The 72,089-nt window shown below is 37.9% G+C and overlaps 1 protein-coding gene across 1 annotated transcript; it reads right to left on the minus strand.

Annotated features, from left to right (window-relative positions):
- Positions 1-6,315: 6,315 nt before the first annotated feature.
- On the minus strand, positions 6,316-32,275 carry LOC139723992 (sodium- and chloride-dependent GABA transporter 2-like). The gene is made up of 12 exons (XM_071635190.1): positions 32,059-32,275; positions 14,995-15,126; positions 14,194-14,476; positions 13,319-13,451; positions 12,800-12,934; positions 12,158-12,261; positions 11,399-11,523; positions 10,932-11,044; positions 10,295-10,429; positions 9,141-9,344; positions 8,269-8,439; positions 6,316-7,697 (listed from the first exon to the last, which is right to left on the minus strand). The coding sequence occupies exons 1-12, from the start codon at positions 32,273-32,275 to the stop codon at positions 7,491-7,493; spliced, it is 1,959 nt and encodes a 652-aa protein (XP_071491291.1). The 3' UTR covers positions 6,316-7,490.
- Between the last annotated feature and the right edge of the window lie 39,814 nt (positions 32,276-72,089).

Below are 72,089 nucleotides of genomic sequence, written 5' to 3' on the forward strand. Positions count from 1 at the left end.
TAACGAAGAGACAATAGTTAACATTATGCGCAGTATAACAAAATAATTACGTGACAAAACAGTTAAAAATCTGACGTTTTGAAAATGCAAAGAAAATGGGATTTGCCCCCACCCCCCAAATGCGAGCAAGTGATGTTTTTGAATAACCTTGCGCTAACGTATAGATTGGGTGTACACATGCAAATGAAATGAAAAGCGACTAACATTAAATGAGGTAAATAAGAAAAGTTAAGATACATGATTATAACTCAAGCCAGTCAGAATATAGCGGGAAGAAAAAAAGATCCCTTTGAGTCGTGGCACAAAGTAAACGTAATTACAAAGTCTTGCAAGATTCTTCATTTCAATGAAAAATGTCATTGTGCTTCAATAAGATAGATAAGCATACTACACTCGAGTTGAATATTGAACAGCTATTCATTAACAAAAACGCATTTGATGGCATTCTTGAAGAGGAATTCCAGGCCAGTTAAAAGTTAGCCTGAAAAGAAAGAGTTAACTATAACAAGCACAACAGTGAAAATTTGGTCAAAATCGGATTAAAAGTAAGGAAGTTAGGAGATTTCAGAGATTCGGAAATCTTTGCAAAACAATTCATGAGCAGTTGATATGAATTTGTGAATGAAATGGGTGAGCTGATGATTTCATCACCTCACAATTTTCCTTTGTTCATGATATATAAAACAGTTACAAAACTAAATTATCTATATAATAGATAAAAACATTGTCGTTCCGGGTTGTTCATGTGTTTGAATTTTCTTCATAGCCATCACTCATCCAATGCTGTGGTTCGGATATAAAGACAAAGAAAGAAATTGAAGAGATTACTATATATTGGCGCTACACTAAATTACCACTGGTCCTTGAACTCAAAACCACTGTAGTGAGATTTACGGCGATGAAAGAAAAAGATAAATTAGTGATAAAAATAAATGAAAAAAAAAAGATATATATATATATATATATATATATATATATATATATATACAGTATTAATTATATATACAGGGCTTATCAAAAAACAAAACGTTACACTATTGAAAAAATTGTCTAAATTACATTTCAAAATATTTGGAAGATTTTTTCATTATTTTATGGATGCCCAATAGTCTCATCTATCAAGTGCAATCAACAAAACAAATTTTTGTTCCCGCTTGGCTGAACACTGATGCTCTTTGTCCAGAGTGTGAAAAATGACTTGCGCCAAATTGAGAGAAGATGGAAAATTCAGCCAGCAGTCCAAATAAGTGCTCCTATTCAAACAAATTGCTTTTTTGCTTAAAGCTTTGATTATGTTACGATAGTCTGAGAATTTTTTTTGTCAGCTTTATCGTAATTCTAATGATTTCATTTCTAAATCAATTGGTGAGAATTAGAGTGTGTAATTACTTCAAGATCTTTAAAGGACAGTTTTCACAATACACGGACACATCAATACCACATGCCAGTTATTCATTAATGTGGCAGTGGTACCAAATTCATCAACATTCAAATCATTCATCCTATTAAACAATCAATTGATTGACCAATCAATCAACCAATAAATCAATCAATCAATCAATCAATCAATCAATCAATCAATCAATCAATCAATCAATCAAGTCATGAATACATCAACCAATATATCACTTAGTCAGTCATTGAGTCATTCAATCAATCAGTGAATCAACTCAATAATCAATTAATCACTTTTCAGTCATTAAATAATCAATCGGCTGATTGAATGAATAAATTAACAAATAAATCAGTTTTTCAAACATTGATTAGCCTTTAAGCCACGGGGGGGGGGGGGGGGTGATATTCCCTATGTCGATCTGCCACTTTTTATAAAACATACTTACAATTGTGACTGATTGATTGCTTACTTAATTGATTAGATGAATGATTGATGAATTGATTGATTGATTGATTGATTGATTGATTAATTGATTGATTGATTGATTAATTGATTGATTGAGTGGATTGATTGTATTGATTGAATGATCTGAGGATGCATTAATTTTGTACTTTTCTTCTTGACTGAGTGACTGGCATGTGGGTTCGATATGTCTGTGCATGATTTGTGATAACTGTGCTTAAAAGATCTTGATGTAGTTAATCAACCTTCCATAACACAATGGAATCATTTAAAACGTGACAGAAAATTGCCAGAAAATTCCTAAACTATCATAACATAATCAAAACTGTGAGCAAAAGAGCAATTTGTTTGAATGAGAACACTTGTTTGGGCTTCTGGCTGAATTTTCCACCTTCTTTCAATTTGGCACAAGTCATTTTCACACTCTGGGCAAAGAGCGTCAGTGTTCAGCCAAGCGTGAACAAAAATTTGTTTTGTTGATTGCACTTGATAGATGAGACTATTGGGCATCCATAAATATGAAAAAATCTTCCCTATACTTTGAAATGTAATTTAGACAATTTTTTCAAAAGTGTAAAGTTTTTTTTTTGATACGCCCTGTATAAACAGAATTGATTATATATATAAACATATATATATATATATATATATATATATATATATGAAGAGTTTGTTTGCAAAAACCGATAAGTCCATATTTGTCAAATGGAGATATTTGCGATTAAAGGTCAAGAAAAATAAAGAGAATAATAAGAAAATTTTTGCTTCTTTTGTCCATAACTTCAAAAATATACCTTTATATGTAGTGACCAATATATCATTTGAAAGGTATTATTTTGTACTTTATGACAGAGACCGTCCTTCAAAATCTACAAAAATGGGCTTATCGTTTTTTGCAAACAAACTCTTCATATACATGTGTGTGTGCATATTTTGGATGTGTTTTAAAAAATGGGACTTTAGATTGAATGGAGATTTTGCTTATTTTCCCCCCTTAGAACAAACTGTTTCATTATAACTTATAAACTACGTGTATACAATAGTGCGATAAAACATGCATTTTTCCTTTTTTTAGCAAATTTGGATTTGAACTTTTCTCTAGATTTAGTTGAATAACAGAAAACAAATTTCCATTTCCATCCTTATTTCATTTCTATGCATCTGCTTAAATTTTTAAGAATACAATTATGTTTCCTTCATTTTGTTACTCATTATCACATGTATTTTGTTAATTCACGTTTTTGCAATCATTACAAATAATATGTTCTGCTTATACATTGTATACAATTTTCTCTGTTTATTTGATGGAAATTACATATATTTGAACTTGAACTCGAATGTATACATGAGTGTGCAGTATATTGTTTACAGTATATAAAATGTGGTATAATATTATTATGTTACATTTGGACTGTTGGCTACAATTATCTTTTTGTTTAAATCCCAACACCTTGTTAGATAAGTATCTAGGCATTTTTCCATATGACTGGAAATATAAGGTGTATTATCATTACGATATAATATATACATATATATATATATATATATATATATATATATATGTAATGATATATATATGTATATAGTATATACATTATATACATATATATACATATAATATAAATATATATATCATATATACATATATCATTATATATTATATATGTTATTAATGTTCGAATGACGGTCTAAAAATAACACAAAACAACAAAACAGAATACAACAGAATTGTGAGTGATACAGTATATTTCAACATTGGGAAAGTTGGCCACCACCAAAATGTCAAAGGGGAAAAAAATAATGGGAAAACCCACCGTCGCGAAATATTACATCAGATATCCCGGCAGATTGGGGTCGAATCACGCAAACTTATTTTACGAGTACTCTTGCGATTCCCTGTCCATTTGGTGTAAATTGCCAGAGTGTAAAGCATGAATTCGACAAGACCAAAGTTTAATTTCTTTCTATCGTAGGCATTTCAAATCTGATCCTCTTGATAAAAAGCATTACATTTTCTTGTACCATAGCGATTCATTTTGAATAAACTTTTGTTCGAATAAAGCAATATCTTCATTGGATCAAAACTTTTTGTTATCATGTATAATAGACGAGTTATCTTTAAAAGGTTTGTTTGGCGAGAACAAGTTTTTATTACTGTTCCTCCAGAACGATTTCCAAAACTAGAGGCAACTAACAACACATGTCCCCATTAGTTCCATATGTCATGATCGTGATAGAATTAGAAAAAAAAAAAACCCGAAGATCACCTGATAATCGAGAAATTCAACCAGAGAGAACTTGCACTGACACTTGTCCAACCATCTTTGGCCTGGTTGTTCATTAAAATCATTCGTTCGAGTAATTGATCCCATGAGTCTATGACATTTTGTTCTGAAGTTCAAGAGAAAGGTACTTGATGAACTATCTGGTCTTTGCAGCACTGATTTAACCCAGAGTGGTCAACTTGAAATAACAACTCGGTCCCCTTCTTCCGCAATAGCGACAAAATGTCGAAAAATTACATCACACTTCAAAACCCATTCAGTGAGGTATGAACTGAGTGAAATTGTGGAACGGTATCCATGGAATCGACCCTCTGTACATTATTTTACTCATCACATGTTTAAGTGACTGTTTTCCAGATGGACGTCACTATGTCTTTGTATTGATCCACTTTGTATTGATCCACGGTTATTTTACCCAAAGTTTAGTGAGGTATAAGGTGGTAATTTGGTATACTGGCAGTAGTTCATTCTGGGCAGTAATGGCTCACCTTAATCTTATATTACAAATATTTACAACACTCGTATCAGTATTCGATGCTCTGAAAATAAAGATGTTTTAACAAAGGGAAAATATGTATTTACAAGTTATATATATCTTTCTAACTTATACATCTTCTGTCGACATCATTGAATACTGATATTTTATGCAAATTGGTTATGTTCACAACAAAAACAGGTAATAAATACATCCAGATTGGTTGTCCGTGACTCATTTTATAAATTTCTATAACTATTTATATATGCATTCTGCTTTTTTTCTTTCTGAAGGAATGTTATTGCTTCTTGCTTGTTGCATTTTATATATTGCGGAAATATACACACAAATACATATAGGCATAATAACAGTAGGAAAACATTTACACTTATCCACCTATCTCTCCCTTTTCTTCTTTCTCTCTCTCTCTCTCTCTCTCCTGCGCTCTGTCTGTCGCTTGACTCCTTGCTGTTGTTGTTTTTTATTCTATTTGGGTACTTCTCGCCTTTTTAATTATTAACTTTGTTCTCAGTATTTATTTTTGACAAACACCTAAGCATAAAATGAGTAAAATGCAATTTTTCCTTTGACGCGTTCGAAGAGGATCGAATATCTTCATGTTAATGCAATTCATGCCTTTTCCTTCAAATATGAATGATAAAGCCTATTCTAAAAAATCATGATAATGATAAAATATGCACCCGGTCACAGCACTAAAGGCATAAGTTATTACATACTATTGACTCGAAAACTATAGGATAAATCCAATAAATGATCCATGCAGCGCGCATTTGCAATCTAACGATCCAAGCATTCGGAATCATTGAGCAGTACAGTATATGAATCAACATCGAGGTTGATTTTATCTGACTTTTTCTCATTAATTTTCTCATTTCATCCATGATAAGAATTATAATTATAAGAATGTGATGGATGCAATTCACCCGTTTGTAGGAAAAAAAAAGAAAGAAATCTTCCAGTTTAAGTGTTCGGTTATAGAGAGTGATTAGAGCTATCTACCATACTATGACATCACAGAATGTCACATATAATGATGCGACAATAGATAACAATATAAAATATAAGATTATGACAACGATAATGATAGTTATGGCAATAACGATGTTAAATGCTGACGGTATAATGCTAGCGAGTAACCATCCACACGATTTCATCACTATCATCATCTGCATGATAAAACGCAAAAATATGAACTAAGATAAAGATATAAACTCTAAGTAAGATCAGCATTGCGAAATCACGTTGCTCTCTCTTTCTTATTATTTCTAATGGTGCACAAGCCTGATGGTGCACGTCTTCTTCTAAGGACATGATTATCAAAAGAGGGGCCACGGCCTTTCCGGTAGTCCAACCCCTGTCTAGAATAAGGAAGGCAAAGTGAATTTCCAAACTTCATCCCTCTGATACAGTGTTGCTATGTTGACCTCCCCCTCCCCCCCCCCGAAAAAATACATCTATAAAAACGATACTCTGTCTTCATAATCTCATATCTGCAGTAAATGAGTGTGACAATGCCGTGTTCTTAATGGTAGTATATATAAAACAAATAGTATGGAAAAAAAAAAACTATGAATGACTTCAACCAATATGCGATGACTGCAACCAAACTGGTTGGTTTGACTTTCATATTAAAAGAGTCATGTGTTTCCTGACACATTTACACTACAACAACGCCAGCGTGAAACATTGTAAAGAAAAGTATACACCGCACATCAATGCTTACACGTGTCTTTCTTAATTTATCAGACTGCATGAAGAAGAAAAAATCACATCCTTTTTCAGGAGACATGGATAAACACAGCACCCATAATTTCTTCGCATCGTCTTCTACATTGAAGGGGCGATAATCCCGCAGGTCCTTTTCGTGATCAAATTGAGGAGAAACTTCGAATGAATCGAAAAGTGAGGCACATTGTTTTTTGTTTTTGGTTCAAACGATACATTCAGTGCACTCTCTTTAATTTGAAGGCAGTGTTATTTTGCATATTTCAGGCATGATTTCGAGCTCGGTGTGTTCTACACAAGGCACACGTTGGTTGCAGAGAATGGGGTTAAGCGTTTCGTAGCTTATTAATCGGTAAACGAATGTCTCGCGTTGGAGAAATTCTCACCAACACCGTTTTCGAATTCGGTTTGATCTTAAAGGGACTTCATCATTACAACAGACAGTGCCTGGACACGACCCAAGAGTCAAGTAAACAATGATTTAGAGAGAATTACAGCACTGGAGTTCTTCCCAGGATTCATTCGTGCGACGCAGCCTCTCTATACACTCGACGACATGATACCCGTCTCATGAATGTATAGACAATAAAAACCTATACATTGCATTGACACAAAACGGAGACTTCGAAAATTACGTCATTTGCATTTATTTTCGAGTTTTTTCTGTCCTTTAACTGCATTGGCACGCGTTTTCCGGTACGTCCATCTAAATTGGGTCTGAAGCAGCATATACCATATATAGGAGAATGAATCAAGTGACTATCCCTAGCAAACATCAGAAGCATTCTTCTCTTTTTCCAAAAGTAGACATTTCCACAAAAGCAGGAAAGTTACAAAAGTGTCTGTACGTTCTTCGATCGGACAGTGATACCTATAGTGTGCTCTTAATTCGGTGGCATGACGGGACGGCAGCGCAGGAATTGTTATCGAAATTACTAACCCGAGGATGCGATCATGGTAAGATGACGTGTGAAACGAAGCACCAGAGAACCTCTTTTGCTCGCCTAGTCCCATGTCGGCATATCCATGTAAGGAGCTGGATTACGTACAGTCCAATGAGCTGTCGTTGACTCTTCCCCATAATGCAATAGATGTGTGCGGCGTACTCTCACGTCGAGACCGTCCTTCATTCGTCACCACTGAAGGCAACGTTTTCGACACCGCCATTTGCTTTCTTTTCGTCTTCAACGGCCACATTGTAGATCGGTGGCGATATCGTGTTGGCATTCAACGAGTCCGACCCTTCGCTCCGGTTGCCTTCGATTGATATCGTCTGGTCGTCATCTTCCGGCTTGGCTGGTTGTATCCTGGGTGTAGTGATCTTGCGCATGCGCTGCAGGAGTAAACCAAGTGAAAACGATAGCTTATCATTTGGGGAAAAAGTCCTATCTTTTAAACACACACACACACACACACATACATAGCGAACCAAAAAATCGAAGCACTGCATGATGTACATCAATAGGGAAAAACAGTTATCAATTAAGAGTTATTCGTTGGGTAAGCCTTCCTCAGAAAAAAAAAGAATGAAAATGGAGAGCAAACATTCATGATGAAATATCACTAATTTAACTTGCAAATCCTTGATATCAAATGTTACAACTTGAATGAAGAATGTTTCTTGTCATCAAATTACAACATCGATGCTTGTCATGAAAGCATGAGGCACTTGAGAACACCAGGCCTTTCTTACTATCCTCGAGAACAACCATGAAAACTTACTAGTTCGTGTGCATGACTAATGCAGCTAATGTTTGAAATTCGATGTCGAAACGTATACATGAACATAACAAAAACAAAGACAAATCGGCGTTTGAATTGGTTTAATTGAATGTTATTTGATTTAGTTTACTATATTATGAATCACTAAGACCCCTGCGAAGATCGCTATCAATGTTGCATACCTCCATAAATGATCCTGGCGTGGTGAGGAAGATATAGACGGCATAGACGGGGACCCATTGCATCGAACAAATGGCCATGAGCCAGCCGAGGATTTCACCCCAGATCGGGTAGTAGTAGTCCTCGCCATACCTAGCTGGCTGGTAGTCGATCAAGCTGAACAGGAAGATGCCCTGTATTGGTTTAAATTGAGAGAGAAAAAAAATGAATACCGCCGTCACACAAAGCTCTCGATATATGTTTATATGACTTCATCGTTGGGTAAAATGGTATACTTGAGACACATGCAACTGATGGCATTAACCGTGATTTACGGAAACAGTTGCTTTAATTTGAAATCAAGTATATATTATAACTCAATAAACTGACCAATGTCACCCACTTCCTCGAGCCATTTTGATAGTATCCAACACATTACTTGATGATATCTCAACTATAATACAAGTCATGTCCGTGCAGACCAGAAATCGTTCTATCAAGATGTTATGAGACATAGAGACTAGACCAATTTCTGTAATTCAATGTGTACTGTTATAGGCAGAGTGGTAAAAGTTCGACAACAATACAGTAATTATTACAGTGAATCTTTTGGAACATCCCCAGTAACCCATTGGAATACGATACTTGAGCCTTTTGCCCCATTCTTGCCAACCACAAACTATCTCGCTTTCCTTCCTGTTAAGATCCTGTTCGTCTGCATTTCAACATGTAGACGATCGTGTTGCTAAAATATGTTTCTCTTTGACACAAAACAGGACTCTCAAATTGGTTGGACCTTCAATGTTTCCATAATTCCTGAACACACGGATAGAGAGTCTTCATGAAATAATTAACATCATCACGATAAAAACTTATGGTGATGAGGAGAACGTACCAAGCTAACAGCTGGAGCGAATCCAGCCCAGCAGAGTGGCCAGTACCATCCCGGTGTGAAGCCCATGTTCTTGCTGATAATGGAGTAGAATTTCTTGAGACCGAAGCCGTAGGAAATGATCACACACTCCCAGATGGTGACCCAGAGAAGACACATGCCGCTGGCGCCATAGGAATCCATGAGCTGGAAAAAGTACATGCCACCCTATGTAGGGAGAAAAATTAGGAAAAAAGAATCCCTTTACAAATTACAGTCTTGACATAGTGAGTCCATAGTCACATCGCCAGCATCCGCAAAGGTATGTTCGTTGGTTTTATCAACAATCGAAACTTATTGCCGTATTGTCTTATAATTCGTTTACATCACAGTTTCATTCGAATCATGCCTCCTTCGGGGAGCTATCAAAACGAGACTGACTAATGTAACACGCACAAATCGCATACATGTATTTATATCAGTACTTTCACTTGTTTGATGTGTAGCGACGAAGTACAACACCATGTCAATCATATTTACGAACGCAGTCATACAGTGCTAAATTACATGGCAGTGATGTCTTCCGAAAAAAAAATCACACACACACACACACACACACACACACAAATTGAATGAAACTGTGTAGTAGTGATCATTAGGACTGATTGTAATAGATGGACAGCTGTTTGAAACATTTTGAAATAAATGCAGATTATAAAGTTGGGGAGTCTTATCACATACAACCATGCGCATGGAGCATATTGCAAAAGTTTTATTGTGGTGCGCACAATACTCAGCAAATATTGATCTCCACTTGTTAATTGCGCTAATGATGTGTACATAAGTACCAACCAGTGTGTGCCTTTTCGATGTAGACTCCAATTAACCAATAAATGTGTATGATTTGAAGTAAATCGAACTATCGACAAAAATATCCATTCAAATATCTTATCGACATATCATAGTGTGACTTGTTGATAAGTGCGCCTTCTGGACTTTGAATCGTGTGATTATAGGATGAGCAGAAGCAATCAATAAGCATAATTCCCACTTGGGTTGACACAAATCGCTGTAAGCAACGGTTTAAGACAAACTCGGAAATGCACACACACCATCAATCATCAAAATTACACATTCAGGCAGACCTATTTAAATACAACATAGATAAGTCTTCGTACCTCAGTAACGCACAGTAGTCCGAGAAGGAAATCGATGCCACACACTACAACGAGGAAGATGGCTCGGTTTTGTCGTAGATTGTACTGGGGAAATTCGTCCATGAGTGACGTCACCAGACCCTCCAAAATAGCGAACTGTTTTTGGCAGAAGAAAATAAATCGATAGCGCTTTGATTAGTATGTTACCATGTTATGCATTTCTTTTTATTTTCTATATTTGCAGCTTTTGGCAGAATTGTTTGTTCACAAATAACCTCGAATCTAATCGTATTGATTGTGTGTTCTATAGAAATGTTGTTGTTTTAGAAATAAAAAGAAAATAAGAGAAAAAGATTCTAAAGAAATCATCATGGTTTATAAAGTGCGTCTAGGATATGCGTCTGGGAATGCATTTGGGAAGCATTGAGTAGAAAACATTTTTTCTTTTTCAGCGTCAATTGTAGGAGACATTTCTAATACGGGAAACATAGTTTCTAAGTGAGGAATGTTTTACTGCGGATTAGCCTATGTTTTGCTTTATAGAAATTTTATTACCTACTTTACTGATACAAATCTTGATTTTCAGTGAAAACGTGCATAAATCCATGCAAACGAAAAGAAAGAGAGGGAGACAATGTTATCTTTGATTCTTGTTTACCTGACTGTCTAGACCAAGCATGATCAGCATGGCGAAGAATATGACAGACCAGGCAGGCCCTCCAGGCATGTTGTACACAGCAGTTGGATAGGCCACGAAAGTAAGACCAGGTCCTAAAAAAGAACCAACAACGAAAGAAAGGGTATATTTTTGCTTTAACAATGAACCTAGTCAACTAAATACTGTAGGTGGCAAAAAAGATATGTACTACTAATCCCTCATAAACAACATTTTATGCTTAATCATAAAGCGTTATCAAATAATGAACCGAGTATAGATTTACGCTCAACGATGAAACGGCTTCCATTGGGAAACGTGTGACTAAAACTTACACGAAAAGAAACAACAACATACAAACATGTTAGGCCTACTGCTCACTGAAGAACGTTCGCACCTTTCATCACTTTGTATGAGCTGATTATACTCAAACCAAACTTAAAGAAATTAATCAATTCTTATTTTCCTACCTTCATCGACCACATCCTTGACCTCAACTCCCTGTTCGTGTGCCATGAAGCCGAGGATGGCGAAGATGACGAAACCGGCGAAGAGACTAGTACCAGCGTTGACGAATCCGACCACGAGTGTATCACTGAGGATGAGCGACAAGCATAATGGGAAATGTTGTTATTGCGTGTTGTCATTGTTTCATTTCAATCTGAGAAGATTGCTAGATAACCCATATTCAGCTGCAGTAGCTGGTCTTCCCATGGGGTCCAGTCAGGTGTAAGGCGGGACCACTTCACCGGGTTAAACGCCCTGCTCTTTGCGATGTATAAATGCAGCGGGATCTTTTACGTGCATGAATTGTGACTCTCTCACGCGGGACCTCCATTTTTGCCTCTTTGCTTGAGGGGACGGTATGATTACATACATTATTGCTTAGTGGGACCCGGGAGTCGAACCGGGGTCTTTTGGATCGTGAGGCAGACGTACTACCTGTCAATGCCTATATATACCGACTGGCCTAACTCGATCACCGCCCTCAATTAGCGTGCAGTTTAAAGTGTGTTCAATTGTTAACATTAATATTGCTATGGAAAAGTGGAGAGATGCATATGGAAGTTTGAATGCACCTCGTTTAATCAATCTTTAAGATTCTTTGAACAGGAAAAAGGCCTGCTTCTCTCGAAATATCTACAATACTTGTTTGAAACAGACGTCATATTTATTTTTTTTCTCTGTCTGTTAGGCTGTATGTAATGTAAGGCGTTTTTTGAACTCACATGAGGGCATTATTCCTGACTTTGTTGTAGCTTCCCAGTGAGATGAGAGAACCGATACCAACGCTGTAGGAGAAGAAGATCTGAGTAGCAGCATCAACCCAAACCTGTCATGTGAGAAAAACGGCGAAATGATTAGTAAGAGCAGGAAAGGGAATAATCCTATAAAAGCAACAAAAATAATAATTGATATTGTGATATTGATATCGATTTCTATCTGTAACTGATGTAGCAAGCAAAACAGTTGTATTTAGTAATCTGTGCATATGCCTTTGTACACACTCATATTGTATTAATGATGTGATATATTAATATTTTATTATCATATTATATTGTACTATATTATATCATATTATATCATATTATATTATATTATATTATATTACATTACATTACATTATATTATATTAAGTTATGTTATATCATTTTACATTGTATCATATCATACTATATCATATCCTATTACATAAACATTACCCAATTATATTTTCATGAACTACGTAAAGTCAGATAAATCCTTAAAAGCAGTCACCTTATAGAGCATACTCACGAGCTCAGATATCTATGTAGATACAAAACATTATTGTCAGAATACCTTCATTTGGGCGTTTACACGCCAATAATCTTTATGGTGCTTATACTTACAGTTGGGGTTTTGAGGAGTTCCCAATCTGGAGTTACGTAGAATTCGATGCCTTTCTGCGCACCAGGTAGCGTTAGGCCTCGGATGAGTAGCGCAAAGAGAATGGCGTACGGCACGAGCGCGGTGAACCACACGATCTGCGATTCAACAGTATGTGAATATTAAATACAACACTTAAAACAGCCAAATTGAATGGTATCTAGCTAATTGCAGCTCACTGAACATAACTATATACACCTGAAATCTCCTTTTTTCGTGCTTCAGAAGAACTGTTAAAAGACCTTTCCTAATTAACCTTGTAAAGCGTGTACATGAATGACCATTATGATACCAATTTTACAGCTTGAAAGTTTGAAATCATCCAAGGTGTGTAGTGCAAAGATATGTATACAAATCTGATTGACAGCATGTATTATGTACACTATTTTTTTGGCACAGAGAAATTTCGTTTGATATGTAAGCGGATTCTTTTGATATTGCAGGGAATTCATAGGTTGGGTCTTATTGATATACAGGCCTACCTTTCCGGTCTGTTTGACACCCCTCCAGATACAGAAGTAAGTAACTATCCAGGCCAGGGCCAGGCACCCGACCAGATCCCATCTTAGACCACCGATTTCATCAATGCCATCACTGATTCCTAGAGCACGTTTTCTGCCGGGAGAAGAGTTAAAAAAAGAATAAGAAAAAATATAGTGATATTCATATCTGTTTGCAGTAGTTTCGAACTTCTCCAAGAACATTCATCAGTTTATCATGAATATTCTTGTAGTTGTAATTAGTTTTTCTGGTTTGATGTAATTTGCGCAGTGGAGACAGAAAGTATGTCACGATTGTGTATTGATTTTCGGGGAGATGTGTAGTCGTAAACTTTGTTAAGAAGGTAAACTTACAAAGGCCAAAACTCATTTCCTTCACTGGTCATTTGGAAGAAACACACGATGAATTCAGCATGTGTTTCTATCGTATGTTTCTTCCACATGGACAGCAAAGGAGAAGAGTTTCGGTCCTTACAAGTTGATAGTTGAAAAACGCAAGTTTTCGGTACCCCCTACTTCACATTCATTGTTCTTTCACGAAGGGCGAAATGAAAAACTAGCCTTATGAGCTTGAACCTGCTAGTGAGTAGGTCTGGATATAGCAAACTTGACGTAACGCACAGACTCAAAATCCTTTGGCTATTCGACAGGTTTGGACGCGGCAACAGACTGCTCCGAACACGCCGGGGCGTTTTCCCACACTGCATCAGTGTGCAACATTCGAATTGCCCATCGTTTGTACCTTAAGATTTCTCAAAATACACACACATTATTCTCATGAATGTGTTTTAAATCAGATAGTCTTTAGTCAATGGAATGGATTTGTATACGAGTTATGACAGCCTTCAAGAACTCACTCCCAAAACTGCTGAGCGGGAGACTCGCTCACACTCCTGTTGAGGTAGACGACGTGTTCAAGGCTGCTGTCGTTGTAGCTGCAGAAGAGATCCTGTGAGGGCGCTGTACAGTTTTCCTGGAGAGCAGGGTCGAGGCAGTACTGATCGTTCCAACTGTTATCGCAGTCGCCCCAGGGCAGCTCGCTGGTGAAGCTGGAGAAGAGGTAGAAGAAGGACCAGGCGCAGATAACGATGTAGTACGTGCACATGATGGCCGCGATAGTGGCGCCCGCAAAACCAACACCTGTAGAAAGTTGAAGAAAGAGAGAGAGAGAGAGAAAAAGAGGGAAAACAATCCATGTTTAACAGCTTTATGGAGGATTCCGTCTTCTGGTAAACGGACGGAGGTGGATCGTGCAGCAGGCGAGCGCGTTTTGCCCACACAGGACAATTGGAAAGAAACGTAAATGATACTGATTTTGAAAAAAAAAATCGACAACTCTGAAGGAAAGCGATAGAGAAGGGTAAATTTCACTAAATAGAACAAATGAGAACGATCTGATAATTTCAGTGTGCTTGTCATGAGTGACTAGTGTTCTGAAAAGTGCATCAAATCCAGCAAATGACCTTTACTAATGTCCTATCACAAAGAAGCACACCAGGTACTGACTGAAACAAATATGCCTTCATCAGTCTTATAATAAGCTTAGTAAATACTCGAAAGCTACAAACTCGTCTCTTCAACAAGATAATGAACAGAAAATACTTCTTTCAAGGAATGTATGGCGACTTGTCGGTTATGAAACAAGAGAGGGCGCTCACCTTTCAGGACAGGGTAAATCTCCCAGACGGAGATCCCGCCCACCTGTAACATCTGACCAATGGAGATCTCGAGAAAGAAGACCGGAACTCCGCACAGGAACAGCGAGATGAAGTATGGGATCAAAAAGGCACCTGTAGCAAAGAGTCAGATGAAGAAATAATCATAATTCGTACCGGTTGATAAACCTATCGGTTGATAAACCGGAGTCTAGCACATTATGATTCTTATCAATTTTAAGTGACGATCTAACTAATGATCATGGTAACTCTCACTTTTGATACTCCATTTTATTCAAAACTTTCGCTATGAGACTCGACAGTTTTCGTTAGCAATGTTCGAGACTCGCCAGATGCCCTATATATGGGCATAACGAGTCAGTAGCTTTTATTTCTGCTCGTTTTTGTCAGAAGATTAGCGAAGAATTTCTTTTTTCTTGTTCTTGGCAGATTTACGACACGGGTGTTTCCATTTGCCCCCCCCCCCCCCCTTGTGGCTGTGTGTTGGATGTAATGATTATATCTTAGCACAAACCAGTTGATCACCTCTTCTATCACTGCAATTTGTGATCAACATACTCTGCATTTCTTTGCTATTCACAACCATTAACGTTGAAACTTCGTTTCACATGAACTTTTAAAATAACAGTTTCTTTCATCCTGTCTGCTTTATTTGTTTTGATTTTCCATCTGACAGATGGCTGGATAGCCTTTATTCAGCTGCACTAAAGGGGTCTTCCATTATGGGGTCCACTGTCAATGTTTTGTTTTTTTTTTCGACTTGCAGGCAAATGTAAATACATTCTAAAGAAACTGAAACGTTTCCCAAAAATAGATTTTAAGTGTACTTCAGAGTACATGGCGGTCAGTGTGTGTTTGTGTTTAGAAGATGACAACATGCATTTGTGCATGGATTTTGAGCATGTGTACGTGTATGAGGGATTAACACAGACATGTTTCATCGCAATTTAGCAACTTTAAACAACGGCAAATTATTATAAGAGCGATATAATGGAGGTACAAGCAGCCTTAATCATGACGAAGGGATTCGGAGGTATGCGGATTAAATGCTTGCAAGACATTCATAGACAGGGTAGATGGATTTATGTATATAAGATTGATAAGAGAGTAGGATGAATTTAGGTGAATAGAGACAATGAAATAATTGAAGCTCATGTATGATAGAGACCACAAGGAAGAAAAAAACGATGACATACAAGATACCACCTTAACTAAACAATCCGGTAATTAAACACCCTTCACTCATAACACACTTCGCCCTATCTAGTTTGCTTCATGGGTGTGTTTGCTATAGTTGTCACACATACATAATGAGCAATCTATACCATTCCACGATAAATCCAAGATTTGCCGCTGTGTAATCTGTTGATTTATCAACTATACGTTTGAGAAGGGCGCAGATGTGTCGAAGTTGTTATCTTGGGTGAGCAAGATAAAACACATCTCATGACACTCCACGAAGTCACCTTCAACCATCAAATTATTTCAACTATGATGAAATAACTAGAAAAAAACAAACAAACCCATTTTTGGTCTTTCACTCTTCTGCGCGAATCAAAGTATATATATATATATATATATATATATATATATATATATATATATATATTCTTCTTTTTTTTTTGCCATGCCAGAAATCGTGTCTGCTTGCCAACTCATACATGTCATCACGAATTCTAATTATGTTTTGATATACGCTTCAAAGACTATACAAACTGATAAAGAGATATCGTGTGAACGATTCAGTCGTTATCAAGCTGCGACCATCAGATAATTACTCTTAAATTGCCATGGCGAATAACCACTTAGTGTTGTTAGGGTGCAAAGTTTAAACGTTCGGCATTTGATTAAACGTCGATTAAAACCTCGAATCAAATTACTTATTTGACACCTACATTATATGTGTACACTTGCTTATTCTGTTGCATTAGTTACGTATACATACAAACACGCACACATTACAAGTGGAGAAAAAAGAATTTAACACATACAACACAAGGAAAAATATCTGTGACACGATGATTTGAATGAGACATGAAAAGGTTTAGTGGTATCCTAATTTTGTATTTCTGTATGTTTTTTTCTTGTTCCGTATTCTCTTATTTATATTTGTATTATTAAGGACAGAAATGTATTCTTACATCTCAATGGTAATTGTTTTATTGTTAAAGCCGCAAGTGCTCACATTGAAATCTTTATGTTATATAACAGAGAAGATGAATATGGAGCCGATTTAATTTGTTTGGTTTTTTTTTTCTTTGTTGGTACAATGTCTGCTGAATATATTATGGCAGTGATGGCGATGAGGACTCTTGCTTTGGCTCGTTTGGGTATAGTCTCATGGCAGCGTAACCAAGGAGGTAAAAATGATGTACAGCCCCTTAGCGTATACAGAACACGTCCTTCTGTACAGCGTCGTCTGCCGAAACGAACTGGTCGCCAAAGTCAAGGCATGCCTCTGTCTGTCCTTAGGTTATATCATTATTTACTATCATGTAGCATCATGTGCCATCTTCACGAAGAGAAGGGAGCTATAAAAGTTACACCAGAAAAAGAGCAAAATGATGTCGACTCCTATAGTGTGTCTCGCCCAAGGTCAAGCTAGCAACAACAACAAAAACAAAATCATGCAGCAAACCAGTATCCCGACACACCATCGTACCACACGCCCCGTATACAAAGAAAGAGAGAATATGAATCATGTGATATAACCTTCCATTGCTCCAGTTGCATTCCACGGTGACAGAGCATTCGTTGATATTTCAGGCATATTATGAACGATTCTTTTCTTCTTTTTTAACAAAGAGGAAGATCATTTAACAGGGTAATTTAGTCAAAGATGTAGAACATCTGAATAAACATGTATTGCTATAATCGTGCTGCTGCTGTCTCCGTTCCACCGAATCTTTGCAGGATTACCAACGATGTACATGATGTACATGTATCTTCTTGGTTTCTGCATTAATACGGTTGATGTATGTAGATTTAGTAAGAGGGAAGAAAACACTGTAAGATATCAATAATTACCGCCCCTTCTCCCTTTTCCTCCCTCTATGTTTTCTGCTTATTCTCATATGGCTCCCACACTGACCATCTTTCTGAATCAGTTACATATCAACCAAACATGATTTCTAAAAATGTGTGTAAGCGTATATTTGTGCGCCTATTTTTGTGCACTTGTACCATGAACTCCTTGAAGACTGCATGAGAATGTCGGCCTGGCGGAAGAGAGAGAGAGAGAGAGAGGGGGGGGGGGCAGGGGAGAGAGAAAGACGGGGAAAGAAGGGGGAGGAGGAGAGTAGAGGAGGAAATATTTCACTAAACCTGTCTGCATGGTCTGAAGATGATGTGAGACGGAATGTTTCTGACACGACTGGCTCCAAATAAACGCCTCTGGCTCTCACTACCCGTCCTCCTCCCCCTCGTCCCCGTCCTTGCCTGGGCTTCCCTCGCACTCCTCGTGATCAAATAAGGCTAAAGAGGGCGGAGACCCAACAGCCCCCTCACGAGGTCAAAAGGAGACTACGCAGACTGACGTCATACGCGCCTAGCAAGAAGCCAACCCTTCTTCTTCCATCAGAGCAGGGAGTATCAGAGCAAACCAATTGACACTCATGAGTACATGGGTATAATCATGAGTTGCGATTAGGAATATCAACTCAGACAACAACGCTTGTTGTAGTCGTTGCGTCACTGCAGAACATTTTGCTCTCTTGACATAGTGTTAGACCTGTGTGGGTTCAATTGGCGCTGCGACGGATTTAAACGGTAGATGAAAGTAATATGATAATGTGAGATTATATCCTATACGAAGCAAAACAAAAAGACCCATGGCGCAGTTTTTTTTTTAAATTATTGTTTTAAATTGATTGCGACAAAATGCGTGTACACTGTAACCGTATGAACCAATTCGACGCAATTGCTACGTCGGTTGTGCGTCAGCTCATACCGTGTAACCATCGCTAAACGAAGTATGCATGTCAGTGATGGTTCCTTAGCCTCATGTGGTCATGATATCAAGAGGTTTCTTCAAGTCATTTACAAAATATCATTTTTTTTTTTAGTGATGGATCTACAGACAGCCACAGACAGACACACAAACACACAGACACACGGGCACACACAGAGATGTGAGGTCGACAGTGCGGTGCTAAATTTTCATTGCTGTTTATTATTGCCTTATGTTGTCATTAAGCGCTTTCGTGAATCACAGTTTAAGACGGGAGATATCTCAAAGTATACTTATATGAAATTGCTTCAGTTCAAATATTAATCTCAAATTGTTTTAACGTATCTAAGCACTAGAGAACACTTTAAAAAGTACTAGAAAATAAAAGCATGATGTGTGGAACAGTCATTATCATATTTTAATAGGGAAGGGATTCTAGATTCAAACTATATATATATATATATATATATATATATATATATATATATATATATATATATATATATATATATATGAGTGTGTGTGTTGTGTATTAACATATATATATATGATATATGTATATATCTCAAAGTTAATGCAAATATACCTGACATTTCAATAAAAGGTGACTTGCATTCCTAGCCTCATATGGACTTTGAATGGAACTGTTGACAAAAGGCCCATCAAGTCTCTAAAATTACGGTAAACACTGATAAGTACATCTGATATCTCGTAAAGATCTCATTAGGTCATATGATTTCGATGTTGCAAAGAAACAGTTTACGATAAAAACCTACGGCTATAAACTTGCAGTGTTAATTGTTGTCAACTACATCTGTGCAGCTCTCAGCAATATTGTTGTTGTTGTGCAATTTTTTCTTTATAACCATGCGGTCATCTGTCTTACAACTTGCAGACAAGCGTCTCTTGATATTATACAGTTCCTACCTCCCTGGTCTACTCTTATGACACTATATTGTTTGATATTTATATGCCAGAAGGGACAAGCGAAATGTAAGCTTTGTTCAAATCCCCTACCACGTATGCTCCCCTGGAAGCTTTCACGTCATCCCAAGTACTTGCAATTGAACTAAAACTACGACACGCTATCACGTACATCGTCCTCGCAAATGCGTGGCCCCCGTCTACGAAGTCAGCTATATCTTTTACTACCTCTTCATTTTCGCACAGTTGGTAATCCATAAATCCAGAGAGATAATTGACAATCATCATTGATTGGGAGATTGTAGTTCCATCAACCCCCCTCTGGGAGAGGGGATCGCAGTTGTGGGATTCTCTCAAAAATCTTGCAGTGTTTTCATTTTCGTCCCCTGCTCATATACTGACTGTGAATGTCACTTTGTCGTAACACGGGCACAAACTGAACGACAAAGACTTGTATAAGACGAGTGTTCGAAACAGGTCAACACCATACCCCTAATGGGATTATGAGAAGGAGACTGCTGATGCTACGATATGATTAGCTCCTTGTGAGTGTGTTTTACGGGTTTTCTACTATTCCACCTTCAGTTACAGCTATCTCTTCCATTTCGCTCAGTTTCATCATTATGAACAACAACAACCAAAAAAAAATCTTGTAAGTCTTTGTACGAACTATGGTCACAAGAAACACAAATTATCCTTTGGTACATCAATTGCAACCTGGATTATTGCTTTGTTGTTGGTACTGTTTCTACTGCCTGATTACAGGGCATCCATTGGAGATATCATAATTCAGACTTGACTTTAAGAAAGGTTACCTTTGGATTTTTTCTAATTTTTGAGATAAGATTAACACTTAAGTTATTCCTCAGGAAAACTCGCTTCCGATACGTAAATAGTATAGTCATGGTTTTATTTTGAACTCCCATAAAGAAGAAATCTCGAAGATACAGCGTAAATTCAGTGCAGTTCCTGTCATTTTCCTACTCTTTGTTTGATTGAGTTCATCACACAATTCGATTTTCTCTGCGAAACCATGAACTGATCTCGAAGGAGGGTGGGTTGATTTTTTTTTTTTCAGTGAAAGTTATTTGGAACCGAAGTTCCTCAAAACAAATTATATTATCGAATTCAACGATTCAACGATTCCCCGTCCCACACCTTATTCCTGAGAAGATACAAACGACTCATCTTGGTTTGGCAGAATTCCAAACATATTCCTCATCATAACTAATGTCATTGATCGTTCCTTTTTTGTTGGTTTGTTTTGTTTCATATTGTGCAAAAGGAAACAATAGCCGGTTCGGATGTCCCTGCATAGAAGAGTCCCAAATTAGGCTAATCAAATTCTCCACTACTCTCCAGAAAGGAAATATCACGAAAATAAAAATGCTTTAAAATATTATGAACAATGTTATTAATCTTTAAAATATCCTAAACTAATTGATGAGAATGCTGACCAATTCATGAACCTGCAAATATGCAACACGCTACTCTCGATGTGTTATGCATTACTCTTTCAACACCGTCATCTTAAAGTATAAACTATTGACACTGTAGGCAATTTAGTCTCCACTGCGTGGCCCTGGAAGGATTTAAGTAAAGGGGATAATATCCTCTTACTAAACCTTTTGCGTGCTTCAAGTGCTGACTGGCACTGGAAAACCAATAGCGTTGTACATACTGTCCAAAGTCCCTGGTACAGGAAGGATTAAGGTATGGCTGTGCTAGAGTTCTTATATGCTCAAACAAGTTAACCCATTTCCAATCTTATCATTTTTCTTGCCACATTACTGGCGAGTGGTTGCTTGCGAAACGGAATATGAGTTTATTTGCAAGAGTAAAGTCCGAACAAAGAAGAACGAAGTTTGAGGTGAAAACATCGTTTCATCTCCCACTCCAAATCTGCTGGCTCATCAAGATTCCATCGAAGAATTCGTACCAGCGGTGGTGGGAAGCTACCTTTTATGATAGGCTATCGGTGGCAATTTGAAATGAACTTCAAACGAGAAATTATGTTATTTGGTCTCACTGCTATTCATCCTCTTCTTTCTCTCGCTCTTCCGATTGGAGTTAGGTATCAGGGGCCCTGTTTTATGAAGAGTTATAATTGATAACATAGTTGATTTCTATCAATAAGTTTATGGCAGCCTGTGTGGTAAGGGAATTTATAATCGATTATATCTTTTGATATAAAAACGGGGCCCAGATCAGTCTTAGATAACTTCTGAAGGGGAAGAGAGTTTCAAATAAGTGCTTATAACTCAATTATTGAATCGATCTTAAATCGTTTTTTAATGTTCTATGATATACCTATCAGACTGTTTGTAATTACATATTGTATCTTGATTCAACTTTAAGTTTGGCTGTGGGCTAAACAAGTGACAGGAAGATATTTAATTCTTTCTTCTGGAACCGTTTCATTTGGTTGTCTGTCTTTTCAGCGTCACCGCCTAATAATGCAAGGGAACTAATCAGGTTGTAATTGTCGCATTGTTCCATTCAATTAAATGTCTTTATCATGAGATTACGGAGAAGACCTACATGTATATTTGTGAGCTCGATAAGCCATCTGTGTTCCAGACTATTCACATAATCCTTTGAGGACTACCATCTTAAGATTTTGTGTAACACAGTGATTACGAAATGCATTCTACTTTTCGGGGGGTTCTATGAACAAAAGGACTTAAATTAATGAGGCATAGTCCCATTATATTTTGTAAGATTAGTTACGGGCAAGGGGTCAAATCGGGTTGCATTGAGGGCAAAGTTCGACAAACGCCTAGGCTAAATCAAACACAGTTGGTGTAATCACAACCAAGAAAAGTTACAGCCCTTAAATGCAAATATTTACTAAGCCTCAATCCCCATCCCCGCAACAGACTAATTAGTCACAGAAAGGCGCAATGGGTTACTCATTAAGACTATTATCGACATGTCAACGTTGCGAACCTGCATGGGAGAGGAATAACTGTAAAACGAGTCTGGAAATGAAGATGTTTTCTCATTCATTGCCTTTCATTGATGGAGGAGAAAAGCATAATTGTTTCGGCATCTTCCATCATTATGAGAAATAATTCGATCGTTTAATTCTGTTCTTAAGGATTTGATAATTACCAATAAAGATGACCACATTTTAGTGTTTAACAGGCTGCGCTATAGACGTCTTTGACTGTGTGAAGAGACGTTGACATTTCAGATTAACAGCTGAAAGAAACAATTGAGATAACTCACAAAGCAGTATGCGTTCGTAAAGTAATTTCATTATCAATGGCGACAAAACACAAATGATTGAGTGGTTATGATGACGTCGGTTGTCCACTATAGTGATCATCATGGTGCGACATGCATAACCTTCTGTCTGTAATACTTCACATTCCTTTTGTCAGGGGTTGCCAAAATGTATCTTGAGTATATAAGAATCGCTCATTTCGTATATTATACTGCTTTCAAACATTACTCAGGCGTTAATCATGCTCATATATAACATGATGAGGTAATAGAGATCGCAGCATGAAATGGCAATATCTACCTTTGATCATCACAATACATTTACCGTTAGATGAATCGATTATCTCAATGTCGCAGTGATTGGAGGATATCCTTTCAAAGGAGGATACTAATCGTTCTCAATCTCTTATATCTTATGAAATCAGAACTGGTCTGTATATATTATGATGATGGTGAAGATTTGAAGCGTACCTGATCATGAAAACGGAAAATTTCGTACATACAAATATAAAGAGTCGCCAGTTGTCAAGTTACACCAAGCACCAAGACAGTGAATAGGATAATGAATTCATGGACTGTAGGATGAAAGTGCGTTGCACTCTTTTGTACTTACCTTAATTGCTATAAACCATGTTTTCTTTTTACAATGTTTTGTGAAGCAGAACTGTCATTTGTTTATTTTGTGTTGTCTTGGTGACTGAAAAACTTCTTCATGTTGTGCCTTATCTTATGATTTTTTTTAATTTATAAAAAAAGCATTGTGGAGAAGCATTTCATTGGAAGACGTTGTTTTCATAACTGTGGGAAAGAAGAAGCTGTAAGTTGTAGTATACTCTGACGTGAGGAAAATGAACTGGAATGTAAATTTATCCTTGAATTAGTTATCTTAATAAGAAATCTAGAGGAAACAATTATATGAACGTAGGCAAGGTCGGGTCTCGGATCCAGCGAAAGTCAAGACTGCTTAGAATGATAAATTTGATGAATTTCGATAAAGCGATGGTACTACGTTCTGATAATGAAAGATTCCCCGAAATGGGGGCTTTGTGAGACAATAGGAATGTTTTGGCATGTTTGTAGGACCTTGAAGTCTTTTCTCTTAGCTCATGTCGGCTTTTCAGTCAGATTTAATTTGTCTTTATAGCTGGCTACACGTAACCAACGAATTTACTTGAACGAACAAGAACATTCGGTCAATAAGGGGACACTGCACAGTCTGGTCCTTTGAAATTGGATAATGATTTCTAGATTTTGACGTAATCAAAGGAAATCACATGAACGGAGGGAAAACTTTATTTTATTTCTTGTTTGTTAAGACGATAACCTATGTGTGTTTACATGCCGAATGTCCTTGTGTGAAGAGCTCTGATTATAATTTTGTTATGTGTTTACACTGCTAAACTCTTCATGTTTTACCTTGAATGAAAATCAATCAAACTTTCAAACATGATTTGGGCATATATGCCATTTAATCAAATTATTCCAAATCGTAAATTGCATGTTTTTTCTTCATTTGCTTCTATTTGAAGGACAAGTCGTTTTAAATTCAATATAATTTGTCTGTGAGGTTGCATGCATGCACGACAGACGTGAAGTTTATTGTATTCCTTCTCTTTCCTCTTATCTCACGACATGTCGTTTGTCGCAGTGCCGCCTTGATAGCCATTATTCATTAATTGACTCGTTACTGCAGCAGTCACGTTTCCGCCGAAAGTCAGTAAAGACGTGCAATGAAGAGTAGGCATAGTCACGTGATGACTAGAAATGACAGACTGCGATATTATGATATTTGTGAAAAAAGAGAGCTTTTTCATTCATTTAATGGCGCTCTGATAAATTGACAAAATCTTTGTTTTTCACTAACATTGCTTCAGGGTTATTGTCTGAAACACTTTTGAAGCCTATCTCACAAAAGCGTTTAAAATTGAGTTTTGTTGAGACTGATAACTTGCTTGCTCCCTTTCATATCGAAAGCGAGATTATAGTCGAGTTTTGATATTGTAGATTTTTTTTTTTAATGCAGGAAAATGACTTTATTCATTCATTCATTCATTTCATTTATTTCATTTCCAACAACATCATACACAAAATAACACAACATCAATGCAATGTAGTAACAAAGAAAAATACGTGAAGTTGACAATACTACGCATCACAAAAGCAAAGTAAACAATGAAAATTGAATTGAAACTAAAGTTGCAGGAAATGGAGGAGACATGCTAAAAAGCTAAGCTTGTATTTTGCAGTCTCCTCGTGGACAAAAAGACTATATAACATCAAAAAGCAATTAGCTAGACATAATATATCGGTGTACAACACAACAGACCTAGTAAAACAAACAAACAAACAAACAGACGGACAAGCAAACACAAGCAACCTCCCTTGTAGAGAGAAAGATAGAGAGAAAAAAACAAAACACAGTAAAGGAAAAAGAGGAAAAGAGGAAATTATTTTGAAAGAAGAAACAGAAAGAGACAAGAGGACAGGGAAAGGCGAGAAAGGAGAAGAGATGAAGGGTCTATACCAGTACACGCGAGGCACATGATGCGGTGGATCACCGAGGTATATGTACATAATGTAGGAAAGGAATAGATAAAAGAAAAGGGTGAATATAACGAATATAAAAGAGAGCTCAGAATTAAGGCTAATTAAAATATAACTCATTCAACTATATAAGAATTTATGAACAACTTCTTCAGTTTAAATGTGAATGTGTTTAAACTTAGAACTTGCTTCATACTATTATCGAGAGTGTTCCAAAATTTGGGGCCAGTAAAAGAAAACATAGTCCTAGTTAATGGCAAATGAAATGAGTTGGATTGCCGGGTAGGATAAAAATGAACAGATCTATTTTTAGTGAACATGGACTCAAACACAAATGGGAGAGAATTATTGGTAAGTTTGTACATGAATTGTCCTAGGTGTAACAAATACAAGTCCTTAACTTTTAAGATTTTGTTTTCATGGAATAACACATCAGTATGACTTCTCCACGATTCATTGCAAATAATGCGAAGAGTTTTTTTCTGTAACAAAAGTAGTCTTTCCAAATGAGAAGAATGTGTGTTTCCCCAGGCGAGTATACCATAATTCAAATAAGGTAAAATCAGAGATGAATATAACATTAAAAGCACATTTTTGGGTAAACAAAATTTAACTTTGTTTATAACACCTATATTTCTTGAGATGATACGGCTTATGGAATCAATATGTAAATTCCAAGTAAGTTTACGGTCAATAATCAAACCTAGGAATTTGATTGAAGAAACTTCTTCAATAACTGTATCATTCAGATATACATTTCTAGGTACATTTTCTAAAGAGTTACTAAAAATCATACATTTAGTTTTTTTAATATTTATGGACAATTTATTTGCTCTTATCCATTGAAGTAATTTATCCAATTCAACATTTAAAACATCAATTAACATATTAGGATCAGAATGTGACAAAAAAACATTAGAATCATCAGCAAATAATAGAAAGGAAAGAATACTTGATGAATTCGGCATGTCGTTAATGTAAAGGATGAATAAAAGAGGTCCAAGCAAACTTCCTTGAGGCACTCCACAATTAACATTTTGCATGACAGATGTATGCCCATTAACATAAACAAATTGCTTACGGTTAGAAAGGTAACTTCTAAACCACTCCAAGGCCTTTCCTCGGATATGAGGTTTACAGGATAGCCGAGTGTCAAATGTTCTTTTCATGTTGCTAGTTATAGTACTCTACAACATCTAAAAGCGAGACATTGTACAGTGGACTCCCGTTATAACGAAGTCCTCGGGACCGGCAGTTTTCTTTCGTTATATCGAAATTTTGATATAACCGAACAAATAAACAATAAAAAACATAGACCGGATAATGTTGCGGCCTGAATCTTTACTTCGTTGTAATCGGAATTTTTGTTATAACAGTGTTCGTTATAACGGGAGTGCACTGTACAAAGGCAGTTATAGGGCTCACGCCCGTAAACAATGGAATGTCCCAGACCCCTTCACAAATTCGTACCAAAAATTAATTAAAAATCAATGATGCAGTTTGGCAAAAAACTGAATAGCTTCAGATACTGAGTATGAATTCCTCTACAAAGTGCATTTTGGTTGGAAGATGAAAGCTTTTCTGGCGGAATTTGAGGGGACTATATTTCATTGGGTACGTGTACGGAAAATGGGTGATTTTTTGAGTGACAAGAACTCGTAGTCTGGCTTTGCGGACCCCTGGACAGAATTTGGACTGAATTAGCCACCCTGAGAATTATTTGATGGATGAAAGGGTATATCTAACTTATCCAGGTTAGTGAAGCTGAAACACCTCATTTCTCCCAGCTATTTTACAGAATTTTTTGAAATTTGATTTTTAACACACATCCCTATGGGGAAATATTTATGGGTGTGAGCCCTATATGAAAGCTGCAAAACATAACGCAAGAAGGCAGAACAAAGCTAAAAAAAAAAAAAAAAATCTATGGCGACGGCATCGACGCGCTACCAATATTCAAGGAGGGATTGCGCCCCCACTCTTCACCTGTCACGCAAGTCATGCGTAGCGCGCTTATGAACGAGCGTGAAGTGTGACCCTCAACATGCTGGGCAACTCAAGGGTAACTTTTCCGGCAATTTCTGGGAAGTGTCTTTACAGTGTTACTACCCGCATATTCGTCGCTAATCAAGAGGACCGTTAGATGTAAATGTGTAGACAGGAAGATACATAGACATAAACAAACAAACAAACAACAAAGCAGAAAAATGGACGGTGCGTTGTGTAGTACGCGCTCTACGTGAATTGTGGATGTCGGGTTATGTTCTTCCGAAAGCAATTTACTTTCTTCATAACAAAGGTTCATAAACAAACAGATAATGTTCAAGATTCACTTAAATTTAGATGATATTGATATTGAATGGATTGTCTAACAGACCACAGCCCATATACAAATGAACGTTATCTTCCACTGAGCTTTAAACAAACCACAATTTCATCTTCAAAAACCTTAATGTGGCTCTTATTTACTTTGTGGTGCATGGTTATTGTCAATATACACACACTCTTCCTGAGTTTATACACTCCTCTGAAACAAGAGGGTGATATTGATGACATTCATCGCTTCACAGTGTTGTTACGAAATTGACAATTCCTTTATTGATGTGTATATTTTACTTTTTCATGTTTTGTATCAATTTGTATCAATTATTGTCACTGTATTGGAGGAAAGAAACAGAAATATAAAGAAGTAAATCAAAACCAAATGTGACGTGTAAATATGATTTCGAGTACAAATTATGCGCGTGCGTGTTGGTCTGTTGATGTGCGTTTGTATATGATGTGTTTTTGTTGTTGTTAATCTTGCGCGTTTGTGTTAATTTGGAAAAATATTTCATAATCACATCTCATCGCCCCTCCCCCTCCCCCCAAAACAAAAATAAGAGGTTATTATGTTGACAATATTTCAGCCGCCATCGACCTGCCCACATTGATTCTCTCCAAACCCAGCTTCCCTATCATCGAAAAAGGCTAGATTGTACGTGTGAAGATGATGTGTCATTCACACCGTAACATTACTCAAGCGTTGCCCCGAGCAACGTGACCATCAACTTCTCAATTATGACGCAATCGTCAACAGATTCCCTGGTGTCCTGACGAATCGGATAAGGTATAATCAAATTTCCATGCAGCTTGTACTCATTTCTGCTTACCCACTTTGAGGCGTTTGCTCGACATGCTAGACTTTTAAACTTAAAATGTTTGATGACACAACACATTGCCAGCAACTTGTACTCATACTTACGGCTAACGGTCTACCCTCTCTTTTATAATAACGTAGTAAAAACTAAGTGCATCTTACGTCCATGAAAGTACAAAGTACTGATGTTGTCAATCTGGTTTGAAGTCTATTTTCTCTGCAATAAGGATTGTCGATGCGAATGTTACCATTTCCAGTGTGCTCATTGATGTAGAGTCTACAAGAACGTTTTAGCAAAGGAGGTTTCACATAGTTTAGCCGTCTTGATAGAAATGGCTACAAAGTTTACAGGGAATTGACAGAAAATATGTTCAATGTCGGAAAACTTCAATTAAAGAATGACCATTGGTGAATCAAAAGGTAAACTCGTGGTCGCTGCGCTCCATCTTTTACGAATGGATGGTAAGAAATCACTGCAAAATTAGACACGTATGCGGGGACAGCGAATTGGGAGGACTGTGAGGGGCGTGGCAGCATCCGATGAGGAACACGAGTTTCTGGTGCACTTCCCGTAGTTTTGTTACATAATCTTACGTGTTCTTGTGTCGGTCTGGGGAAGAACTGGTCTCTCTTTGGCTTTTAATCACCACCTGTCTCGGCTTTTCTTTGAGAATTAGTAAATTTGACAGTTATTTCCACTCATACGTCGTGTTTAAGGTGACTCAGCGGCCCCACTGATGAGCAGAATCAGGCTTGAAGGGTAATGTGAGATATTGTTATAAACTTGATTTCTCCGGTATGAAATGGCTATCTTGGACCATGTTGCATAAAAGACGAGATCAAACATAAGTCAGAAAATTAAACATAACTACGTTCTGATTGGCTGATATCTGACTTGTGATGTTTGATTGCGACTTTTGCAACATGGCCCAGTTGTGCTGTGGTAGTTGACAGGTGTATTTCAAGAGAACCTATCAAAAAGTGCCATTGGACAATATTGCTGATTAATCACATTCAATTTCAAATCATGTGGACAAGTAAGAACTGAAACAACAACAACAAAATAATCAAATAGGCCTACCTACAAAAGTGGATCCTTCTAGAATCTAACTGTAGCGATATGACGGTATGACAGAGCGTGTTACTCCCGCGGGGTGATCAATTTTGTTATCATATCTTTCTCCATCACCGTGATCACCTTCTCGGTCAGTGCTACATGTCAACAATTTGTGCCTTTAACAGAAAAATGTTACCCGCACTTCTAATACATAATAAATAATTCTTACACTTAACTGTCAGAATGCAATGGAGCTCCCAGTTTATTCTGGTTTCTGTCTTATGAAACAAACGTTTATGACCTTTTACAGCAGGTTGTAGGTTATGCTCAATTACCCTTGTTCAACCCTCAATGCATCGCCGGTATGATGGATTGCCAAGCGTCGTGGCTGCCAGCAATTACTGGCAATAATAAGCATGTACGTTTTCTGTCCTCGTGATGGGTTAAATAATGATCAACAACGGGAAACGAGGTATTCTGATGCTCCTCTATTGACAACGCCATCAACAGTTAGTTTTAATAAGACATTGATCCATCAAACCATTGTCCCTGATTGTTTCTAACACTCGGTAGGAGATCGGTTCAGTTGCCAAGTATACAAACACCGCCGAGAGTGTACATGCACCACGCCCTACAGCCCTGCTGAGTGCGCCTCGGCTCGCCGCCGGTGTGTTGGCGCCACGCGAATAGCTCCAACGCAGGTGTCTGCGTCACACCTTCAGAGCCCTTGCGGGCGAGTAATGTCGGAAAGCCTGCGATAGGTTTACACCCAACTGCTCTACCAACCCAGGGTGACAACGAACAATAATTATACCCCTCAACCACAACCTGCGCATTACAACCTGTCGTTTGACGAGCTCATCTGTATTAGTCTCGATGTTGTTGCTGTTAATACCAACCCAATGTTGTCATATTTCTCCATTCTCCCGCCACATTCCTAATCGACATCTACTACTAGTATCTCTCCCCCCCCCCCATTTTTCCCCCTAGCATGTCTGTGCTGTTCGGTAAATTTGTGCAAATTGAATACCCTTGAATTCCGATTTTGATAATTTCTCAAAGTATTGCACCCGATGATGTAGATTCAACAAGAAAATGCAAGTTATATGTCTCAATTCTTGTCATTTGTGTGTGTGTGTGTGTGTGTGTGTGTGTTTCGCAACTTACACAGGCAGAAACAAGTCATGCGTTCAAAGTATTTATTCCCTCTAGTGATCTTCTCCATTTTATTCAGAGACTGCCCGCTAATTAGACATATTTTAGAATCATGGACTCTTTTGAATGATAAATTGAACACCTTTTTTTTTTTAAATAATCAACTTTTGCAAACATTTTCCCTTAAAAAAAAAAACCCCGGATAAAATGACCTCAAAGACTGGAATGAAGATAAAGATCAAATTGACTTGACATGAGCTGTGGAGATATTGTGTTGAATATAACACAACATAACATAATATAACATAACATATCATTCAGTTTCAAAGTTAGTTTGTTTTTGTTGCTTTTTTACTTTTATACGTAACTGAATGAGTTGCATTAGATAAATATCGGTGAAAACGCCTTACTGTCAATGAAACAGGTCTTGTTCTAGTATATTCATTGTGGTCAGGTTTTCTTGTTTGTTTCGTTCCAGTGACAAGTTATGTGCGATTGATGATTTGCAGGTGAACACGTCTAACTGTTCCAGACTCATTTCCCCAAGGGCTATTGTATGTACGAATAGCCTAACTGGTATTTCATGCACACTAAAGTTCGATGCTTTGACGAAAATACCTGCATAAGGAGTTGAGTTTGTTGTCCCGTTGCGCAGCTGTTCGGATGTTATGCGGACAATGTCGCCGCATGCACATACCCCGCCGGATCGTACATTATGATACAAAATGTAATTCCAAGGAATTACACGCAGGTTACTGTACAGCTTTAGTGCTAAAACATGAGACTAATGCGAGTACATTAATGTCTTTGCTTTTTCCAAAACATTGAATGAATTAATGAAGGGCTGAATGGGTGAATAAGCGAGTGCTTGATTGAAAATGCGGATATAATGAAAAACAAAGTCTTGCGCTTTACACACTACGGACGACAGGACATGCCAAATATCCACGAGGTAAACTTTACTTGTATTGTCACAATGTGTTAATACACTGTATGTAGTTAAGACAGCTAAAACGATACCATCATCAGGAATGATTATGTCGGACTTACCGCCACCATTTTTGAAGACCAGGTAAGGGAAGCGCCAAACGTTTCCGAGGCCGACAGCGAATCCAATGCAAATCATGATGAAGTCCATTTTGTTTCCCCATCCTTCTCTCTCGACCTCCTGAACCTCATCATCGCCCTTTTCTTTCTTGTGATCGCCTCCTTTCTCAATCTCCCTCTCCGACATTTCTAACGCTTGTTTGTCCGAACTCACCATCATGAATTATTTTTATTTTCAGTCTCTAACCACAGGAAGACAGAAAAAAGAGTACCAAGCCCTAACAGGGATGGAATAAAGAAAGAGCAAATCCTAGCGGCTAAATTTGAGCGACGATCGTCAAGATCTGATAATCTTTCTCCTATATAAGCAGCCTTGAAGTCCTTTCAGGTTTTCAAACGAGATGTGAAAGGGATGAACGTCCCAAAGAGGCTTGTAGCAGCAAAACAGACGAGATCACACCGTGAAGGATTACAGTGAATATTTTCTGACTGATCGTCAGAAGTGAAGAAAGCTCCAGTGACTATCCTTTCCAGTTACATCTGATTATCAATCTACAATCTAGCATCAACTCGCTCAACGTACACACGGGCACAAGCGACTTTTGCAGTGTATGTAGTGACTGTGCGCGCGCACGGGGGTCACCAAACTATGCTTTATCACGTGCCTTGTTAATATCGATAGCGATGACAGCATGTCGAGTCTTTGAACAAATTCAGCAGGAACAGCATTAAATTCAAACAGAATAACGTGATGCTGGGAATAAATGTTGTTTTGATATGCAAGTAGAATATCACATACAGTTATAACACTTAGTGAGTGGGTCGTTAATTCAAAATTAAAGGAACCTGGGGGGGGGGGGCATTTCATGAAGCATTTTGTCCGAAAAAGTTGTCGGACAAAGTTGGTCTCAGCCAATCAAATGCAAGGATATCAGTAGATTGTAACAGTTTGTCAAAAAAATATTCGACCAAAGTGCTTCATGAAATGTCCCCAGATATCTTTAGACATATTTTAACGACCGTCTCAAACTTTGTCTAGTATACTATTTGATCAGAACCGATTGATAACGTCTAAATCTATTTCAAATCACTTTGGATAAACTTACAATTCGTTTCATTACAATCTAATTTCGAGGGTCTGATAAGATTGTCCAACGTTATTTTCGCCTCCCATCGAAGTTTGTTTACGGTCTGAATTGTTTACCGTCTGATTTAAATCATAGGAGTGTGTTCCCCGTTCACGGCTTCTCAATTAATACCATGCCCACGAAACGGACCAATGATATTCGTCTAAAATATTGGCCTCGAATTTCTCACAGAGCATCCCTACTATAGATCTTTCATTCTCTGTCTGACTCTCTCTCGCTCGCTCTCTCTTGCTCTCGTCTGTTTGTGTTTACATATTGCGCGAGTCGGCCGTAACTCGCTTTGTGACGTCATCGTCATGTGATAACTTCTATGTGACGGCGAGAATGGAGAATGAGGTTTCTTCGCTGGGACTTCATCGAGTTTGACGAACTTTATTCAATATTTACCTTTTGGCTGAACCCTGTTAAGCTCTTCTAAACTTCCGAATATCATGCACAAGGTCTCTGGATAGTCTTCATAAGGAGATCGTATGTTATATAGGGACAGATAAAGTGGAATTTGCTGTATCATTGGGAATTTCAGCCAACGTCTGGTAATGCGACGTATGTTCCGTTGGTTGCTGGTCGTCGGGACGTTTTGTTTCATTCAAGGAGAATTAATTTGAAACATTAAAAAGAAATGCATGATTTTTCCAAATGTTAGAAACCATTTCTTCTGCAACTTGACTGTCAACAATCAGTGTATGCCTTGACCTCTAGGTACATATTGTATATTTCCGTGTTCTTGAATATTTATATCTATCTTTTATCATGGAAAAAATAAACTGAAACCGAATTACCGCTCTTTAAAGGGGATGGCTAGTAACTGATCAGTGGGAGTCAGTAGGAATGCTGGGGGATGATTGTTCCAATTCTTGTGGGATTCATTTAAGAGTACATTATATATCTATTGTTGTGTGAAAATTATTTTCTTCAGAATGATCTCATATTCAAGTAATGAGCAATTTAATCGCCCCGTCACTGTACAGGCATGCTAACATGGAAACATTAAACTGCACATTACTTGAATATGAGACCATTCTGAAGCAAATAATTTTCACACAACAATAGATACATAATGTACTCTTAAATGAATCCCAAAAGGATTGGAACAATCACCCCCAGCATTCCCACCGATTCCCACTGATCAATTACTAACCATCCCCTTTAAAGGGATCGTATAGTTTTGGTTGAGAGCTAATTTCAGGTTTCTAACATTTTTGGTGAGATAATGCAAAACCTCTTGGAATATGAAAGAGCATGTAATTCTTTGATAAACTCACTGTTTATTTGATGAAATTTGGTTTTGAAATGGCTGAGATATCCAAAAAAGAGCAATTCTAATAAAGTATGGGACCCACACTTTATTACGATCGCTTTGTTTTACTTTGTTTTTGGATGTTTCAGTCATTCCAAACTCGATTTTCATCAAATAAACTTTGAATTCCTCTTAAAATGGTATGCTCTGTACTATATCATAAGTGTTTTCTTGGTATCTCGCAAAAAGTTAAAAGCCCAATTCTCATCTCCACCAATACTGTCGATACCATCGCACTTGAATGTTTTTTTTTTAAATATCTATTTTTTTGTTTGTTTGTTTGTTTTTTAAACTGGGATGATTAGTGCTAAATGCCCGCCCGAATCCGAGCTTGAATTGTGCGTGTGTATACAGTGTGTGAGTGGTCATGCGTATGGGCATGCGGTATGTACTATGTGAGGCTGTGGTACTGGGATAGATTGTGCACGATCAAGCACTGGAAATGTTTAATGTCGGTCTGCCGCTCGAGCTGCCTGGAACGGAAGAACCTGGCATGTCCTGGTAGGACATCATCACCAATGTCGGTCACAATCACGACAATGCGCTGCTTCTATATGATGTCTTTCTGTCTTTACGAATCATATCGACTGAGCTTTAACATTGTAAATAGTAATGTGTTTCTGGGCATAAATTGATTGACTATAACTGATTTACTGTCATTACTGATGTTGAAGAAACAGTATTTATTGAACATTAATTTCGTTTTTCATGTTATACCCAGAGCAGGTTAATTCGTGAATGATTGGAATGAAATAGATAAGGATCAAGGAAAAGTTGTATGAATTAAAAAAAAAAATCTCTATTTGTTTGTTTATTTTTCATTTATTTATTTATTGCCGGACATGATGTGGAACTCAAAGCTGCAATTGAATTGAGAATATTATTGTGCTTGCTTCTGGTATTCGCAACATCTCGCATCGTTACGTAATTGTAGAGTCTGTGACCTGTTCGCCTGTTTGTTGATAGCTCACTTTATGTACAGAATGTATAGAATGTAACACCGGAAATCCATGCACTGTCAGTGCGCAATTTTAGGGATTTTAATCAGTATGAATGTGCGTACCCATGACAACAAGAACGAGTATATAAAGTTGTGTTGCGGAAATGATAAAGTCGAATCTTCTGAGACCAAAATATATCATGTCAAATGAAATCAAATAGTTCGATACATATTGTGTCTCTTGCAATGCATTGCCTATTCTCAAGAGTCCATATACTAATACTATTTAGTCAAACACACACACACACACACACACACACGCACAAACATTCATACATACATACGTAAACATACACAGACACACACACACACACGCACACACGCACATGTAATTTGTCAGTAATAATCTTCAAGATTCAAGTCTAAACCATGATTTTAAAGTGATTCATCTTTAGTTTGATGTAGTACTGTGTTTACTTATTGCAATGCCGTTATCTATTCACACTGTTAAATTCTGTAAGATTCGACGTACTCTTTGCCGTGAGGACGTAAATTCGAGTCAAATCAAATTAAACCAAATCACAATGAATCACAGAGAAAGAGTGCAGTCGTCTCCGCGTGTGCAATTAAAGCTCCCCTCATCCGGGACACTTCGGATGGTTCTTCGCCGATGAAGCCGGGAGCCGGGACCCCGGTCGGCTGAAAATAGTACCAGCTAGCCAGGAATGCGTGACTCGCTGTTGCGACTTTACCATCACTCACCGTGTCATTGATGTCGCGAGGCCTGCTGTGCTAGAATACAGTCACAGACCGCTGTCTGCAGTCAACCAATGTTAATTCACACCAGACGAAGTCATACCTATACAGCCAGGCACATGATCGGAGAAGATATCAGTCGGGGATAGCGCTCAAGATGATTACTCGTGTCTGGTTTTGATTTCGTCAACACGCAGGTTACACTCTCTGCAATTTTCATTGGACACTTTTACTTTTACTTTTATTTGATGAAAATTGGTTTTGAAATGACTGAAATTTCCAAATCAAAGCAATCCTAAATGAAAGGGGGACCCACCTTTTATTAGGATCGCTTTGTCTTACTTTGTTTTTGGATGTATCAGCCATTTCAAAACCGAAAACCGATTTTAATCAAATAAACTTTGAATTCCTCCTAGAACTGTAGACGTCTTAACATTTCATAAAGTGGTTTCTAAATATCTCGCAAAAAGGTAAACGCTGAATTTTCAACTAAACTAATACTATAACATCCCTTTAATAGCATTGATCATCTTCCCTCCACTTTGTAGCCTCAAACAAAGGCGTTCGATTATTGTTGGTGTTAATGTTGTACACTATACGCCTATTTCGTTCGGGGATGCCGATCTCTGACTTGTTATGAACTTCTCCTGACCCCCTTGTCAACTTCGACGCACTTTTCAAGTCTGTCGCACCCGTAGTCATTCTCGTAGTCTTGCAAATATTTTTTTTCTTGTCATCGATGGATATCATTTGCTCACAAGCAATGAATTGAATTGAATTGATTTGAATGGTGTAAGTCATCTTGCTCCTCGTATCTCAAGGAGTATAGAGAGAACTTTGGACAGAGGTGCTATCATGGAGCTATACGTAGCTCCATGGTGCTATGTACATATTGCACACTATGCAGACAGATATGACATGACAAAAACATAGTTGCATCATACTCCATTTTTTGACGTAAAATAGAGTCTTTGCTGCCAGTCGCATTATCCAAATAGTTCAAGCCCTTAGGGGAATGGCAGATACATTGATATTTATCTTAGCTTTTTATATGAGGAGTTTTCGATTTTTGTTAAACAAACTCCCGGCTCTGACAGTTTTGCAGTTCACGTATAAGTGAATATACATTGAGGTGATGGCTCTATGCTAAAGCTTACTTCCTCATGATGCAGGAACGTCTTCTGGACCGAGTCATCGAGGTTTACTTCCAAAGTACACAGATGTACCTACAACTGTAATGACTCTTCGCCAATCTAGTGTCAATTCGTTCACTGCTGCTCAGAATAGCACGCCTTTTACACCCATATAGATAGGTGAATGACAAATGAATGAAAGATTATCTATTTAAAAAAGTGTCCAAAGGTAAATCTGCTAAAAATGAAACATTGAGTTTTCACGCTGCCCTGCACTATGAAGGAGAGAAAACCGAAACTAAAACTAAAAGGAGGGGGCGTATGCTTAGCTGGGATCCAACTACAATACTTGTAAGTCAAAATCCGTGAAAAAGCGTCAATCAAGTCTGGATAAGGAATAGTGTGAAGGCGGACGACAGGAAAAGTATCATGTAAACCCTTCTCAAAGATGCCTCCTGGTTCGTTATGGTTGGCCAGAGCTCGGTCGTGGACATCATCAGACAGGGGCGGTTTGAGTATGCCTCAGCGGCGGAAGCGAAAATAAAGCTAGGGGGCTCTTTTCCGTTTTCTCTCCCTGTCTTCTGTATCTGTTTGTTTGTATGTCTGTCTCTTTCTCCCTCCCTCGCTGTATATCTTTCCCCTCTCCCACCCCCGGTCCCCTTCCCCTCGGATGCCTGAGATTCCTCACAGACCATCGGCAAGTGATCTTACGGTCACGCTGCACTCGGGAGAGACAATCTTGATGTCTCCCAAAGACTTGGCACGCAGTCAGGATGTGTAGCGTACAGAGAGGACTTCTAGAGGTAGAACATCGTTGCGTGGGCACTGTTATGACTGTTCCTCAAAACCCCTACCCCAGAGTTATGACTAGTGGAGACGGCTGTTTGTAAATTTGATATGATTTCACAAATACGAGATGAAACATATCACTTGGTGTTGTGACAGACGATCAGTCGTTTGTCACGTGAAAGTCGCTGAATGTTCGATTTACGTCATTCATCGAATGTGTGATTCCAGCCATGACCCGGCTTTTTGTTTTGTTTTGTTTTGTTTTGTTTTGTTTTTTTTGCGGAAGATGTTTCGACACGCCTCCATACGTACTTGCTGTCTCAAATCAACTTCTGGCAACCTTCCATGAAATATTTCACTTAACATACGAGCTATCTGTTCCACCAAATAATTCCGGAAGATGAAACTGTAACGCTACATCTCCTTACCCTTTTATCCGGTAAGAGGTACCTGGTGTTAAGGACACCTGACCTCGAGTTTGAGACTATACCTCACCCTCATAGTAATCCACATTACATTCCTTTATACCCCTCGATTAAAAAGGCAAAATCATTTTCGACTAACGGATGCAGATTTCAGTGAAGTATTAGCGACAACAGGGCACTATACCTAACCAATATTATTATAGCACGATTATTTTGCTAGTAGAAATACAGCTTTTAAAATACAGTAGTATTGCTCGTCTATGACTATCACACACCTCTCGATTTCACTCAATGACTAAAGAACTAAATGACACTGAATAGATGGTGAGCATTTTGTAGTACATCGTGTTATTTTCTACCTTTGATCTGCTCTGATTATGATTATTTTACATGACGGATTTTAAAGGCTGATTTACCATTTGCAGATGAAAAAAAACCCCAGCATTACTGTTTAAAATAGCTGTAAAATGTGAGTTAGGGTTAGAAACACCCACTGTAACAATTTTAAATCAGTAAAATCAATGTTAATGTTAAATATAAAAAATGTGAACCATAGTTATAGTAAAAATGTTTCCAGACTAAACCGTCTACAGTTACAGTTTATTGAGAAAAATAGTGATATCTCCTTATATTTTAGGCTTTATTGCGAAAATTTTATATGGTAGGATGTTTGGTGGTACAACAGACCTACGCACATATTTTTGAACATTTTTTTTTTAAATCACTGCTCCCAAAGGTAAACAGGACCTTTAAAGTAAAATGTTATGTTGAAATGTTACAGTAAAGTAAAGTTTTACAAATCGTACAGTACCTTGTATGATTAAGAGTAAAGAACCTTGATGCGTTCATTGCTTTTGAAATTTTCCAGACATTTTGCGGCTTGGCAAAATGTTCATGACGTTGTCCTATATTTTGGTGTTTTAAGCTTAAAGGGAAGAAAATACAGGGCACCGTAAAACTTGTTTAGTCTTTTGATATCTTATATTAGTGATAATCCAAATGAAAAAAAGGTCAAACAACCAAATATGTCTTCCTTTCTTAATCACAACATTTGCTTTGTGCGTACACATCCATTACGTACAGGATAGAGTTCTATCCAGCTACTAAGCATGATATAGCAACAAAGTATGAGGTCAACAGATACTCTGACAGAAACCAAAAATAAGAAACACAGAAACACATTGTTTTCGACGTAAACCGTCAACCCCACCAAAAACGAAGGAGACTTTTTTCTCGGCGAGTATTTTCCGAAGTAGACATGGTCCTTGGCGGTGTTAGTCGAAATGAAACATTTCCCACTCTCATACTAGTAATCATCTGACTCCATGCTGCTACACATTTGATACAGTTCTACTTTCCATTTAATTCAAAGAGAGATGAACAACCCATAACAGTCAATGTGAGACTGAAATAAACTTTTATGTAAGCAAATATGAATAACGTATAATATGAGGAACTTACCAAAAAGCAGAAGTTGCAGAATAAAGGCTCCATAGTAATGATTTATGAGTTTAGGACAATAACACCGTATCAATGACGAAAATAACGAAACACTATTAGAACATCCAACTGTGGATATTGTAATAAAGTTACGTAATAAACAAAATTCTCATACTGTACATTGTTCATTATTAAACGGAAGGTAACAAAGCTTAGTAACGATTTAGTCGAAACAAATTTAGTCAGATTTGAGATGTAGTACAACCATATCGTTTCTGAAACCTCGTCTTGGCAACCAAATCTGTTCGGGGAAACTTGCCAAGTCTTGTTCTGGATGATCGATTACGCAATATCCTATTTTAGTTTTGTATATATCACATGTACCTTAACCATTTATCACTTCAGCATAATGCAGTGCAAGTAGAAAAGAGAGAAAAAAACATTGCTATAATACCATCATCATTATCATTATACCACCATCCTCATCGTCATCAAAGTAATCATGACCATCGTTATCAACGTCATTGCCATCAAGAACAAGGACCGTAGAACGTTTTTTTAGTATATGTGTCTGTGGAGGGGGGGGGGTTCAAGGGTAGTGCTCATTGGTGGGTCAGTGGTGTCCCATCGGTTTTGTTGTGTTTGTTATTATATTTCTTCGATTTTTCCCGGGTTTCTTTTTGTAAGTGTCAAAAGTGTGTGTGTGTGTGTGGGGGGGGGGGGGGTGTGCAGCCCCCACACCCCCCAACCGAATTCTGTCATTTTTTTTCATTTTAACATGGAAAGAATTTAATTTTCCCTCTGTTAATGGAGTGTTTAATGACGGAGTCTTCCTGCAGATTACAAAGCCAAACACGCAAAGAAATAAACAGGTGAAAAATTCCTCATTATTTTCAAAATAAGTCAAATAGCTCGAAATATTCGAATGCTTCGACAAAATGCAGAAGAAGAAGAAGAAGAAGAAGAAGAAAAAAGAATATCAACCTTTTTCTTTTTCTAAACGCAAAGAGATAATGACGAACACCCCGTTTGATGTTCACTGACCGATAAAGTACCTGGAATGAACACATTATAGGAACTTCTAACATTTGGGGTTTTAATCTTTTCTGTTGTTGCTGTTGCGGGCTTGGCTTTGCCTACGATCGGATATTGAAGAAATTCTATGAACGGCTGCCTGCACTTTGGGGGCCAAGGCTGTGAATTTGTCACTGAAAATACAGCATAATGTTAAAATCAATATTTCTTTTTCTAAAACCGTCTTGAAATAATGTTTGTCCACCGATCTATATCGATATAAACACTCAGGGTCATTAACCACGCGAACAACCCCAAAAAGAAGTTTGCTCACCTTTTCCAGCGCTGTCTTTAGGTCTGGTGCTCCGCCCGCATGCATACTACCAGAAGTGCCTAGATTTGTCGAAGGTTACCCACATTTTGGTATTTTCTTTTAAATCTTAGCTCCTTTCGTTTTCACACTAAATTTAATTAGATAAGACAGATCATTAACAGCAAAACAGAAGTGGTGCTAAAATGTCGTGTGACACTGATTCATTTCAACCAGATAGCTAATCGATTTTTTTCTGCCCTCTCCGGACGCCTTCCTTCGTGCGCTCGGCTTGATAGATAAACCAGAGGCGGAATTTTCCCACGAAAGTGGCATGAAAAAAAAATGATACAAATATCACGACCCAAAGTCATGGCAGGGGATCAATGGAAAATCGTCAAGAGTGGAGTATCGATAGAGGAATCATCGATCATCAATCACTACTTTTTGTACAAGAGTAAACTTGTTGTGGTTGCTGAGATTTATCGATAGTCCAGATACGTGCGTCGGTAATAACTCGGTAAATGAAACATCATAACAGGACGTTCATCTACATTTCTTTAAAAATCCATAATTGTATTGTACTATCAGGTCCGTGGTACTATGATTGTCTAGTAGTCATCACAAATCTAGTTTAGTGTCATCTCGATGTGAAATAAGGTCGGTTTGCCATTTCCTTTAAGTAATCTATACTTTAAATCGAAATCAAGTAAGAGTGTCCTTTTGAAACAGATTTAAAAAAATTGTCGACTGATTGGGTGAAATGAAAGTTTGAAAGCATTAGTGGAATGAGTATTTGTTCTTCTTGGACAGTTTATCTCCGTAAGACAGATAACTAATTTTCCCTTTTCTTTTACAATCCTTTCAGAATTGACACAAATTCTACCATTTATTGATTATAATTGTGTTTTCATGGACCAACTGTAAACGTTGAAAGACCTCTTTTTCTTTTACGAGAAAGTATAATGGATGGTGAAAGTTGCTATTCTTCCGGAACACTGCAGAAGTGTATAAGTTTTTTGAGGCTTTTCTCCTCAGGCATGGTCTTAATAGAATAATACATTCCGAATGGTCTTCATTTCCTATTTCTTTCAGATAACGTAATCTTGCATGGAATTATCCGTTATGATTATGCGCACACTTAACTGGTGTAATGAATAAACACTGTGAGTTTTCGATTGAAACATTTCTCTCATTTGAACTCATTTGAAAAATTCAAATGCGTTTGACTTCAACAAAGTTGGAGTTGAATCAATTTTGTTTACAAGACCTCACTTAAAAAAAAAACCCCACGCACACAGCCTTTTCCTTCCTCATTTTATTCATCCTGCGACTTTTAAAACCATTAGAAACTGTTGAAGGGGGTGAGAAAAAGGGAGTCTTATTGAGTCATATTAGTGAATAAATAATAAAGTCCTTTAACAAAAATACACAACCTATTTTCGATTTCTGTGCGTTACACACATCCTTGAAAAGGGTGTATCCACTGCAATATTACCCCTGCCTAACGTGTGCAAACGTGTATAAGCCGATTGTGATGTAAGAATGATGACAAACTCCTTGTACAAGCAAACTGTCTTGAGCAAATTAATTAACGCTCTTACCAATTATAAATGTTATTAAAACCATAGTCTTCGTTACTATCACTAAAACTAGTACTACAGCCAGTACTAGTATTGGTAATAGTGCTAGTTTTTTTAGTCTGTGCACCAAGTAAGACTCTCTAAGATAAGTAGTGGTCTTCTAGAGGGCCTAGTCATTATTAAGGTATCCATGCATTTTCATGTATCATCTGTTCAGCTAAGAGGAAAATGATGTCTTTGACATCGCAAGAATGTCCTCACAAATTAAGAGTCCTGATTGTGGATGGATCTTTCTTTCATCAACCTCGAATATGAATAGTGGTTAAGGCTAGTTTGGGCTGATCCCTTCCTTATCTTTTAACAGTGATGCACTAGTGCATTGATCAACATCATATCAATAAACCCATACCAATTTCTGATTGTTAATCTGATAGCGTCATTCAGGTCGCAAGCGAGTGTGTGAAAAGAAATCAACTCGTTAATCGGTGAATGGAAGTGAAACTGGAGTCAGAGCGGAGAAGACAAATTTCCTTCCAATGGGCAGACTTGGGACGTGGGTGGTGGTTGAAGAGACGCTTCTCAATCCAACTGTCACCTAGTCTTCCTGATTAAGTAAGTGAGATAGTTGGGCAACTTCCTTTACTCCAACGTCCGCTTTGCGCTGGCGCAAACAGAAGCTCCCCTTTCCTAACACCCTGGCCAACGCGCTTCATCGAGAAAACTCTAAGGCCTTCACATACTTCGCGGGCAATCCCAATTCTTTCCCTATCTTTTCTTTTTATTTGTTGCTCGTGCCAAACATCTCGCCAAAGGTCTGAGGACTGCTGCGCGTCCCTCCTTGAGAGGAAACGATAGTCTGCCCGGTGTGTGACTAATAACGATGTCCGCACCTGGGGCCAACTCTCATCGGTCTGCCGAAGCAAGAGGTGGTTGGTCAATGTCTCCTAGACCACTCCAAGGAGACAGGTGTGATCGTCGTGACCGTAGCTGAGCGAGTTCCCTTCTGCCAGGCCTCCAGTGGACACTACGCTCAATAGCTTCCTTCCGCTACCCTTCATGAACTCGGGAGACCCAGTTGGCTTTAAACCCTGTAGATATAATGTGAGAACCAAGAAAGCTAATGTTACAAAACAAACCATGATTATATTGATAAGTTTATAACATTGTTTTCATGGCGATGCATGCATGCCCGAGTGTGCGTATATGTGTTTTTGAGTGTGTATGTGTGTGTGTGTGTGTGTGTGTACGTGTCTGTGTGTATTTTTTTTTTTTGAATTTTTATCCGATATCAATCAAATGTTCACTGCTGTACTGGTAAGTTTTTATTCTTTCTTATCAGACTAACTTACGACTGGACTGGAATTCCTCTTTGATTACAGAATCTCGTCAGATGCGTCTCCTCTAGTCAACATAGGAGGGATTTGGGATTCAGTATAATTTTATATCATTATGAAACGATTTCATTGAGAATAATACTTTCTGTCAGCGTATTTCGTTTCGCAAAGTTTGAATGCAGTGTAATGAATATGTGTCAGCGTGTGCTTCTTTTTTATGTGTGTGGGACTATGTAGAGCACGTCAAATCCTACTCTCCTTTTCAACAGAATGAATAGGTCTAAAAATTATAAAATCCTTATCACTGTGACGTGATTGGTTCAATGTTTTATAGTTTTAGATAGTTTAGATATGAAGGCCTACTGGAGGCCGTATACACGAGGATAATATTATGGCATGTATACTAAGGTCAAGGCCGATATGGTACTATAAGGGCAAGGCCGATATGGACGGATGACGTCTAGTGATAGGAAGGACGAATCAATGAACAGAGAGAAAAAAAGAATTGATCATGGAAGAATGTTGGGCCGAGATAGAGGGAGAGAAGGAGGAAGGGATAGAGGAAGGGGGAGGAGGCTTCGGATGAAGAGATGTACCTTTATTGGTGTTTGAAGAGATGTAGAAAAGAGATGTAGAGAGGAGAATGTGGGAGAGAAGGAGAAGAAATGGAAAAGAAAAGGGAAGAGGAGAATGAATAGAACGGGAAGAGAGCTTAAGGACAGAAGGCGGTGGTATAAAAAATTTGGGTGCTGTTCAATATTTCGTAGAGTCGTTGTTCCCATACAAACACACAAATTCCGCATACTTATTACCTAACCTTCGAAATAACGGGTACTCTAACTATATTATATCCATAATTACCTTAATGTCATAATATATATTTCATAATGGTTTCTTTTGTTTGCTTCCCCGGTCCCTACGTATACATCATTTGCAAACTGTCCAAGCAAAACGTGTATAGTTATACAAGACATCTCTGCTGACCAAAAAAGCAACAGAATTGTGTTCATATTTCAGTTACTCCCTCTTCTCTTCTATATTATTCTTTTATTTCTGTGTGTACCTTTTATCGCAATCCATCATTAATCTTTACGGTTGCTGTTTATTCAGGTGATTCTGATCCGTTTCTCTCCGTAAAGAGACTGTATAAATGTGTCAAATAAATACAGCATCACGGTTATCAGCATGACATGCGCACGTGGCCTTTGGGTCTATCGTTGCGGGGCGAGACTAAACCCACATCGAAGAGTGGTTGAATAAGGATAATTACAGTACAATAGTACATCACTATCACGTAAACAACGTTTAAGAACAATGGGAGCATCTAATAATCGTCTTGGGTAATTAATAACTACACTCCAGCGAAAATTTTTGGTAAGGGCCGTTCTCTTCCCACGCCTGTTAAATGTATTTTGTACCGGCTGTGGGGGGGGGGGGGGGGGGGGGGGAGGGAGGATGATTTTGCATGTCCATAGGAGGATGCAAATTTCCCTCGAATACTCTACTATATATTTTTGAGAAACAAAAACAGCACCAAAAAAAGAAAAAAACAACAACAATCCAGACATGTTTGAAATATAATTTTTCTTACCTTTTAAATTGTGTACACATACATACACATAAGGCGTACAATATAGGCCGTATATACACACTTTCTTTCTTGCTCTCTCTCTCTCTCTCTCTGACACCGCTCTTTCCTTTTATATCATAAAAGTGAAAATAATGATTTATGATTCAATTCATTTAGTGAATGATAAAATGAACTACCTTTTATATTTAGATTATTCATAGCATTCCTTACATTGGTGAAATAGTATACGAATAATTTATGAGTTGTGAGTGCATAGGGCACGAATATCGCACGAGGCGCGAGATAAGCCACTGGTCTATTCAACAAGGCGCGTAGCGCCGCGTTGAATAGACCAGTGGCGAATCTCGCGCCTCGTGCGATATTCGTGCCCCAATGCACGAACAAAATCATAAATTATTCGTTTTATACAACACCTTGTCCACAATCACAGTACTAAATTAGTGACCGCCAACACAGGAAGGCCAAAAAATAAATGTAACAATCAGGCAGAGAATTGTAAACCACCCTGTGTACTGCTTTCAAACACTCGTCATGATTCGACCACACAGTCACAGGAATCACAAACTCCGCAGGGTCTATACCCATACGCTTACGTTAGATCGAGTTAGGCCTGACTGTTACTTAGGCCGATCTGAGATGTCGGTAGATCTAGTAGTAGGTCTAGACATTGTCTATTTCCGAAAATGATTTTGTATAAAAACACAGAAAAATAATCAAATTACGGTTTCTCAACTTGAGATGAAGTCTTGATTTTGGGATCACTGTGGTCCACGTAGCAGATCAGAGTCAAAAGTAAAAACACAGCAGTAGGTGTAAAGGCCGCGATACATGCAACTACATGTAGCTCGGTAAAGTAGCTGCGCGTACACGTTAACGTTGCAGTACTCCGCCGCGCCTGGTATGTGAGAGAGACTTACCGGCAGCGCAGCGCAGCCGGCCAGCACGTACAATGTAGTTTGCTGGCGCTTTGCTATGGGTGGGTGTGAGCCACAGAACTCTGTGAGCGGCCATGCATTAGTAGCCCCCCACGAAGCCGTGCTATAGTACCTTCGAGCCGTGCAATAGGCCCATGCCAGGGGCCTATTGTATGGCTGTCACTCTCAATGAGTTTGGTAGGTATTTTCTATTGAATGTCATGTGACATGTTCTTGGCCAATCACAATTCGACATCATTCTGAGGTGTTGTATAAAATAAATTCCACAACTGATGTATCTATCAACTGAAACAAGAATTATGAACAACTGAGATATTACAACGTGACTGATAGGTTCATCATCAACATGTTAACAGAATACATTTATTTTGATTTCATGAAATTTCCAAAAGTTCTAGCGCTGCAAATCAGACACCTAAAGGGGGCTGAGATAATGTGATCATGTTTACTATGACAATGTACACACGAGAACATCAACCTACAAGATTTGCTGATATAATGCCAACAGCATGCAGTTGGTTGTATAGATGCTCGTCGTGCTTATCAAAGCACCCGATTGCATTTGAAAGTTCACTTCAAATGGGGAACAGGAAAAAAATCAAGAAACAATAGCTTGACCTTTGACACATAATGACATATTTGAATTCTATCACAATAAATGCTTAGCAAACTTGTGCAATTATAGACATTGATCCCTCTGTTATATTGACTATCCACTTTATTTGTGTCTGTTCAAGTTGATTCTTGTCAATTGGTGTACACCTTCTTATCTGTATATTGCTTATTAGCTTTACCCATTCGCCAGTTAATGCATTGTCACTTGTGTGATAATCTGGTGTACAGTATAATAAAATGTTTGATGACTTTTGATCGCTGAAGAAATATAAAACACCGATTGTAGTTAAATTTCTTGTATGGGGTTCCTTCAAGTTATTATATGCAGATCAAATTTCAATCAGACAACACGCAGGAATGTTTTTCTTTTTTTTTTTCATGCCAGCTAAGTCTCAGATGAGAATGTTTCCTTTTCAAAACCAATCATATTATATGTATTTCGGGTGGTCCAAATCAACATCAAAACTGCCAGTAAATCTACTAAATAATGCCACACACACGAGGAAATAGAAATTCAAAGTATTTTGTTTTGATGAATTCCTTGAATAAAAAAGTTATTTTGTTCTGTTTTGTTTTTTAGAGAAGTTGCTCTCAAACCTACACTTTACTACGTTTTCACATGAATTGAGACCATTGCCGCCACCTATTTCAGATGAATTGTAATGAATTAAATTCACGTATGCTTATTTTCGTATGGATTTCGCATGCTTTTCGTGATCATACGATAAATTGTTACTGTTATCGTAATAATCATTACATGTACCGTCATTTTTATCATTCTATTTTCAGATGTTTTGATCTATTCTTCTCCACGCACTATCACTGTACACGGTTTTGGAGTGAAAGGTTCTATGGCGCAATATACGGTTAACTTACGATGACCTTGAACGTAAACCACTCTGAGATTTAGAAGAAAGTCAGAACAAAAAAGAATAACTAGGTGATACAGTTCCTCATTGACGGAAACTGATTCTCTCATACTGCAGACGTGCTTGTCACCATTTGTCGGAGTGGAAAATTACTCGAGTGTCAGGGATAAGGAATCCAGTTCAAGATTAGCATCGGATTGATATTAGACGGTCCTTTGGACTTGGGCACTGGTCCCCACTTGTTGTCTTTATCTTGAAGTGTTGGGCTGTACGGACGGTATCACATATATCAATCTAGAAACAATTGGTTACATATGTTCGTTATCTCATGGCATCGAGGAAATAATTATATGCTTAGTCGAAAGTCAGGCTGCTGTGCAATATGCAATGATTTACTCAATGACCCCGTTTGTTGCAAGGGCAACATCATGTCAATAATATCTCTGTCTTCTCCTCCCATCCATAACATGTACAATAGATATTTCTCCTTAGATCATTATGATGATGAGCAAAATTGCACAACATTCATCCCTCAACCTATAAAAGAGATCGGCTCCCTCTGAGGTACCTATGTTTCCGAGGGGGAGCCACTTTCAAGATATCATTATATACAAAATCAGGCTTTTGAGACAATATTTATCAACCATGGACATTTTGCTTGTTTGTTTTATTTCTGTATAATAAATCAATATATTCCATACAGTAAGAAGAATGTTTTACATAAAGGTCAAGAATAAAAGCATACGGAGGCTAGCCCATTTTCAGTAGTGACAATGATTGTCACTTCTGGTCTTCCATGGGGCCCTGTTTGCAAGAATTTCACACAATCAGAGACTGATAATAGAATAAAAATATAAAACAAACACACATAGAACGGTACAGTACATTACAACATTGCAACTACATATATTACATACTTGTTCATAGGTTTGGAGCATATAAAAAAACATTGATCAACATAAACTTCGACACAAACCGGATAAACTTGATCATGCTGTATTTTGACTGGCATACTAAGCCGCTGATGAGTTCTCCTCCCATTGTTGCCACATCCATGTACCTTTTGCCATCCTTCAAACATAAGCTCCTTACCTTTTGGTTTCATACCGCAATAAGGTCATAAGACCCTTGCCATAAAAGTTGTTTCTCACAAGCTTTGTGTGTATATAGATAATCATATGACAGCCTGTAGCATAATACGTTGACTATTGGCGACTGGTTTCCCATGTAATGTACCTTGTCCTCTGGAACTTATTTACACATTAACTATTTAAATCAATTCAAGGGTTGTTTAATCTGAAAATAAGGTGTATTGAAAGGTGATCAATCACCCGACCTGGGCGGGCTGGGACTAAAGATCGAGCGAATGATTTTTACATGTTTGTTCGGTTTCTGTTCATTAAAAAAAAAAAAAATGTATGATCCAATAACGTACGCAAAGTATACTTTCAAATACAAAAGTTCGAACGACTGATTAATAAGTTGTTCATTATGTCGGCAGGCAATTGTATATGATGATATATAAACCGTCTTCTCTATCTAAACCATTCCTGCTTTTCCAGAAAGACCGGCAGTGTTGTCGGAAACCCATTTTATCACCTGGTCAAAAGGGGCATTAGGGCAAAGCACACCTTGTCTAAGTATGCAGATTTGAGTTGCCAATCTCTTGTTAAAGAGTCTAGATCCTTATCCACTACTCTTGGTGCACAGACTAAAACAAAACAAACAACACAAACAAAACAAAACAGAGCAAAACAAAACTAGTACTAGTACTAACACTAGTTCTGGTTGTATAGTTATTACTAGTACAAGTTTTAGTGGTAGTAACGAAGATTATGGTTTTAATAACATTGATAATTGGTAAAAGTATTGATTAATTTGCTTGTAAGGACTTCGTCATCATCTGTACATCACAATCGGCTTATACATGTTTGGACACGTTATGCAGGGACAATATTGGACACACCCTTTTCAAGGATGTGTGCAACACACTTAAACCGAATATAAGTTTGTGCGTCTTTTAAGGTCTAAATATTTTATTTACCAATATGACTCAATAAAACTCCCATTTCTCATCCCCTTCATCAGTGTTTAGCGTTTTTAAAAGTCGCATGCAGGGATGAATAAAATGAGGAAGAAAAAGAGGTGCCATAATTAAGTGAAAGCAGACAAATGAAAAAACGAAGGAAAAAGGTCTGTGTGTGTTTTTTTTTTCAAAGTGGTGTCTTGTAAAAGAAATTGATTCAACTCCAACATTGTTTCACACATTTGAATTTTTCAAATGACAGAGATGTTTCAATCGATGTAAAGGATTCATAGAGCCAAACACTTAACACTTTGTGTGTTTTCAGTACCAATTGACACAAAAAACCCTATATTATTGTATTCACTCTCCAAACTCCCTGGTACAGGAGGGGTTAAGACGCTCTCGAAGTAGAGAAAGATAAGAGACGTATACACTGTGACGTAATGAATCTGTATGGGGAAAGAGTTAACCTCAAGCGTTTGGGAATCTCTCGGTTTGTCGTTCCCAAGCTGACATGGGTTGTCCGCTTCCCCTTGTGACGATCACACGCCAATAAGTTGTTTTCTGGCCTCCATTCTGGCAAGAGATGTGTCACCCTCATCAGCCACGAATGACTCGAGCTATACATTATTTCCTCTCTGGATTTCTCCTTGTTCCACTCCGACATTGTTCCCGCACACGTGAGACATGGCAACAAGTGGCAGATGATTTCTTCCCTTGAACAGAAAGAGACTTAGGAAAAAAAAAAGAAAGAATATGAGAGTGTTTAAGGACAGAGTGTCGAGATGTCATTATATTCTCGTCTTACATTGACGCATTTCCTACTTTCCGAGCACAGACACGCGTTTTAATTTGTTCAGCATGGTAGGTTCGCAAGCTTCAGTTATGTGAAAAGTCCCAGAGAGTGAGAAAGAGATGTATGTGCCCGGCAACAGCGGGGGAATAAGTTCCTGGTTCCATACTCAACCTCCCCCTTCCGCAAATCTAGATAGGAATTGTGAAACCCGATTAGTGAAAACAGCTCAAAAACAAAATCTAGGGAGATTAGGTATAAAAGCAGATCTATGATTCTCTATGATAAGAGTTCATTAATAGCACATAGTACAATGTTGCTCAAAGTTATGTAAATTATTAAAGATGTATAGGTTTCATAACTCATCATGCACAATCAATGCATGTACTTGCAATTCAGTTTAATTTGCTGACTTTTACCAAACGAATGGGATGCAGCTGAAAAAAAATCTTATAATCACACTATGATCTCGCAAGAAGAAAAGTCATATATCCTTATATTACCTCAATGGTCATTGTATAAAAACAAGCGATAAGTATTTAGGATATCGGCTGTTGTCCTTACATCATGACTTTGCACGAAGTAAAAAAAAGAATGTGCTAACAAGACGAAAGTGATTTAATCTCACTCGTACAAAATGTACAGTAGAACCGGATATGTGTCTCGAGAAACTAACAACGCTCATTACACATATCAGTTCAATTTATTCAGAATTGAATTCAATTTCATGCAATTACATCTTTCATGTGGCTGCCCATCAGCGACATCTTTACATATTTTTTTTCTTTATCTTTTTCTCTTTTTTTCTGGAGATTCTATGATTCGTTATCCTTCTTGTTTAGAAAGAAAGAATTGAAAGTAATTTAAGCTCTACCTATAAATTCATCACGTCATAATAAAGGAGAAATATGTATCTTTTGGTTTTGATAGATGGATAAGAAGACTTCGAGGATGATATTGATGCTGTCCTTTGTCCTTCGGAATATTATTTGCTCTGCTCGAAGTCTTTTTCTCAATGAACCCTGGTGTGGCGCAAAAAGGACGTAATGCTTATTGTCTCTGTAGGATACAATCCATCAAGGGTACTTCTTGCCGTGCTACCCAAGCCAGATTCACATTACGAGTTAGAGTGGGAAGCGGAGGTCTCCTTATTACTACGATTATTTGCGGCCCAGGGGGCTATCATAGTATTCCTTTTTTCCCCCATCAAGTCAAACAAAGGTCATAAGAGAGTCAGAGACATAGAGTATGTTTGATACCGACAATTCTGCTAGGAAAAGTTCAAGACAAGTGTACCGTTGTTTAACATGAAGTAAGAAGGAACTTAAAGACGTATGGTTCAGTAGGAGATATTGAGATATGGATAAATAGATTAACTACTGAACGAAGTGTCTTAAATTACGCACTTCTTAAAGTTATGTATGTAATTTCGCTTCGAGTACATTCACATACAAACTCTACCAACACCGAATACGTTCCGGCTTGATTTCGGGACAACATTGAAATATAGTAATTGTTTGAAGAATTTCTTCTTTTCAAGATAACTCAAAGGTTCATACAAGGTTCTTAACAATGAATCCAACTAATGGTCGGAGACCAAGAAAGCCATCAATAATAAAAAAAACAAGCTTCTAATTTGATGATTATATGTATTAATGATTGGACTTGCAGAAATATAATTGCATAGTGATAGTGCTGAAATGCAAACAAAGTTGTTATTCGCTCATGATATTATCTTAAGGACTTTCGACAATTGCAATCGGTGATTCTCGTTGATAAGTCATATCATTACAGATCAAAAACCGGTGACAGTTCTCACATCGATCGGGCAGGCATTAAGTAATCCTCCGTGATATAACAGACTGGGTAAGAGACAACCAAAACATGACCTTGATCATTTAAATGGCACGCGAACGTCTCTAGACATTTCTGAGGATGCAAACTTGAAATTACCTTACAGTTTGTTCCTGGCCGTTTTTCCGTTCTTGTCAAAACATTTGTGGCTGTTTTGTTGTTTCAGACGATCCAACTTTCCGCCATCGTGGAAGTGTGACATGGCTGATCTGAGTAGAGGGGGAAGTGATCGGTGGCCACGGTTGCTTCTGGATCACTTCCTGCGCGTTTTGTCGTCAGGCCTGAAATGGCTAATTTCAGCCACAACAACAGTTCATCCAGCAACCTTCCTTCGTCCCGAGCCAAATCTCTTATCTCTCTCTTCAGTTATTCAATCCATTTCCCGCTCATTGTACGCTGTATTTCACGGAAAAGTTGATATTGAAAGGAAAAATAAGTAGATTTTGGGAAGTAAGATAACGGGAAAATGTGAAAACACTGGCTGATATAGTGTCCTTATACGCTGGTATTGATATATCAGGGAATATCACATTTACGTTTATGGGTTCCTCTTCAACAGCTATAGTGGCATTTGTCCAGTAACCCCGTTTAGATGACATAGTGAACTAGTTTAAAGATGCAATACATTCCTTGATCACATCCGAAAGTTATAATTCTCCTGAAAAGCACATTTTCGAACCACTGTTTGAAAGCCAGTTGAGTCCCACTTACAATTAGCTAGTGTTGCCCTCACTGGTCGTGGAACCACACTTTTGGCAACAAGAAACATAATGCATTTTGGCCAAAGCAAAAGTAAATGATATAAAAATCGTATAAGGAAAATAATTGCAAACCCACGAAACCATGGCTCTTCAGAGAGTCGATCCTGCCCCCCCCCCCCCCGATCAATTATACCCCTTCTCTCCAGCTTCCGGCGTTTCCCCAAGAGTCAACCAGTGCCAGAAAGAAGGGCCCCTCGACACTCCCCATATCTTTCCCCACCCCTGTTCCCACTTTGAAAAACGGTCCACGTCCCCTTGGCATGGCTTCCAAAAAGCCCAATCTTACCAATGGGAGCAGTTACACATTCGTCTTGGCTAAAGGGATCGTATAGTTTTGGTTGAGACCTAATGTCAGGTTTCTAACATTTTTTGGTGCGATAATGAGAAACCTCTAATGAAATATGAAAGAGCATGTAATTCAATGAGGAATTCAACGTTTATTTGATGAAAATTGGTTTTGAAATGGCTGAGATATCCAAAATAGAGCGATTCTGATAAGTGTCGGACCCACACTTTATCACGATCGCTTTGTTTTTGGATGTTTCAGTCATTCCAAACCCGATTTTCATCAAAATAAACTTTGAATTCCTATAAAATGGTATGCTCTGTACTATTTCTTAAGTGTTTTCTTGGTATCTCGCAAAAAGTTAAAAGCCAAATTCTCATCTCCACCAATACTGTAACATCCCTTTAAAGTTACTGTAAAGAGGTTTTTTCGTCATATAGAATGCGTCTTTTTTCCTTTTTATAAGGTGAGGGTATAGATATTGCTCCGACTCTAAACCACGTGCTGAAGTATTAGATGCCATTGTACTTCGCTCCAATGGCAAAATAAAAGACTAAAGACGAAAGAGAGAGAGAGAGAGAGAGAGAGAGAGAGAGATTTACATCTGAACACCAAGCTCGACATGTATTAATTGCTGAAACAATTCCAACGTTCCAACAAATCATTCACAAAATTCAACGGAACATGATTAATGATATTGTATAAATGATTATGCTTTTTTTTCTACCTATGTTACTTTTTACGTTAGTCAGCCTCTGTTGTTTGTGATGTTGTTGTCTTTTTGGCCATTATATTCCTTCTCTTGGCGCGAATGTCATCTTTTATTCTGTATCACATTGTGTTGTTTTACATGCTGTAAACTCATGACATGATTTTACGGACTCACTTAAAACAGTCCTGAGGCTGACGAGGTTTTTTTTTTTTTTACCGTATTGAAATAAGCAAAACAAACAAATAAAAAACATGATCGCTAAGCGGGCTATAAAAAGCTGGATGATAGGACTTGATTTGTCATTATCTCGTAAACACCTAAGATAATAAATAATAGTTCTACATCCTCTAGTTTTAGGAGGAGACAAACAAAATATACTACTTCCATGTTAGATGCCAAAGCATTTTCAAGATTGTGCCGACGTATTAAGTGCATGGGGGACAAATTCTATACCTTAGTCCATGGTTACTGTAGGTCCATGCTTGGGTCTCAGCCCTTTTTGATGGAGGTGTGACTTTTTTTTTAAACCTATACATCCATTCCAGATCAATTTACTTTCCATCTGTAGACCGTAACAAACGGAAGGACCTAGACAGATTGGTATAAATTTAGGTCTCTCGTTTTGTTTTTCACTGCCTGCTCCAATTCTGAGATGGAGACATAGTATTGTATTAACACAGTTTTACTACTGCACCTAAAGTTTTAATTATCTAGGTACTTGCCTTTCGAGATCGATTTTGATTGTACTTGACTATCGAATTAGATTAGGAGGAAGAGATGAGATCGATTGAAAATTTTCGGGCTGTTTCCAAACTCAGGTAGCCAAACCTATAGCTGGTTTACCCATGTTTGAGTTGTGCTTGCATATTTCTTACCACCTAAATGTGTTGTGTCTTTAATCATTCATGGGAATCATCTGTTCATGTTGAAAACCCGCCGAATACAGCAATAATAATGATAATGGCACTGCGCCCAATGATGCGTGAATACTTCCATAAAAGATGAACGCATCAATGTTAATACACACATACACACAACACATGTTACGTGATTATAAGGGAAACATGGGGGCTAAGTCAAACATCGAAACTTAAGATCAAATCAGATCAAAATAAACCACATAGTTCACTATGACTATCAGACATTCTAATATCTTCGGCAATATTATCCCACCACTTTTTTTTTCTTCTTTGTTTTTTTTTTCCTCAGTGTTGTCACCGTATAGACGCTTTAATCAGTTCCTGTCTAGATTCGGGATTGCCTAGGTAAGAATTACTGGATAGATTACACTCGAAGTCAAAACTACTAGTATTCCGTTTATTACTTTGATAGTCAAGTATTTTTAGTTGACGCAATATCTTCAGTTATTTCTTCGATAGTGCGTGCACGTATGTCAGTGTCAGTCAAGGGCGTACCGAGGGGGGTGTTTTGGGTGTTCAAACACCCCCCTTTGCCAAAAGGGGGGTGTTTAAGGTGTTCAAACACCCCCCTTGGGCAAAAGGGAGGTGTTTGAGCTATTCAACACCCCTCTTCAGCAATGCTTAGATGTTGACAAATGAAACAAAAGCTGTCTTTACCGCTTTTATTTCCGTTTTGAATTCCGCCTTTCCTTTCTTTTGCATTCATTTTCTCTCTCTCTCTCTCTCTCTTCCTTGTTTTAATGTTTGTGTGGATGATGATACATTATGGAGTTACATAATATCATACGCACTAAAGAACTCGTGTACAGTACGTGTTAACACTACGTTACTGCACCGCGCGCGAAGCTGAGCGCAAACAGAAAACCAAATCAAACAAGATAAAAACAAAACATGAATTCCATGAATTCCATGTTTTGTAACGCTGAAATATAAAAATGTTCGTCTCGCTCGCTGCGCCCGCTCGCCAAAGTTTATCAAAAAAAAAAAAAAATAAGAAGAACAAAACGTAATGATGACGTGGAAATATAAAAATTTCGGCTCACTCACTTGTAGTAATTCAGAGTATTTTTCCAAGTCCTTAGTTTGTTGGCATAAATCGTTATCTATGAAGCCGTCACTATATCTTGATTAGAATTGTAAGATTTAATAACCAAAAATTGACAAGAATTCCATGTTTTGTAAGGTGAAATACAAAAATTGTCGGCTCGCTCGCTGCGCTCGCTCGCCAAAATTTATCAAAATTTATCAGATTTTATATCACCCTCAAAAAACCCTTTTAAGTGCTCGAAAAAGCATATCAAGTGGACTTTTTTAAGTCCATATACCGGGATGGGATTGGGGTTGAACACTGTTGGTATAAATCGTTATCTATAAGACCGTCACTATATCTTGATTAGAATTGTCATTCGAAGATTTGATAACCAAAAATGACAAGAATTCCATGTTTTGTAAGCTGAAATACAAAAATTTTCGGCTCGCTCGCTGCACTCGCTCGCCAAAATTCTTCAATATCTATTACATTTAAAACACCCTCAAAAGACCCCTTCTATAAGTGCTTGATAAAGCACATCATGTGGACTTTTTTTAAGTCCCTACCGGGATGGGGTTGGACACTGTTGGTACAAATCGTTATCTATAAGGCCGTCACTATGATTAGAATTGTAATTCGAAGATTTAATAACCAAAAATGACAAGAATTCCATGTTATGTATGAAGCTGAAATATAAAGATTTTCGGCTCGCTTGCTGCGCTCGCTCGCCAAAATATATCAAAATGTAGGATTGCCTATTTATACATTTAAATCACCCTCAAAAGACCCCTCTTAAGTGCTTCAAAAAGCATATCATGAGGACTTTTTAAAAGTCCTTACCGGGATGGGGTTGGGGTTTAACACTTTTTCAGAAATTAGGGGCGCAATTTTCGGGCTTGCCACGGGCGCCGTTTTCCCTAGATACGCCACTGACTACCATAAGTACAGTCAGTATAGTAGCCTACTGGAAGCAGCAAGCTCTGGAAGCTCTGGGAGTAGCAAGTTACTTGCTACTCAATGTAATTAGTAATAGCACATGGACTTGGTAATCTTTAGTAATAGTAGATATGAATTTTTTCAATGACTGAAAGTTAAAACTGAAAGATAACTGAATGTGAGTCTACAAATTGTGGTTGGATGACTAAATATTGCGCCTAAAATTCATTAGATATCTAGGTCTAGGAACAGTGGCGTAACTACTACTAACTAACCCTAACCCCCCCCCCCCCATCCGCTGATTTAAAAAAAAGGAAAAAAAGAAAGAAAAAAACCTAAGAAAATGGCAATTCAAGGGTTAGTAAACTGCTTTTGAAATCGACATGAAACAATGATCAAGAAAAAAAGATATTTTTTTTAGATTTCTTTTAACCATATAATCAAAGAGGTATAACATTGTTCAAAAAGCCCGGAGACGACAAAAGATTGTGATTCAGCGTGATTCCTGGTTGGCATTTTGAATACAAGCAGGGATGTGCGCAGTGTACTCAGAATATCGGAATGGCAAAAAGAGTCGCTGCAATGTTGCGCAATGTTTGATAGGTTGTACACATTTGCTATCAAAGCTTGATCATTGATTTTGCAGTGTTGTTTTACATACTAGTCTATATTAAAATGCCTTGCATTGCCAATAATAAGACTTGACCTTGGCTATTTCCTAACTTTTCCATCTATATGAAACACACACACTCACAAACACAAACACATTAGGGGATGCTCTATATAAAGTGCAGATTTTGGACATCCTTCTCCCGCTTGGTCACTTCGACGCCCCCTCGCTGGTCATACCTCCCCTAATCATGAACATAAACCGACACCCTTGACTACCAGTGGCGGACCCAGGGGGCGCACCGGGCGCCCCCTCCCTCCAATGCGAAAAAAATATACATGTAGCTACAAACGACAGTTTTTGGATGGTAAAATGTCAAAATTTTCAAGCTCGCTCGCTTCGCTCGCTCTCATTTAACCGTTATATGCCATTCTCCTGATGTTACTGCCAGTAATTGCCAGCAGTTGCGCCCGGTGCGCCCCCCCCCCCCCCGAATTTCCAAAGCGAAAAAATATAGCTACAAACGGCAGTAAAATGTCAAAATTTTCAAGCTCGCTCGCATTTAATCATTATGCAATTTTCCTGATGTTGCTGTCAGTAATTGCCAGCAGTTGCGCCCGGTGCGCCCCCTCCCATTAATTTTTAAAGCGAAAAAATATAGCTACAAACTGCAGTTTGAGGACTGTAAAATGTCAAAATTTTCAAGCTCGCTCGCTTCGCTCGCTCGCATTTAATCGTTGTGCAATTCTCCTGATGTTGCTGTCAGTAATTGCCAGCAGTTGCGCCCGGTGCGCCCCCTCCCCTTAATTTCTAAGGCGAAAAAATATAGCTACAAACGGCAGTTTTGGGACTGTAAAATGTCAAAATTTTCAAGCTCGCTCGCATTTAATCGTTATGCAATTCTCCTGATGTTGCTGTCAGTAATTACCAGCAGTTGCGCCCGGTGCGCCCACTCCCCTTAATTTCTAAAGCGTAAAAATATAGCTGCCAACGGTAGTTTGGTGACTTAAAATGTCAAAATTTTCAGCCTCGCTCGCTTCGCTCGCTCGCATTTAATCGTCATGCCATTCTCCTGATGTTACTGCCAGCAACTGCCAGCAGTTGCACCCGGTGCAACCCCCTTAATTTCCAAAGCAAATATATATATATATGTATATATATACATATATTACGGCAGTTTGGGGACTTAAAATGTCAAAATTTTCAAGCTCGCTCGCTTCGCTCGCTCGCATTTAATCGTTATGCAATTCTCCTGATGTTGCTGTCAGTAATTACCAGCAGTTGCGCCCGGTGCGCCCCCTCCCCTTAGTTTCTAAAGCGAAAAAATATAGCTACAAACGGCAGTTTGGGGACTGTAAAATGTCAAAATGTTCAAGCTCGCTCGCATTCTATCGTTATGCAATTCTCCTGATGTTGCTGTCAGTAATTGCCAGCAGTTGCGCCCGGTGCGCCCCCTCCCCTTAATTTCTAAGGCGAAAAAATATAGCTACAAACGGCAGTTTTGGGACTGTAAAATGTCAAAATTTTCAAGCTCGCTCGCTTCGCTCGCTCGCATTTAATCGTTATGCAATTCTCCTGATGTTGCTGTCAGTAATTACCAGCAGTTGCGCCCGGTGCGCCCCCTCCCCTTAATTTCTAAAGCGAAAAAATATAGCTGCCAACGGCAGTTTGGGGACTTAAAATGTCAAAATTTTAAGCTCGCTCGCATTTAATCGTTATGCCATTCTCCTGATGTTACTGCCAGCAACTGCCAGCAGTTGCACCCGGTGCAACCCCCTTAATTTCCAAAGCAAATATATATATATATATATATATATATATATATATTTATATATATACATATATTATTATACAGCTGTATATAGCTACAAACGGCAGTTTGGGGACTGTAAAATGTCAAAATTTTCAAGCTCGCTCGCTCCGCTCGCTCGCATTTAATTGTACAGTTATGCAATTCTGATGTTGCTTCCATGAGGTGCGCCCCCACCCAATGTCTTGACCCACGGTACGCCACTGAACACCCCCCTCTAAAAAATCCTGGGTACGCCTATGGTGTCAGTTGTATTTTTTCCTTTCTGGTTGTCCAAAGACAGAAAGAGGTCACTCGCTTTTAGGGCAGCCAAATCCCGTCCTCTTCCTACGGCAATGTAAGGGATCTTCAAATTGTGAATAATGCATTCATTATTATATAAGGGTCCAGTTCAATGCAAAGTATATGCATTGTTTGTTTTATACTATTATACATTCATTCGCACATGTTTACATTTCGTACTATTCCTTATAGGTTGTATACTTTTTTTTAAACTTTTTGTTTGTCAACCTACTTTGTATTATCTATCGCCTTTTGTTCGAGGGAAAGTTAATATATGAATTAAATTATAAACAAAAAAGATGGATACGACTAATTCTTAAAGATTTAATTTCTCTACATTTTGTCAGGGGAACATTAATTCTTTTTTTATAATTGTTTCCCTCATAAGATCAGTATAAGGGAATTCTTTCAGTAGTAACACACATAATGCCCTTTTTATGAAGGCTACTACCCTGTAAGACTACTTAGTTGTCCTTACTGGTAATGAAAACTATATAAAAGAGATTCCATTTTAGTGCTGGTTCCACATGACCCACTTTCGTAAATTTAATGTAGTTTGAAGGAATAGAGACGAGTATGCCTATCCTGCTATGTAGTTATAATGATTAATTCTGATAGAATCAGAAGTACTTGTGTGTTTTACCCCCCCCCTTCCTTCTGTTCTTACTTTAACATCTGATAAAAGTGTTTGTATGTGCGTACGTCCTTGTACAAAATTGGGTTTAACGTCTTGAAATCAACGGATTTTTAAGGTATATCATGCAATGCTTGTCTGCTGCGATATTTTATGATTAACAACATAAGAAGTACAACACTCTTGAATGTTCATACAAATGTTAGTTTTCATAAATTCAAGTGAAAATTCAAGCATTTCATGATAATGTAGAAGAGCTATGTCTAGAAGAAAGAGAACAAAATAATGTTTTGATAGCCTGACAAATTACTACAAAAACATCATAACTATTTCAAAATAAAGCTAACCAAACACGCAGGAAAGAAGTGTAGTTCCAAAATAATGAAAAGCTAAAACTCAAGATCGATATCTGTCATCTCAAGTGAAATGAAAGAGGAGAGTGCGTGGTGTGCGACTATAGAGACAGACAATAACCTACGGATGAAAAGTGAGAATTCACTCTCTTCTTACAAGATGCAGAAGGAAACCTTGGGAAACAAAGCAGTTGTTCAAAGTTGTTTGCATTTTTCTTCCTATCTTTATACGTCATGAGTTTAGAGAGCGGATAGGAGCCCCGGGTGTCATCCGAATGGACAACATGGAGTCAAGGAAGCCTGGAGAAGCATTCTTCCTTGTTGGTTCATCGCCCATTCAACAAAAGATATGAGATGTTTATGCTATTCGGATCTGAATGGAACAATGTCAGGCAAAAGCGATGACCCATTTCTTTGCCCCGAGTCTCTGCATCACGTGTATAGCTAGCGAATTTTTCTCACCGGATTGAACGTAAACTTTGGCAATCATTATCTAGTAATTAGATACAAAATGTTTGGTATGTTTTGATACATCTCTTACGCCTCCCGTGACGGGACAATGTTTTGTAGACACCAGACTCTTTGTTTTGTCTTAAATTGACAAGAGGTGTCCATGATCATGAGGATGATCCACTGAGTAGAATGTCGGCTGTCGATCACACAATGATCACGTCTCCGAAGTTAAAGGACAAGTTCACCTGAAACGCGTGGAAAAGCGCGTCAAATGCTCAGAACGATATAAAGAAAAATATATAATTCAAAATCAACGCTATTTCAGTTTTTCTTGCATAATAAACGAGGACTTGACTTGCCTCTTTCAGAAGGCAGGGGGAATGATATAACTCTGACTATACATCAGTAACAAGTGGAGGGAATGTATTGCATCACCTTTGTCGAAATGGATCAGCTAATCAGTCTACCAATAATTAGTTTGGAGAGGCTTAGCCTCATTTTACCGTGTGACCACGTATTCGTATTGACACCTGTCCCGAGGTTGCAGACCGATTGTTTGCTAATCCAGCTGCTTATCTTACATATCATTTATCGAAGGTGGGTGAGCAGCCACAATCCATTTCTCGAACCTTGGACTCTCGAGTGTCAAGAGAGTGTAGCTGGAGACACGCCCGCACTTCATGATACATGTACAACGAAAGCGATGGATGTTTTGACCAACTTTTATTGGTAGGAAATGCAGCGACAGTGATAACGGTTAAAGGCGTTCTTTTATACTTCTTTGACCCAGTATCAGGGTGGAGTCATACCTTCCTTGATTAATTATACTAATGTTTTGGTATTTGAAATGTGTGGACACGCACGTATAGGCGTTGTCTTTGCGGATCTTTGCGCCCAAGTACATTATCTGTATTTACATACATTTACACTAGACCTATCTTTTAACTTAAGTTACATTATTGATTGTGTTGTAAGCATTTCAGTCTCATTGTCATTTTGGAGAAAAAAGATGACATTATTTGTTGATTTCACCGTCTCGAAAAACGTTAGACATTTCTTTGATGTGCTTTTCTTTTTGAGGGAGCACAATGATAGAGGAAAAAGTTTGAAATTTCAAATCGAAAGTCTGGGATTCGAATCCTGCCGGGTATGTTCATCAGGATGTTTTGTCCAGAAATTTCATTTTTTTTTTCGCAAAACGACACTATGTCTTCTTGATCCAGGCTTTAATATTAAAGGGTCCCTAAGTGATTATGGAGCCCTCTGAGAGAGCAGTAGTAACACTAAAGATACAACAATGGGTAAATGATATGTGTCCATTTCAGATCAATAATGATGATAATGATAATATCAATAATAATGATGGTGATGATGATGATGATGATAATAATAATAATAACAATAATAATGATAATAATAATAAAATTAATAATAACAGTAGATGATAATAATATCAGTATTATTATTGTCGCCATTATCATTATCGTTATCCAAGTAAAAGAAACGTTGTATCATTGAACATCTTTATGCTAGTATTTGCTCCAAAGTCGATGGAATAAAACCGACTATTGATTGACAGTATATATACATACGAAAGCTTTTAAAAAGTAATAAATTGTAAGTGGCGTTGAATGATGTCTTGACACAATTTTAACGCTTTTTATTATCTATTGTAAAATTTCAGAAATGAAACATAGCGTCATTAAACTTCCTAAACTGGCCCAAAATGTAGATAGAAAAAAAAATGACTGCACGCCGTGTTGCAACCAGAGTTTAGAAATACTTATTATTACCCTGACCATCCTGAAACAAATTTCATAAAAAGGCAATACGATATCACTGATTAAAATTTAGATTCGAAAAATGTCTAAATTTTCTACCGTAATGATCTAAAAGATCCAAACAGTATATATTTGTTTCTCAGGTTCTCAGAACAATGTCATGAGCTTTGATACAGCTATTATTATGAACGCCACACAAAGCAAAATGTCTATATATCTATATAGCAAATTATATACATATTCTATACACAATAACTACTTGTGATTACAATACTACATGCATTTATTTAATTTCTGAGAAAGAGTTTAGTAATCACAGTATTTCACTAAAAATACAAATTAATATTTCAAATGTACGACAAAAGAATGACAGAAACCTGCTATATGGTTGTTTCCTTTGTAGGAGACTGATAAACAGTAACAAACTGTACCCCCCCCCCCCCATGGTGATTTAAAGCAACATGAACTCACACAACAGCTTATGGAGTAGCAAAATAATGTATCTTAGTCGATTTTAGCAAATCTCTTCCTACCTCAGTGAATTCGATAAATATGAGATATTATTTTGGTAAGTCCATAGGAATACCTGCATCGGGTAATGAGACAAGAGTAATTTTGGCATATAGATAAAAACGAACTTCGCGTATGACCTGCATGTGTTGCTTCGCTATCTCTCATAAAATGTTATAATCTTATCTAACCAACAAGAGTCGACCTTTTATGACGTGTTACGCCTCAGGAACCATGGCATCGAGTTATCGACTTCGGACCCATGACCACAAATTGCCTATATACTCCAATAGAACTTATGACAACGAGTTGTCGAATATAAACTACGACAACTCGTTGTCGCCTTAAAACTTATAACGTCGAGTTGGTCAACTTAGCGCCATGGACATGACGATGAGTTGTCATACTCGGACCCAAAGGTCACTAATCTAGAGAAGGTGTCAAAATTAAGGTATCTGGTCATCGGGGTCTATTGACAAAGAAGAGCACTCAATTCATCTGTCCATGGAATCTTGACCGGTCACCCCCTTGATGGTTTGCGTTCATTGATCTACATCGCAACATAAAATGTTTTGAGTTGGTGGAGTATTGAATGTCCACAAACATTTTGAAACGTGATGATGTGGAATCGTTCCAGTTTCGTCCCGCTGAGCTTCCCCTTCCTAAATAATGGTTTGACAATGCATCTGCGCAAGCGCGGAGTATGACGAATCTTCTTCGGAAAGTCTAAAGATCTCGTAATTCTTCTATACCAAATTGTTATATAATTCTTGTCGCATGGCATTTCATCTCAACCCTGTCGTAGAATTGGCATCTATTGAATCCGTGCAAAATGTGTCAATGTCCTTGATATTTTGCTTCACGTGAAAATCACAAAGGATATTGTATTCCAGAGAGCAGTGTTAGTCTTTACCGAGAGTTCGCGAGTCATTGAATTTATCATTGGATCTTAATTGTTTATTCTATTCATTAATTGATTTTCTGAATTAATTTACTTGTCTTATCTTGTTTAAGCAGGGTAGCCCTTTCAGTTTAACAACTGTTCTATTTAGGGGCTCTGGGCACATAAATAACAATTACAGAGATTGTACCATAGAAAAATAAAACACGAAAATGCATAGGGATGGAAAACATAAGGTAACCCGTTATCGCAAAAAGAAAAAGAAAAAGAAAAGATGAGAAATCATTGTTGCTGTGCCAAGTTGGGAGTCAGTGCAACGTTAATTGATCTACTCCATGTACTTTTGGTCGCTTTGTTGTTAATATTGGTACTTTGACTTGCTCGTTGTTACAACAGATGCCATTCTTCGATTTAGCTTTCGGTATGACATGGTAATTTGTATGCACGAGTACACCAACATACATATTATACACAAACAAACTAACAACAAAACAAAGTGAAGCAAAACCAAACACTGGTGTGTATTCACGGCTGTCATAAATGAATACAGCATACCGGCATTTTGTATCGGCAATAGTTTTATGAATTGCCCGCTCATCAATGGGATTTATGCGCATCAAGGTTACGCGCTATTTCTTAGCTATGAAATAAAAGACGTTAGAACTGGGTATACTCTTTATCAATACGGCAAACAGCACCGGCAACCCCTTCCCCTCCCCCCTCCCCCTCCCCCTCCCCCTCCCCTCCCCCCACACACTCCCTATCTGCGTGTCACTGATTCTTCTCTGTCCACTTTCTTTTTTATTTCGAGGCCCCTGTCGTCAATTATGAACCTTCAGATTATAACAGTTCTTATTTGAATAAAAGAAAAAATTGAAAATGTAAACACCCTTATGGGATTCCAATATTCTTTTTTCTATACTCTGTGTCATCGCCTTTCACCCTCTGAATATAAGATCTCTGGAGTACTGCTTTTCCTTCCATGTCTTCGCGACACTTAATCCCGTAAAATCAAATTTCACCTGGATTTGACAACTGACCATGTATAGGGGTGTTAAGGGTAAAGCGAAAGCTGGGGCAGTCTCACAACACTTATGCTTAACGATCCGTAACTAAACTCTATAAAAAGTACCAAGTAATTTTTATAGCGACTGACGTAGACGCTTATGAGTCGTACTCTATACTGTGTATCACTGAGTACTATAGCATACGGCGCTACTGCACTTTTTTTTTTGCCGTCGCTTGTCGTCAAAAGATCCAACACGTGACTTACTGCTCACGGAGGAGGAGTACGGCATAGCAATGGTCGTAATGAAAATGATAGGGCTGACAATTATACCATAACTATCCCAGTAAGTTAAAAAAAATCCATTGAAACTAAGCTTGCCTTTACCAATTTTGTATAACAGCGAATTGGTGCAAACTCATACACAAACAAGTCAGACCAGCCATGTTTTAGAGATTGTGTTGTTTTATGTTTCTATTTAGACGTCTATACAGTGACTTGTGTTGCTTTTAGATGCCGCCAATTGTGGGTGATCATGATCAAATTTATACTTCTAAGATGGCGATTTTCGGCACACCTTCAAGTTCATCAGCCAACAAATCTGCGCATACATGGCCTACGATTTTGACACAGTCTGTGAAACGGCCTGAAGTCACTGAAAACACAACGATTTCTAAATACTCCTTAGGAAATTGTAGATATACTCGCCAGAGTTCAAGTGTTTACAGAGCCGGATTATAAGAACGAACACGCGGGTCTGTGTTATATCAGCGCCTTGACAAATATTTCACGGACTATCATACTATTACCCCACACGTCTTGACACTGGGTTTAGACGAATCAGACCTATATCATATATAAGGAATAAGTGAAAATGAGAGCAGCTTGGCAGGGGGTGAAAAAAGATCAAAACAAACACATAGATTTCTCCTGCACTCGGGAGTATAATCGCACTTTCCAAGAAAAAGACTTCAAATCCAACGAGAGGGGCAATTAGTTTAGTAAAAACTATTGTTTACGATGAATTTCGAAAACTTTTTACACGGTTTCTGGACAGTTTCATATTTCCTTTTTGCATTTTTTTTTTGCATGTCCCATCCATGTATAGAGTGGCGGTCTTGTCTCGTAAAGTATCGTATGTTTACCTCCGATCTTATTCAATGTGTTGCGTGTGGACTGAATCCCATGCAACTTGTTTGTGTATGTACAATATACCGTATGCCCCAAAAGAATTACAACGGGACCCTCCTCAATGATAACTTTAAAGATAGTGAATCTATCCAAATAAAATTTCAGGGTATGAAACCATAACCCATTGTCCACATCTTACAGAAAACCCCATTCAATTTGCTTCAGTGGTCAAAGAGAAATGAGGAATTTTGTAGAGCATGTCAGGAATCTCTTCCCTCCAAATTCTGTCCGTTGTGTTCACACATTAATATGCAGTTCTAAGAGCATCCGACTGCTAAACTTGGAAGAATCAGACTCATTACATGCTTTACAACAATCACATATTTCTGTGACCGCTTAACCAGATTGAATGGGGTTTTCTGCAAAATAGAGCTAAGATGTTACATTTTAAGGCCCGGAAATAGCATTTAGACAGTTTAATCACATTGGGAGTTATCAATGCGAAAATCCGATTGTATTTTTTTTTTTTGGGGGGGGGGGGCATACTGTAAACGCCACTAGGCGGCGGCCATGAGAGTATATACTTACATGTTATGAAACGTTCGTGTCTTTACACTTTAGTTCCTTTGCATAAATGTGTATCTGTTTTCTCTGTGTAAACTTACGCGTGGACGTGCGTTCATGTTTACTTCTGTTACTACTCTTCTTATCCAAACGCGTCTTGCGCTTGATTCTACAAGGATTATAATACGAACCTTCAGCCATGTTCATTGAACAATGAATTCTGAACAGAAATACAACTGGCATCTATTTGGTTTAAAAAAAAAATCATTCTCATTTACCACTACTGTTTTGGAAAATTAACTCATTTTTTTTTAAATCAAAATTCAAAAGTTTGCATGAACAGTTACAGTTAAACATAATCATTTTATGTAAAGTGAGGAAAATGTATCTTTCTTAAAATTTGATATTTGATTAAGGTGATAACATAACAATTACTAGGTTGTAGACTTGGAGACTTTTTCTTGAAGCGAATTTAATGTGTAACACAGTTCACTGTTCTACACGTTTCCGTTGTTGGGCTATACATGTGGAAATATGTTATAATCTTGTGTCTTCACTACGATACTTAGATAACCTAAGAAGCAACGTCTGACTTTAACAACTAAACAATGCAATCACGTGGAAAGGAGTCTACTGTGGTCTACATCAAGCTATTCTAGATTCGACATAATAACGAAAAATAACACGCGAACGTTGAAGGCTTAAAAAGAAACAACAACAACACAGAAACAAGAGACAAAATCAGGAACTACGCCCCCTTCACATATTTTTTTTTCAATATAATGTTACTGCGAGGGTCGATTTCCCCATTTGATCAGTATAATACTCAGTTTCTCCCTCAGCATCACTGCTATCACTTATTGTATCCGTGATCAGTGTATGTGATACCAAGGTACATTATGTGAAACGCCATCTCGTACCACTAATTGCCCAAAGGGTCGTATGTCGCCAATCACGAATACAATGAACTGACGTTGCAAATAAACATACTGCTGGCACTAAATTCTCTACTTTTGTTACACATCACTTCAAAACATCAATTCATCTATTTCATAACAAAACGTTTTTGTTTATATAACTAGAGTAATGAAAACAACTTTACATACACAATCATAGACAATCGGCAAATACTTTCGCAGAATTACATTACAATTTGAAATTAAGCGTTCTTAATTATGGTTAGCTTATCATCATAAGAGGATTCGTTATCAATCCGCTTTAAATACCGATACTTGGTATTAAAATGTCGCTATTGAAGCGAGCAAGAGAGCCGTTCAGTCTTTAAAGGACAAGTTAACCTTAATATACACATGACCAGGAATAAGCGACTGCAGCAATATCAGTGGAACCCGTCTGTGAAAGTTTGAGGAAAATTAGACCTTCTGTTCAAAAGTTATGTTTGTTTTTTTTTTTTTAAGTTTTTGTCCAGTCACTGCTGGATGAGAAGACTATAACAGTTTATGATGTCACATGCGTAGAACGATCTAAGGAAAATCTACAAAACATTGGCTCAGTGCCCTCATCCGCAGCCCCACCCACCAGCCTTCACCACTACTCAACGAAACAATTCAAGAAAGCAAAGATCCAAGAGACGTCATGTTATGGTTCGTAGCCTTTCTTTCAGCCAAATAATAATCGCGACTGCTTTGAAGGTGGCAGTACCTATACCTCTGTACTCTACGTCCGTGCAACTTTGCAGATTAAAACATTTAGAACTAAAACTTATTCTAAGCTAAACTAAATTCAGTTTAATTTCGAATCTTATCTATTTTTTCTCTCTCATTTTCTGTGCCTATATCTTTAAATCATTGCTGTCTGTATTTTCTTACGGGTGAGTTTTGAAAAGTAAAGTAACTTTTATTATTACAGTAAACATGTTTTTAAAATGCAATTACACTGTGATCAGAATATGAAAAATGAATGTCATAGACTATTTAAGATGGATAAGGCTTCGAGTTTTAAAGTCATTGGGAATTGTTTGAGACATAATGAAGTTTACTCTTCTCCGGACATGGCGACACAATGTCAACAAGAATATATGAAAGTACACGAAGGGGAAAAAATGGTTTTAGCAGTAGTAATATGATTTATAGATATGGTATTGTGTTTGTAAGCTTGGAACCGAGACTGATATAACATCTAGATGCCAAGAACAATGTCAGTGAACGTCGCACTCCCCGAAAAAGGGAGTGCCCTTCATTGGAGGGGGATCCTGCAGACAAAATGCCATCAATGCCGTGATGTCATGGACAGGAGGGGACTGAGATCGGCTTTCAGCAGCTGAGATGATACCCTGGCGAAAGATGTAGCGATCCCATTCGCCTTTGGCGCGCTATCCGACCGAGTCGTCTTTGTCGGATGTAGAACATCGAATGCCATTTACACGTGACATCTGGAATCAACCGACCTCTGTCGGTAAACTTTGTGGTTGTCATAAATGCAATTCCAGTTTGCAACGTTTGAATAATAGTTCACACATAGCTTTGAACTGCGCGATCTCTCACAAAAATCAAGCGCTACTGGAAAAAAACCCACACTCATATCCTTCCATTTTTACTGATCAGGCAATCTATAGAATAAGGAAAATGACTGGACAGTATAGGGGTCGGTGGACTACGATTATTGAAAAGGACCGTGTGAGTGGATTGGTTACTTCCTTTGCGTTCCCCATCAAAACCATTTATTTAAGTGACAGCCTGAGTTAAGAGAGACAGAATAGGTAAAAATATCACTTTTAGGCCATGCAGGTTTCAAACTTACAACATTTTCCCCACGGCGCAATGGTTCTCCCACTGTGGTGAATGACATTGTTTTCGATATCGTATAACCTCCTATTACCTGCTCTCTGTGTATTGTCACATCCATTCGTTCTTAAAGATGTTATTATCATTGCCATCATTATCACCATCATTCCTTTCATCTATACTATAACTACAAATATATGCAGTATTACTATTGTTACCATCTGCAGTAGACATCTTAGTCACCCACTATTGTGTGCCGCTTTTTTATATTATCGATGGCTGCATATGACTGCAACATCTAGCTATCTATTAGAACTACACTGATATGGGTGCATACCACTGCTGCTACTAACAGACCAAGACGACACTACAGCCACAAGTGCAGTCACTCGAGTTTCCAAGATAAAGGGGTACGGGTTATAACGGGCTACTATAAGCAATATATGACGGTAGGATTAGATTTCTCTTATCCACGCAGTCACCCCGTACATTAATTTATTGTTTCCTGTCACGTGTGCTTGTCTGCATAATTTTAGACTCCAACCACTTCTCAAAGGAGCGAGATGATATAGGGAGGGAGTTTTGTAACGTAACTTACAACTATTGAACTGTTTGATCTGTCTCTGTCACACACTAATAAACTTTTGCTTATTATGCAGGTACTACGTGCCTTCCTCATGTCTCTTTTACACCCACCAGTAGCATGAGTATTCCTCAAGGTAATTATTCAAGCTCCTGTGTTTACTTGGCGCAGGTTGTGGTTGGTCCAAATGGAAGGGTGTGTCGGGGGTGTGTATTATACGTGTATGATACAGGTTTGAATTAGCGCGCTCGTAAATGTCACGGCAGCTATCGCTTGGGGTGTCCAAACGGTGTCGCAGCGAAATTGTGACTGTCACTCGCAATCCTTGGATTTTGTGCAGACTGTTCACCTATCTGATGATAGGTGGCGGTATTCAAAGTGATTTTTCCTCCGGCGCGAAGGTGGAGAATACTGCGTAGGTTAGAGAGTCGTATCAGCAAGTACCCTGCACTAGAATCGAACATAATACAATAATTACATCACCTTAGCGTAAATGGGGTAACCGAGTTGACTTTGACTAAGTTGCATTTACCCAAACTATGACTTTGGCCATATCAGTAATCGTGATCAAGCCTTAGAAAATGTCAAGATATTTTTGGGATTGAATCGTTCCTGTATTTGGTGCCCCATTATCAATAGTATTGATTAACAAAGATAGCCTTAATACGAAAAACATATCATCTGCATTCATTAAATGTGCTGAGAGAACGCGACGTATACAAGATACACTTATTACTCTTAATGATAAGGTATTGTTGCTGTTTTTATGTATTGCTGCTGTTTTTATGTATAAATATACATTTAATTGTCTTCCAAAAATTTTTGATGGCTTCTTCACTCCAAATTTCACCGTTCATTCATATCCAACACGTCAGTCGTCCGACTACCATCTCGAAAACCCCAGAATCATTTTAGCTCAAAAATCATTAAAGCACAATGGACCAGATATTTGGAATTCTTTACCCCCTAATTTAAAACAACGTACGTCGTTGAACATTTTCAAACGAGAACTAAAAAACACCCTCATAATCCAGTATACTTCTGACACATAAATATTCATACCACCTGGTCAACAAACACCCTAAACAATGAGTTCACGGCCATAACTGAAGTAACATTCACCTCATCACATTGATACACAAAATAACACTCAACGTACAAACCAAGATTCATCC

The sequence above is a fragment of the Diadema antillarum genome, unplaced genomic scaffold, assembly GCF_040938485.1.
Source record: "Diadema antillarum isolate AM-2024a unplaced genomic scaffold, OU_Dant_1.0 scf00000205, whole genome shotgun sequence".
Taxonomy (NCBI): Eukaryota; Metazoa; Echinodermata; class Echinoidea; order Diadematoida; family Diadematidae; genus Diadema; species Diadema antillarum.

Excerpts from the sequence above, each read along its gene's own strand:
- LOC139723992 (XM_071635190.1), bottom strand. The coding sequence starts at position 32,275 with ATGATGGTGAGTTCGGACAAACAAGCGTTAGAAATGTCGGAGAGGGAG. Across the intron at positions 15,127-32,058 it reads GGTCTTCAAAAATGGTGGCG|GTGCCTTTTTGATCCCATAC; the intron begins GTAAGTCCGACA and ends TCTTTGCTACAG. Across the intron at positions 13,452-14,193 it reads CCCGCTCAGCAGTTTTGGGA|AAAACGTGCTCTAGGAATCA; the intron begins GTGAGTTCTTGA and ends TTCTCCCGGCAG.